The following is a 70,702-nucleotide window of genomic DNA, read 5'->3' as shown; positions in this document are numbered from 1 at the left end:
CTTTTCACATGAAGGGTTGAATGAATGTGTGCTCAGACTAACACACCCCTCCTGTGCTGCTGTTGTCAGACGTGCTAAAGCTGCAGTTTGTGGAGTCGGGGGTGCCTAAGGCTCTGTCTGAGATGATTCGAGGTCTACAGGGTGGCTCTGACCCCCATGATCTCTGCAGCATCAAGATCGGCTCCAACCTCATCGTGTCTCTCCTGCTGGGAGGTAAGGAACTCAACCTGACCTGGAGGCACCAGAAACCCTTTACTATCCTCCCCTTCAACCTAACCCTCTGTGTCCATGCCTCACTCACACACACACACCATTTCACTGTCTATCAGCTCACATCTCTCACGACTCAGAATATGACTCAGATGCAGACACAGGAGGTGGATGGTTCGGTTCTCAAAATATTTTTCATGACAAAAGGGCAGGCAGAGGTTCATAGTCCAAAGCAGAGTCTAAAAGGGACATAGTGGCAGGCAGGCTCAGGGCAGGCAGAAAGGTCAGAACCGGGAAGACTATAAAGCAAGAACAAGAGAGAAGGTAACACACAGAAAACATGCTGGGACATTTGAAGAGACAAGATGAGACAAGACGAACTGGAAACAGGAGACAACGGGCTGTGAGACAAAGGTTTAATCCTAGACCCATGGAAAGTGGGATGTATACAGAGGGTACGGGGCAATAGAAGACAAACAGCAGAGGGAAAAGTTTTCCAGACTCCACCCGTAGGGGCAATCACTGGAGGACAGCCATACCCTCTGTCTGGGCCGATAGCGGTGAGATGGGGTCCGGTGGCGATCCTCCTGTCGCCGATACCTAGAGGTGGTCTTAAGAAGAGTGGACCAGGCTCTCTTCCAGGTACGCGACAGCTGACCTCTTCCTCTTTCTCAGGGAAGAGCACGGGCTGGTAACCCAAGGAATGCTCAAAGGGCGAGAGTCCAGTGGCCAAGCAGGGAAGGGAGTTGCTGGTGTACTCCAGGTGGTGGGGTTGACAGAGACGAGGCAGCGAAGAGTAGTCTACAGGTCCTGATTGGCTCGCTCCAATTGGCCGTTGGACTGAGGATAAAATCCGGAGGACAAGCTGGCCGATGACCCAATGAGGGTGCAGAATGCCTTCCAGAACCTGGACGAGAACTTAGGACTCCGATCGGAGACAATGTCGACCCGGAAGTCTATGGATCCGGGAAGACATGCTGCACCATAAACTGGGCCGTCTCCTTGGCTGAGGGTAACTTGGGAAGTGGAATGAAATGTGCAGTTTTGGAAAACCTATCTACCACAGTGGGGTTGCCATCTGACGGAGGGAGACCGGTGACAAAGTCCAGGGATATATGGGACCAGGGGCAATGAGGAACAGGGAGTGGTTGAAGGAGGCCAGCCAGAGCGATGGCCCGAGCGGCATAGGCAAGGTGCAATAGATGGTATAAAATACTGTACTGTACATGTGATATGAGTAATGTAAGATATGTAAACATTATTAAAGTGCCATTATTTAAAGTGACATTGTTTAAAGTGACTAGTGATAAATTTATTAAAGTGGCCAGTGATTGGGTCTCAATGGAGGCAGCAGCCTCTCTGAGTTAGTGATTGCTGTTTAGCAGTATGACGCCCTTGAGATAGAAGCTGTTTTTGTCTGTGATGTGTACTCATAAGAACTTAAAACTTTCCACCTTCTCCACTGCTGTCTCGTCGATGTGGATAGGGGGATGCTCCCTCTGCTGTTTGCTGATGTCCACAATCATCTCCTTTGTTTTGTTGTCGTTGAGTGAGATGTTGATTTCCTGACCACACTCCGAGTGCCCTCACCTCCTCCCTGTAGGCTGTCTCGTCGTTGTTGGTAATCAAGCCCACTACTGTTGTGTCGTCTGCAAACTTGATGATTGAGTTGGAGGCGTGCATGGCCACACAGTCATGGGTGAACAGGGAGTACAGGAGAGGGCTGAGAACGCACCCTTGTGGGGCCCCAGTGTTGAAGGTCAGCAAAGTGGAGATGTTGTTTCCTACCTTCACCACCTGGGGGCGGCCCGTCAGAAAGTCCAGGACCCAATTGCACAGGGCGGGGTTGAGATCCAGGGCCTCCAGCTTGATGATGAGCTTGGAGGGTATTATGGTGTTGAATGCTGAGCTGTAGTCAATGAACAGCATTCTTACATAGGTATTTCTCTTGTCCAGATGGGATAGGGCAGTGTGCAGTGTGATGGCGATTGCATCGTCTGTGGACCTATTGGGGCGGTATGCAAACTGAAGTGCGTCTAGGTTGGTCGGTAAGGTGTAGGTGATATGATCCTTGACTAGCCTCTCAAAGCACTTCATGATGACAGAAGTGAGTGCCTCAGGGCGATAGTCATTTAGTTCTGTTATCTTTGCCTTCTTGGGTACAGGAACAATGGTAGCCATCTTGAAGCATGTGGGGACAACAGACTGGGATAGAGGGTGATTGAATATGTCCGTAAACACACCAGCCAGCTGGTCTGCGCATGCTCTGAGGACGCAGCTAAGGATGCTGACTGGGCCAGCAGCCTTTTGAGGGTTAACACAGCGAGCCGCGACGGTGGCACTGTATTATCCTCAAAGCGGGCAAAGAAGGTGTTTCGTTTGTCTGGAAGCGTGACGTCAGTGTCCGTGACGTGGCTGGTTTTCTTTTTGTAGTCTGAGATTTCCTGTAGACCCTGCTGCGACTTCACCTTGTCCGTGTACCAGCATTTTGCTTGTTTGATTGCCTTGCGGAGGGAATAACTACACTGTTGATATTCAGCCATATTCCCAGACCTCTTTCCATGGTTCGCGCTTTCAGTTTTGCGCGAATGCAGCCATTCATCCACGATTTCTGGTTAGGGTAGGTTTTAATAGTCACAGTGGGTACAACATCTCCAATGTACTTCTTTATGAACTCACTCACCGAATCAGCGTGTAGGTCGATGTTGCACTTCACTCCGAAATGGCCTGCATCAATCTCGGTTAGCATGGCCTCTATCTCCACTTTAGTAAAAAATCCTCCTCCTGAGTGGCTGTCCATCCTTCCCCCGTAGGTACATTTGCCATTTGACTTGCACGTTCATCGTCTGCACATCTTTCACTCCAGTGTTTAAATTGCTAAATTGTAACTATTTCGCCACTATTGCCTATTTATTGCCTTACCTCCCTTAACTTACTTCATTTGCACACACTGTACATAGACTTTTTTTCTATTGTGTTATTGACTCTATGTTTGTTTATTCCATGTGTAACTCTGTGTTGTTGTTTGTGTCGCACTGCTTTGCTTTATCTTGGCCAGGTCGCAGTTGTAAATGAGAACTTGTTCACAACTAGCCTACCTGGTTAAATAAAGGTGAAATAAATAAACATTTAAATTATAAATGAAACATTGATCACAAAAAATGTATAGTTGGTGGTTGACTAGTCTGATGTGCTGCCTTTCCCTGTGTGCTGTGTTTTGGTGCATTAGATGAGTCCATGCAGAAGTGTTTCGGCGAGGGCACAGGGGTGGTGTACCAGGACGTGCTCTCCTGGCTGCAGTCCTCCAACACTCAGCTGCAGCTATCTGGAGCCCTGGCCATCGCCAATTTTGCCAGGAACGGTAAGATGGCAAAATGCCTTCAGATTGACTTATCTGCATTGTCTGATTTGGTTTTGACATGAGAATGGATTCTCCCCCGTCTCTGATGTTCTATGCCCCTGTCTATCTTCATATTTGATTACCTTATCACCTCTTTCTCTCTCTGTATCTTTTCACTGTCTCTTCTCTACCCTCTCTCTATCGCCCTTCCTCTCTCAACCTCCTCAGACAGTAACTGTGTGAAGATGTTGGAGTTGGGGGTGGTTCCTCATATCCTGACCCTGCTAGAGCAGCATGTGGACGAAGGCGATGTGTCCGTCCAGCATGCCGGACTGAGCGCTCTCAGAAACCTGGCCATCCCAGGTGCACATTAGGATGGATAACCACATACACACATGCATGCGCGCACACACACACACACACACACACACACACACACACGCACTGACCCCACCACTGAATTACAAACTGACACCATGAAAGGAATCACTAATGGTATTCTCTTGTAAGCTCTTCTCAGGACTGTCAGCTCTGACCTTTGAACCCTCTTCTCCCTGGTGTTTCAGCCACTAATAAGGTGAGGATGCTGAAGGACGGGGTAACAGAGAGAATCAGGACCTTGCTGCGCTCTGACATGCCCCCAGTGCAGTTCAAACTGCTGGGCACCCTGCGCATGATGGTGGATGGCCAAGGTGACTGGAAAAGGTGTATGGTGGAAGAGGGGTGTGTGCTCAGTGTAGATGTGTGGGTTATACTGTATGTGATTAAGCTAAAATCATAAAGGCATGATGCATTTAGCCGGAATAGAGGTAATTATACGGTAGCAGCCAAACATATTGGGACCCTTGCACTTTTCTTTAAAAAAATCCCTATTTCTTTTAAAATATGTAGAAATTTGAGGAAAAATACTTTTGGTCTCCACACATTATTATTATATTTTCAACATTGCACAACCAATTCAGAAAATGTTGATAATATATCTGGCACTAACAGTGGAATGATAATGTTTCAGAGTATTATTTACCTGCCAGTGTTGTGATTGGCTGTGATATTTGCCTATTGATTTTTCCCGCCCGAGTGGCAGTGGGAAAACTGTTCTTTCTGGCTGTTTTATCTAGTGGAACTCGCACTCATTTCCTGGCTGTAAAATTCTTCAGTTTATGTGAGAAAACAATAGTGTAGGGAGTCATTGTACCGTCTATTTTCAATAACAAAAATTTAGTTTTTACAGCTATTTGAAGCTGATGACCCTTTCTGTCTTGGTCCATCAGCTTCAAACAGAGGTTTTGGTCCACCAGCTTCAAACAGCTGTAAAAACACAATTTTTTTGTTAGTGAAAATATATTTCACAGTGATTTAGATGGTACAATGATATATGTTATGGACATTTTCTGAAAATACGATGCTAAAATTCAACAAAGAAATACCTATATGTAGCACCGTTACTTTTACAATTTTAATTACGAAAATAGAAACAAATGGCATTGACAAAATGTTTGGCACCCGGAGCTAGTACTTGGTTGCACAGCCTTTGGCCAAGATAACTACAGACAAATACTTCTTGTAGCCATCAATGGGCTGCACCTTTCTACTGGCAATTTGCCCTACTCTTCAACTACTCCAATTCTTTAAAGTTTGAGGTGTGCCTTCCACCAACTGCTTTCAGATCTCTCCATAGATTTCCGATGGGATTCAAATCTGGATTCATCGTTGGCCACTCCAGAACTGTGCAACGTTTCTTCTTGAACCATATCTGGGTGGTTTTTTTAACGTGTGATTTGGAGAGAAACCGTTTTTGGACACTGGGTTGAACGCTGCACTCCAAGACACCTTTGTAATCTGCTGATTTCATGATGTCTTGCACACATTCAAGGCCCCTAGTGCCAGAGGCAGCAAAGCAACCACACAGCATTATCAAACCTCAAGGACAGACCTTTTTCAATTTCAAAGTATTTTTTGAACAAGTAGGGAATTGAACAAGTAGGGAATTGAACAAGTAGGGAATTGAACAAGTAGGGAATTGAACAAGTAGGGAATTGAACAAGTAGGGAATTGAACAAGTAGGGAATTGAACAAGTAGGGAATTGAACAAGTAGGGAATTGTAAGAAAAGTGCAAGTGTGCAAATACACTTGGCTGAAACTGTATGTGGTGGGAGTCATTTTAGTTGTGATAAATGTGTGAAACAGGGCTGTTGTTCCCACAACCAACCATCTGTAATTGATAGTTAATTCAGCTCCATTAGATGTTGTAATGTTATACTATGTCCAACGGCACTGTTGGAATCACAGCCTATTTACACTGTCTGTGGGAGGTCTCAGCGCCAAACAATAGAGTAAATGCCAAGCCGCCACAGGCGCTGCTATGACCTGTCACGGTAAATTGCAGGGTACTGTGGCTCCCCTTGATTACTGGAGTCTACTGAGGTAATACACTAGTCTAAAGGGAGTCACCACTCTTGAGTCTGCTTTCTCACTCCTGCTCTCTTTACTCACTAGCCCACCTCAATCTTGACTGTTTCTTTGCCCGTCTCTGTGGTTCTCTTTCTAACTTCTGCAATCCCCTTTCCCTTGACACTTTCTAATGTCCTCACCCTCTCGGATCCTTTCTGTTCTTTATTTTCCTGCCTTCTCTTTTTTGTCTCTCTCCTCTATATCCCTCTCGTTCAATCATCCCTTTCTACCCAACATATTTCTCTCATCTCTACTCTCTCCCTTATCTCAATCTCTCACACCCGCTCTCTATCTCCGACTCTCTCTTCCTCCGCTCCTTCCTTTCGACCTCTGTCAGAGGAGGCAGCTACGGTGCTGGGCAAAGATGAGGTTCTCTTGGCGAGGGTCATGGAGTGGTGTGAGGCAAGGGACCATGCAGGGGTCAGGGGAGAGGCAAACCGCCTCCTGGCTGCCCTTATTAGACACAGTCGTGCTCCGGTGAGACACACACACATGCGCGTGCACACACACACATACCCACACACACACGCACGCATACACACCATACATACAGTACGTAATCCCCATCTCTTCTAGAGGCTGATTCTCTCCCTCCTGACTTTGACAGGAAGTCATCAACGCTGTAACCAAAGCAGATGGGGTGCGTCACCTCATCTCTATGGCAACCAGTGAACACGTCATCATGCAGAATGAAGCCCTGGTTGCCCTGGCGATTGCATCTGCCATTGACATTGGTGAGGGATTTTTCCATCCTTTGAGCGCATTCAGAGGGAAAGACCAATACATCTAAACGTACCATTTGGACTAGCATAATATAACTAGATACAGGTTTACTGACAGTAACCAAAACTAATACACTGAGTATACAAAACATGAAGACCTAGACTGACCAGGTGAATCCAGGTGAAAACTATGATCCCTTATTGATGTCACTTGTAAAAATCCACTTCAATCAGTGTAGATTAAGGGGAGGAGACAGGTTAAACAAGGATTTTTAAGCCTTGAGACAATTGAGACATGGATTGTGTATATGTGCCATTCAGAGGGTGAATGGGCAAGACAGAAGATTTAAGTGCCTTTGAACGGGGTATGGTAGTAAGTACCAGGTGCACCGGTTTGTGTCAAGAACTGCACCGCTGCAGGATTTTTCACGCTCAACAGTTTCCTGTGTGTATCAAGAATGGTCCACCACCCAAAATACACTCAGCCAACTTGACACAACCTTGTCGAGTCCATGCCCCGACGAATTGAGGCTGTTCTGAGGGCAAAAGGGGGGTGTTCTGAGGGCAAAATTAGGAAGGTGTTCCTAAAGTTTGGTATACCAAAGTGTATATTTGTAATAATGTCAGTATATATTATATTATTATCGGTATGTAATAATATACTGCTAATGTAATAATATCAGCTCATATTTTACAATGGCGAATTACTGTAAGCTTATTCTAGTTTATACTAATTCCCCCGCATACCAACGTACATATACCGTAATGTACTTACTGTAAATGAGAGACTAACACACACTCTTTGTGTGTGTGTGTGCGTGTGTGTCCTGCTGTTCTCCAGACTCCATGCAGGAATCCTTCCAGGAGGCAGAGCTCTTGCCTACACTGCAGAAGATGCTGGAAGACCCAGTGGGGGCAGTGGAGGTCAAGTTCAGCGCCCTAGGCCTCATCTGTAGCCTGGCCAACTCCAGTAGGTACCACACACACACACACACACACACACACACACACACACACACACACACATATACGCATGTCCTCTCTCTACTTCTTTCTCACTCTCTCAGGCATGATGAAGGAAGAAATGGAATCTCTAAACCTGAAGGAGACGCTCACCAAGCTCTCTGGTCACTCCAGCACCAAGCTAGCCACACAGGCCGACACAGTGCTGGCAATGCTCTCTGAAACGAACTAGACTGTCCTGACCGGACCACTGCCCTGGTCAATGTGATCATAGACTCTCCGCACCACGTGCCACCACAATCACCCCTACTACCGTGACCACACCATCCTACCCATCAACCGCACTTCACCAGAGAACAACCCATCCCTCGCTCTGAAAGGGGAAAAGAGGTGGAGGGTTTGAAAAGACATATTGACAGTCTTCCAAAGCTGGGTTTTCATTCACCTGGCCTATGGAGAACACAGTTGGACAGAGATATACAAGGACTGACCAACCCAATCTGACAGAGAGGTAACAAGGTGATTGCCGATGTTCGAAGCACAAGCTGAATGAGCCAACCCATGTAAAACGCACACGAATCACAACATCCCCGGTTCACTCATCATGACCATCTGTAGAAAGAGTGTTTACTGTATGTGTGAAATAGGTATTCTAATCAGTACACCAATCAGTTGAATGTACACTATGTAGATTTCCTGTAGGGATCAGTGTATATTGTCAAAGGAAATGTTTGAGTATGTATGCGCCATAGAGTTAACGATGGCTACTATTCATAGCATCTAATGTGTTAACCCTCAATGGAAAACATAAAACTAACATCTGACACTGTTTATCAATGTAATGTTCTATATATGCTCTGTATTGACCAATGTATATGGATGTAAATGTTCCAAGAATATGACCATGCCTGTCTCTTCTCTGTGGATCTCGTATAGTGAGATTCTCTTGGCAATATCTACAGTGTACAGGACAAGAAAAGCATTCAAAGTCAATATCTCAATCATGATCTTTTACCAAAGTACATTCTAATTGTTAAAACTGTGCGCGAGGAAGTAAGAAATCTAATCTGATTAACAATTGTGTGAGGCGTTTGGAGTTTATTCCAAAGTATTCTTTGATTGTCATCCAGGTACCAGGAAGATAACAGTAACTGTAGACCTAAGAGGTTTTTATCCCATGTTGTCGGAGGGAAGATCTCCAGACATTTATCCCCCAAAAAAATTCCCACTGACACATCTAGCTCAGTCCTAGTTATGTAAGAGCCCGGGTGGGTGGGCACTGGGCAGGGTAATCATTACAGAGCTGTGAGAGTGTCAGGCAGCTTTCCCACTGGGTGCCAGCTCCAACATTCTGATGAAAAGAGATCAATATGTTGTGTGAATGCTGGGGCAGCAAAGGGCTCGTGATGAAGGGAGCTTTAATGTTGCACTCAGAGCCCCGCTGATTCATCCAACTCCTTTTAAGACCAATTTGTTAAGGTGTCTAGAGCCCAACGGAGACTGGCTGGCTATTTCAAAAGCATTTACATAGTGAATATCAACTGAAAACAGCCCTCCGTCCCTCTGTCTGCCCTTAATAGTACCCAATAAGCTACTCAATGGGAGCTGAGTTGTTGTTATTGAATTTATCTTTGAAATATAACTATTTTGATGTTTTAAAAAGGGTGGCTTACAGAAACAACTGGAAATCAAATAAAAATATGAATGGCCATGGCCTGTGACTCTTTTCTGTTCATTGGAGTATATATGAAAGACTGCGGGTGTGTTTCAGTTCTCTAAAAGACTTCCTGTCCTTGTCTCCTTTCCTTCGTCTGCACTGATCTGAAAACATAGGACAGGTGAAAAAAATTGGAGGAGGGCTGCTGGTCTTTTTTCCCCCTACAATTAAATACTGGGTCTGCTGTCTACTTGTCATTTTCCGAACATGGTGGCTGCTCTTCTCACTCTGCTAACGTATTCGAAACACTGATTAACACATTGTTTCACACAGACTCCCTTAGGCTCTTTCCCTGTGAGGAGAATGAGTTGTGGTAAAGCCTCCGTGGTTACAGGAGAGGTCATGTTTTAGTTGGGTTTTAAAGGCCCGTACTGTGCTTTACACCATACATACTGTGTAAAAAGCCCTTGTATGTCCCGCCTGTAGAAGGACAGGGAAACAACAATGTAGCACATTAGAAAGGAAGACAACCATTCTAACCACTAGGTGGCAACATAGTTTTAGGGTACAGTAGATGCTTCTCCAGGGCTCCTTATTGAAATGAGTCTCAGTGTGTGTGTGTGTGTGTGTGTGTGTGTGTGTGTGTGTGTGTGTTTTCGAGTGTGATCTATGTGTGTGAGTACATGCTTGTACGTGTATCATTGGGTAGCCACAGATTTTCACAGATTGCACAGTGGCCAACATATGGGTGATCTCCGCAGGAGAGTGGGATACTGGGCCACGGGCCCAGACAGTATTCTTGTGTGTGTGTGTGTGTGTGCGTGCGCACGCGTGTGTGTGTATGTGCGTGTGTCTCACACCAGGCAGAGCACAGCTGAGTCCTGAGTGTGTCATTAACACTGCTGCCAACCTGCCCCAAGTTCTGCACCCTGAGCTAATCAGATAACCACCTCTATAACCAACATGGTTGTATACCAGGTTGTCTTTATTGGAGTCGCACTGCACATCTCGCAACATTGGAATTAGAACCTGGAGCGTGACCGTCATGTCAGTGGCTTCCATTTCTGTTGCAGTATGTACCAAGTCATCTGTGTGGGATAAACATTTAGGACCACATACCACTAGAAATAGACATCTGTAAGAGCCATCCATGTTAGATCTGTGTATCACAGTATACCAAGTTATCTATGGAAGCGTACAAGTCGTGTGACATTTGAATGTCATTCGTATGTCACGGACTCTTACATCTTCTTTGTACTCTAGCAGAGCATTCCCCAGAGACTGTGAGCACTAGACAGACAGGAAGCACACATGAAACACTACTACAGTTTACTATAGAATACTACAGAACTCTGTAGTAAATCGTAGTATACTGTAGAATACAACACTACACACTGTAGTATGGTGTGTAGTACTTTACTATAGAATGTTGTAGAATACTGTTGATTATTATAGTGAATACTACATTATTATTCACACAGAAACACTGTACTAAATACTAAAGTAATGTCTGCAATAAAAACACAGTTCTATAAAACACTACACTTTTTTAACTATTATAAATAGTACAGCATTTCATTTGCATATACTCTGCCCATTCCCCTCCCCGAAATCCCAGTTTGCGAAACCTACATGCCATGTATAGACCAGATACAGCATTCCCCACAGCTTCTAAAAAAAGAGCAGAAGCTTTGAACTACAGTGGGGAGAACAAGTATTTGATACACTGCCGATTTTGCAGGTTTCCCTACTTACAAAGCATGTAGAGGTCTGTAATTTTTATCATAGGTACACTTCAACTGTGAGAGACGGAATCTAAAACAAAAATCCAGAAAATCACATTGTATGATTTTTAAGTAATTAATTGGCATTTTATTGCATGACATAAGTATTTGATCACCTACCAACCAGTAATAATTCCGGCTTTCACAGACCTGTTAGTTTTTCTTTAAGAAGCCCTCCTGTTCTCCACTCATTACCTGTATTAACTGCACCTGTTTGAACTTGTTACCTGTATAAAAGACACCTGTCCACACACTCAAGTGAAAACATATTTTTAGACATTTTTGCAAATGTATTGAAAATTAAATGCAGAAATATCTCATTTACATACTGGAAGTATTCATACCCCTCAGTCAATACATGTTAGAATCACCTTTTGGCAGTAATTACAGCTGTGAGTCTTTCTGGGTAAGTCTCTAAGTGCTTTCTACACCTGGATTGTGCAACATTTTCCCATTGTTATTTTAAAAATTCTTCAAGCTCTGTCAAATTGGTTGTTGATCACTGCTAGACAACCATTTTCAGGTATTTCCATAGATTTTCAAGTAGATTTTAGTCAAAACTGTAACTCGGCCATTCCCGAACATTCACTGTCTTCTTGGTAAGCAACTTCAGTGCAGATTTGTGTTTTAAGTTATTGACCTACTGAAAGGTCTCTCAGTGTCTGGTGGAAAGCAGACTTAATCAGGTTTTCCTCTAGAATTTTGCCTCTGCTTAGTTCCATTCCGTAAATGTTTTATCCTAAAAAACTCCCCAGTCCTTAACGGTTACAAGCATACCCATAACATGATACAGAAACCACTATGCCTGAAAATAGGGAGAGTGGTACTCAGTAATGTTTCGCATTGGATTTGCCCAAAACATAACACTTTGTATTCAGGACAAAAAGTGAATTGTTTTGCCACATTTTTTGCAGTATTACTTTTAGTGCCATGCTGCAAACAGGATACACATTTTGTTATATTTCTATTCTGTACAGGCTTCCTTCTTTTCACTCTGTCAATTAGGTTAGTATTGTATTTGGGGCGGCAGGGAGCCTAGTGGTTAGAGCATTGGGGCAGTAACTGAAAGGTTGTGAGACCAAATCCCTGAGCAAGGGAAAAATCTGTTGTTCTGCCCCTGAACAAACAAGGCAGTTAACCCACTGTTCCTAGGCTGTCATTGTAAATAAGAATTTTTTTTAACTGACTTGCCTAGTTAAATTTAAATGATTGTGGAGTAACTACAATGTTGTTGATCCATCCTCAGTTTTCTCCTATCACAGCCATTAAACTCTGTCACTGTTTTAAAGTCACCATTGACCTCACGGGGAAATCCCTGAGTGGTTTTCTTTCTCTCCGGCAACTGAGTTAGGAAGGACACCTGTATCTTTCTAGTTACTAGGTGTATTACTACACCATCCAAAGTGTAGTTAATAACTTCAACATGCTTAAAGGGATATTCAATGTCTGCTTTGACATTTTTCGCCCATCTACCCATAAATGCCCTTCTTTGCGAGGCATTGGAAACCCTCCTTGGTCTTTTTGGTTGAATCTGTTTGAAATTCACTGGTCGACAAAGGGACCTTACAGATAATTGTATGTGTAGGGTACAGAGACAAGACAGTCATTAAAAACACTATTATTGCACACAGAATGAGTCCATTCAAATGATTATATGACTTTTTAAGCAAAGTCTTACTGCTGAACTTATTTAGGCTTGCCATAACAAAGTTTGACTACTTATTGACTCAAGACAATTCAGCTTTTCATTTTTAACTAATTTGTAAAAATGTACTTTCACTTTGACATTATGCGGTATTGTGTGTAGGCCAGTGACAAAAAAATCGAAGTTTAATTCATTTTAAATTCAGGCTGTAACACAACACAATGTGGAAAAAGTCAAGCTATGTGAATACTTTCTGAAGGCACTGTATAACAGACAGACAGTATACAGATGTGGGATCTTAATTTGATTACTTTGCTGTCGCTGAGAATGTTCCCTCCGTCACAGGATTTACATAAATTCACTAAAAACCTGCACTAACACATGGTTATATTAACAGTACTGCACTTTCATGTAGCCTAATGTTGGCCAGCTAATTGCCTAACCACGATCAAGCAACATTACATCTGCGGAAAAGAGTGAATGGACCAAATGTTCATTATTTTGCTGCGACAATACTTGTCAAATTACGATCCTACACCTGTACATGGCGGACAAAGATGATAACCCAGCATTTTTATATACCACAGGAGGTGAGGGATCACATACAAGCATCTTTTGTTTGACCTTCTGTAGATTTCTGCTTGCTAAGCCCCCTATAATAGCCACCATCAGGCCTCTCAGCATTCCTGTGGGAAGCAGGTCTTGCAGATATTGATGCATAGATAGGAATCCCTTAGTTCCACTCTCCTCTGACATGACTGGGAGGGCAATAACTAGTTTCCAAGGTGACACAGGTCTCAAGTGATAGGGTTTGTCCTTGGTCTCTGTTAAGTGGGTCTCATGTTTACACAATACACCCCACATTGCTTTTGTACAGAGTAGAGGGTTTGAGGATGTTGTTTGGTAAGGGATAAGACAGGAAATCATACTGGGAATAACACCCCCTGTTGACTCAAAGAGTTGTTGTTTTATCTGTAGGTTTGATCAGGATGTGAACCGCCTTGCGGGCCACAAATGTATTTTCTTTCCAAGTACTTCAGTCTTCAAGGTGCATTTCCCATGAACCTTATCTGTCAAGTTGCCCACATCAATCCAGTCATAGTACCTTAGAATAGAAAATGTCCATGTCAACATTTTCCAAATGTTAACTGATGCTGCTGAGAGACAGTGCAATGACCTGAAGAGAGCTTTCTGTGCACATCACTGGGCATCACTCAACCTCATAAATAAAAAAAATACTGTAAATTAAATCAAATGTTATTTGTCACATGCGCCAAATACAACAGGTTAGACCTTACCTTGAAAAGCTTACTTACAAGCCCTTAATCCATTCACAACAAAATGTGAAATAAGTCAAGAGGTATGAATACTTTCTAAAGGCACTGTAGCTCCATCGCCTTAATCTTCATTTCAATTGGTGGTGGTTGACCCTCGCCCTTTGACCTCTGTGGATTACAGGCTATGGCATCTGATAGCTAACGATCCCAAAGCTTTGAAAACTTCTACTGTCAATGTGAAGGGTGTGGATAAAGTGTGACTAAGCAACCCAATAACAACACATCCAGTGTTGTGGATGAGGAGTCACACTTTGTAGATTCTGCAAACTGTGTCTTACATTATAATATTTTGTTCCAGTTTTGATATGAGTTCCTTTATTTCAGCTCATAATGTTCTCCTGGGTTTCAAAATGAAACAGTGCTTTGCATAAATCATAGAAAGCCATCAGATGATAATTATGCATACTAGGCAGATTCTTCTATCAGGGACTGAGAACTGTGAAGCCAGAATAGGAGAAACAAATTGGCTTGGGATGCATTCTAGGTCAAGGTGTGAGCCTGTGTGAAACTGAATATGCAGATGTAGAGTAGGTGTGTCTCAGATTTGCATGAGTAGGCGTGTTTGCAGGGCCAGAAAAAAAGGAACTGAGCTCTAAAAAGCACCTGCGAATGAACAATAGTGCACTTTGGAACTGCCGATACGCGTTACCCCGAATCCACAGTTTTCACAGGAACAGGTGTGAGCTCCACAGCCATAGAGGTGTGTTGTGGCTAACGCTGAGGTAGCTAAAGCAACAGAACAAAGAAACTAGAGAGGAGCACTGGAACAACACAGACCTGACCCTTTATGAAGGTAATACGAGACATTAAATTGGACAGGACAAGTTATAATGCCTTCCAATCCTTCCAATTACCACATACATGCATGGCTTTGTATTATAACTTCATTCAGTCGGTGACAGGTGGTTATATAAGATTGTTACGGGTTTGTATGCGGATAAGAGTTTCAAAGAGTGTCCAATAGGTCAAATGTTTTGCTGTGTTGTACCATATGGTCCTGTTCCTTTATGCACACGTACGAATGTCCTATATGTACACAGCACAGGGGCTCAAATGCAGCGTATGTGGCACTTTCATTTTGTTTGCTGTCGTGGACATAAACATGGACATTAGTGTTTTGTCTTGTGGGTTTCCCGGGAGACAGGAATTAGATCAACCATTTATCTACAATATGACAACATCCAACTCCCATGATGCTCTGTGGCACAACCCCAATACACCACATCTCCTCCCCACCTACTTTAATTGTCCCCGCTATGAACAACAGTCCTGAGAAGGTGGCTTTAAACACCTAGGTGACGACTGCTGGGTCAAGGTGTCACCCAGTAACAGTTCTGGACCACTCACGACTTGTGGTTCTGTCGGTGTTGCTTTTCTCAACAGTAACTGATCTGTGTGGCTTTTCCAGATTACATCCTCTGCAGTCTGGACAGTGTAGGACACAGGACCAGTCTGCACAATGACTGTAGCAGGAACCCACTTTGGTTTGTTGAGGTAGTTCCTAGCTAAGACAGTTTCTCCAGGTTTGAAAGCTCTGTCCTTTGCTCTCAGTTCACAATGTTTGACTTGACTATTCTGCTGACGTAGGACTGTCTCCTTTGAGTTCAGATGTTTGAATAGGTCGAGCTTGTGCGCAGCTCTCTCTTCATGAGTAGCGATGCAGGCAAAGCCCTTGTGGTTGCATGAGGCATGTTTCTGTAGGATAGCAGGAAACTGTTCTAGCGTTGGTGCAGTGTCCCTTGACCCTGAGATGTTTCATGGTCTGTACGAACCTCTCCGCCAGCCAGTTGGTTGATGGATGATAGGGTGTGGACCTGATGAGTTGTACGCCATTCACCTGAAGGAACTTAGCCATTTCTTGAAACACTTGCTGTGGTCTGTTGTCGCCAATGAGTTGGAGTGGAAATCTGAACCGACTAAACACTTCTCCAATATTCTCAATGGACTTCTCTGCAGTAGTAGACCTCATGATGACAACTTCTGGCCAATTGCTATCAGCCGGTTCAGATCGGTTCAGATGGCCACTCCAACTCATTGTCGACAACGGACCACAGCTAGTGTTTCAAGAAATGGCTAAGTTCCTACAGGTGAATGGCGTACAACTCATCAGGTCCACAGTTTGGTGAAAGCATGGTTTTCCTATGGTTCTTTTGCTTACACCCTTCCCACAACTTTCTGGGAACGGTGCAGGTTAATTGTTTGGCTTTGGAACATTCTCAGCACATTTGAGGAACTTGACAAAAAAAACATTATTTTCTTAGTATTTCATTACTTTAACAGAACGTTTCCTAAAACATGGTTACATTTCATTTAAATTTTGGTAGTGTACTAGGAACATTCTCAGACTGTTTCAGAGAACGTTATGAAACAATGTTCTTCTGTGGGAATTTAAGTACTTCAGCATAACGTTTCCTACAGGTGTCCTCATGGTTCTATTTCAAGTCATGTTCTCAAATTGTTCTGAGAATGTTAAGAAAACTTTCCAGAAAAAACACGTGAAAACTTTAGTAATGTTCAGAGAACATTCAGTTCTCAGCATCAACAAAACTCTCTCTATCCTCTATCTTGTTAAACCTCTTTGTGCTAGGGGGCGGTATTTTGACGTCCGGAAGAAAAGCGTGCCCAAAGTAAACTGCCTGCTACTCAGGCCCAGAAGCTAGGATATGCACATAATTGGTAGATTTGGATAGAAAACACTCTAAAATAATGTCTGTGAATGTAACAGAATGGAAATGGCAGGCGAAACCCCAATGACAAACCACCCCCCCAAAATAATTCAGCATTACACTGATTTCAATGGCTGGCACATTTATTATAGGGCGAAATCCTCCCTGATTGCAGTTCCTAGGGCTTCCACTAGATGTCAATAGTCTTTAGAAAGAGTTTCAGGCTGGTTTTTGGAAACATGAACGAGAAGTTGTAGTTTTTCTAAGTGGCTCCCATTTTGGCTGTTGTGTTTCCAAGCGTGTGGAGGAAAGCGCGTTCTTTGTTATTTATCTCTGGTAAAGACAATAACAATATGGGACATCTCGAGTGGCGCAGCGGTCTAAGGCAGTGCAAACTACGTTGCTACGGATGTTGGTTTGATACCCGTGCCAGCCAAAACCGGGAGACCCGTGAGGCGACGCATGGGTTTGGCCGGCCGGGATGTCCTTGTTCCATCGCGCTGTAGCGACCCCTGTGGCGGGCCAGGCGCATGCCCGCTGACATGGTCACCAGGTGTACCGAGTCCGACACCAATTCCGGTCCGATTCAATCAGTTCAGGCCCCTCGAAAGAGGGCCGCTTCTGGGCCGACTCCTCATTACTAGCTGGGTATATTCCTCCCTTTTTAATCACGTTGTTTTCCTGCTTTTCATCCATCTCGAATCCTTTTCTTCCATGCCGGACGATGCTAACACGCTCTCTTAGCTAGCTAGACTCTGCATTTGCCTCTGCTAGTAATACGCTGTGCTAACATTAACTTAGACTGTACCACGGGATATAACATTTTTAAACTTGTAAAAACCGACTTCTTCCAGACAAAATAGTTCCTGTAGGTTCAGACTTACTCATCGCCAATCTTTTGTTATGTCTTGTGGGTTTCATAACCACGTCTTTATAATGATTAAATGATGAGACAGGAATTAGTTCAACCATTTATCTAGAACGTGATCATCTACCAACATCCAACTCCCATGATGCTCTGATGGGACAACCCCAATACACCACATCTCCTCCCCACCTACTCAAATTGTCCACATTATGAACAACAATTATATACAACCTTACAAGTCCAAGCGTCTTGGTGCCCGCCTATCTCTCGTAGGGTAACGGCGGTCAACCTGCAACAATGTCTCTAGACTGTAGCGTTGACTCTGGTGTAGGCATGTGAGTAGCCTATGTCACAGTCTCATCATATACTTGTGTGGGTGCGGCTGAGTCAGTGTCCTGAGAAGGTGACTGTGAGCCCTTAGGTGACAACTGCTGGGTCAGGCCTGCAGATGAAGAGTACAGGTCAGGCCTGCAGATGAAGAGTACAGGTCAGGCCTGCAGATGAAGAGTACAGGTCAGGCCTGCAGATGAAGAGTACAGGTCAGGCCTGCAGATGAAGAGTACAGGTCAGGCCTGCAGATGAAGAGTACAGGTCAGGCCTGCAGATGAAGAGTACAGGTCAGGCCTGCAGATGAAGAGTACAGGTCAGGCCTGCAGATGAAGAGTACAGGTCAGGCCTGCAGATGAAGAGTACAGGTCAGGCCTGCAGATGAAGAGTACAGGTCAGGCCTGCAGATGAAGAGTACAGGTCAGGCCTGCAGATGAAGAGTACAGGTCAGGCCTGCAGATGAAGAGTACAGGTCAGGCCTGCAGATGAAGAGTACAGGTCAGGCCTGCAGATGAAGAGTACAGGTCAGGCCTGCAGATGAAGAGTGCAGGTCAGGCCTGCAGATGAAGAGTGCAGGTCAGGCCTGCAGATGAAGAGTACAGGTCAGGCCTGCAGATGAATCTGTCCCCCAAGGGGAAAACACTTTGACTGAATCTACAAAATGTAACATGAAACTTGACCCAGGAGAATTACTTATTGTGATGGATAATGTCAGAGATTCAAGGCACAGATATATGATGGTGCTAGTATCACACTAGTAGTTTTCTCTTTTCAAGAGAAATGGTTTAGCCTATAGTTGACGCTTATATTGTGCTATGAAGTTTCTAGTCTTACTATGTTAACTGTCTGGTAGTTTCTCAAACCATAGATGTTTTACAGCTACTGCACCTCCTATGTGTTTGCTTCAGCCCAATGGAACTCTGAGGAGATGGTGTATCTTTATCTATGACGGTCTTTGTTGGGGCATACTCAAATACAGCATTGACAGGATATCAATGCCTGCTCCAAAGTTTATTTATACATTGCCATCCCAGCTAGCACATTTGGTTCCTTGGACGTTGAGGGAACATTTGTTTTTGGTTTCACATTGGTTGTTGGAATGAAGCCATACGTTTCCTGACCGGTAAAACTGACATTTTTTAAAACATTCTCAGAACAGAAATGAACATTTTGCTTGTTCTGGGAACATTTATTTTTAGGTTGCAGAGAGGTTCTGAGAATGTTTTATTCTGGTTCCTTTAAAATGTTCCTGGTATGTTTTATTAATGCTCTGAGAATGTAAATGATACGTTATTTTGAGGTTTTTGTATAATTTCTTTAAACATTTCACTGAATGTCAAAATAAGACTTTTAATAACGCTGCTAGCTTATTTTGGATGAACTTTTTTGAACTCCAAGCACAGATAGGACACTTGGAAATGAATTTCCATAGGCATGAATCATGCAAACACATGTCTTTTTTATTGTGAGATGGTATCAGTGAAATTCAAACCTATAATGATCTATTCTCCATCCATGGAATTAGTCCACTGCGCCACCAGAATGGAGCTAGCATGCAATATATTTTTTTACACATATAAAGCAGTTAATTTTAATCTATTCTTACAGACCCCATTTCAAAGGGAAAATGCACTCATTAATCAGATCAATTGTGACCAATTAATGGGCACGGCGAAAACACTTCAACACACTTAACAAGAGAGTTTTGCTGATGCTGAGAATGGAATTAATGTTTTTAAATAACATTCTGTGAATGTACTCTGAACATTACTTCAGTTTTCTTGTGGTTTTTATGGAACGTTTTCTTAACGTTCTGAGAAAGGAATGTATGTTTTTAAATAACATTCATAGAACTTTCTCTGAATGTTTACAAACATTTCTTCTGTTTTTTTATGGAATGTTTTCTTAAAGGGATAGTTCACCCAAATTACAAAATGACATATTGGTTTCCTTACCCTGTAAGTCTATGGACAAGTCTATGGACAAGGTATGACAGCAATCAATGCTTTGGTTTAGTTCCCATGGCACTGTTTCCACATGCTAATGTTTCAGCATTTGTGGACAAATCCCATTCAAGTAATGGAACCGATATTAGCATTTTTCACGCAATTCTCAAAACATCTATAAGTGACTTTGTTGAGCTTCACAATCAATTTTTGATACTTTTGGATGATTTGGACATTAAGCATGAAAAATGCTTATATCGGTCCCATGACTTGAAATGGATTTATGCCACAAAATGTTAAAACATGAACATGTGGAAACAGTGCCAGGGAAACTAAACCAAAGCATGGATTGCTTTCATACCTTGTCCATAGACTACTTACAGGGTAAGGAAACCAATGTGTCTTTTTGTAATACCAAGAAAATAATGTTTTTGTTGTCAAGTTCCTTAAATGTGCTGAGACTGTATCAAAGCCAAGCAACTATCCTTCACCATTCCTAGAAAGTTGTGGGAAGGTTGTATGCAAAATAACACATGGTTCTGAGAACGTTATGTTCTAGCTGTAACTGCTGATTAAAGGTGTTTTTGTAATGCTTATTCAAATGATCATGGATAGCTTGGACAAAGAATTGGAGAGTTGTTTGTGTGTGCTGGGAGTAGTAGGGGATCTATTCAGTGAGCCGGGTGTATCAGCCATGTTATATCTGAATTATATCTGAATGCATGCAGCTACGGCTTTCCTGTCTCTGACAATGCCGGGAAAGATATCACGGCCATGCTGGGGCATTGCTGTTGCTGAGATACTATCAGGGTTGTATGATATAGGATCTCATTTAATTTCAGTCTGCAACAATATGGTTTGCCAGCTGGAGAAACTCACTGATGAATGAAATGTGTCTCAATCTGTCTCCTTACCCTTCCTTATGCCTGATACTATTTAGGTCCTAAAACTGTTACTGTAATTGGTACAAGAGCCCTCCCTGACATTGTTCTTAGCTGTGAAGGCTGTTGGCCAGTAGGATCTTCCACAATCCTCCATCCCTCGCTGACTCTCTCTTTGAAATCTAACCTTTAATCCCCACACGTCTATCCCTGGTACTGCCCTTCTCCAGATGTTCAGTCTGCCGTAATGAGACTTTTGCTCCTAATACTAACTCAACCTCCCTCCCCTCCTCCCAGAACTTCTACTACAACAATCCCAACCCCTGTACTTGAAATACCGACGCACAAGTGTAGCCCATCCAATCACACACAACCCCTCCCCTCACCTTGGTTAACAATGCAAAAAAAACAATGTTTTCATCATAGCAGCATGCACTAAGAACCGCTAATTACCCAGATCAATGGTTACTTGTGTTCCTTCTGCCAGATACATATCATTCTTCCATTTGAGCTTCTACAGATGTACAATTACAATAACCCAAACAAGAAATGTGATATGTCTGACAGGCTTTGTTATGACTGCATTTTGTTTGATCACACATTTTCTGTCTTACACTCAAACCCCCTGTCTGTTTTTATTTTCCACCTGTTACTGCGGTGAGGAGTGGTCCTTTACTGTAGGCCTCATTCATTGTTCATTGTTCCCCCTAATGGTTAAGGTTTGATTTGGGAAGGGTAAGCTGATCCTAGATCTGTGCTTAAGGGCAACTTCTACCCATAGCCTGTCACAGCCTACTAGGTGTGGTGGGTTGGAATCAGGCGCAGAGAGCAGGGTTCAGTAAATCTTAATTTATTCTCGGCAAAAAACGGTCACGCCAACATACAGGGCGCATAAAACAGACCAGCCCAAACACAGGACCAAACAGTCCGGAGAATACAAACATGAAACCACAACCAACAGAGTAAAAAAAAACAATCCCGCACAAAACAAAGGGCGGGTCAAACTACTACATATAGAGAAGCTAATTAACGGCGGAAGTCGTGACAGTACCCCCCCCCCCGATGCACCACCGGCCTCGAGGACGACCCGGAGGACAAGGCGCCGGGCGATCCGGGTGGAGGCGGTGGAAATCTCTCAGGAGAGAAGGGTCCAAAATGTCCCCCACCGGAACCCAGCATCTCTCCTCCGGACCGTACCCCTCCCAGTCCACGAGGTACTGTAAGCCCCCCACCCGGCGTCTCGAATCCAGAATGCCACGAACCGTGTACGCCGGGGACCCCTCGATGTCCAGAGGGGGCGGAGGGACCTCAGGCACCTCACCTTCTTGCAGGGGACCAGCCACCACCGGCCTGAGGAGAGACACATGAAACGAGGGGTTAATACGGTAATACCTAGGAAGTTGTAACCTGTAACACACCTCGTTTATTCTCCTCAGGACTTTGAACGGCCCCACACACTGCGGCCCCAGCTTCCGACAGGGCAGGCGGAGGGGCAGGTTTCGGGTCGAGAGCCAGACCCTGTCCCTCGGTGCAAACACGGGGGCCTCACTGCAGTGCTGGTCAACGCTCCTCTTCTGCCGTTCTCCCGCTAACCTTAGCGAGTCCTGGACGGCTTTCCAGGTGTCCTTGGAGCGCTGTACCCATTCCTCAACTGCAGGAGCCTCGGTCTGGCTCTGATGCCATGGGGCCAGGACAGGCTGGTAACCTAACACACAGGGAGTTCTGAGCGAGCTCAGCCCAAGGAACATACCTTGCCCACTCACCAGGCCGGTCCCGGCAATAGGACCGCAGAAACCTGCCCACATCCTGGTTTACGCACTCCACCTGCCCATTACTCTCGGGGTGAAAACCTGAGGTTAAGCTGACCGAGACCCCCAGTCTCTCCATAAACGCCCTCCACACTCTGGACGTGAATTGGGGACCCCAATCAGATACAATGTCCTCAGGCACCCCATAGTGCCGGAAGACATGGGTAAACAAGGCCTCCGCAGTCTGTAGGGCCATAGGGAGACCGGGCAACGGGATGAGACGACAGGACTTAGAAAACCGATCCACAACGACCAGGATTGTAGTACTTCGCTGGGACGGGGGAAGGTCGGTAAGAAAGTCCACCGATAAGTGTGTCCACGGCCGTTGTGGAACGGGGAGGGGTTGTAACTTCCCTCTAGGCAAGTGCCGAGGAGCCTTGCTCTGAGAGCACACTGAGCAGGAGGAGACATAAAATCTCACGTCCTTAGCCAGCGTGGGCCACCAGTATCTCCCTCTAAGACTCCGCACTGTCCTCTCGATGCCAGGATGACCCGAGGAGGGGAGAGTATGAGCCCAAAGGATCAGCTTATCCCGGACCCCCCTTGGCACGTACTGAGCCCCCGTTGGACAGTTAGGGGGGGCCGGCTCTAACCGTGAGGCCCTCTCTATCTCCACGTCCACCTCCCATACTACCGGTGCCACGAGACATGAAGGTGGAATGATGGGACCGCTCCTCGGTATCATAGAGGCGGGACAGCGCGTCGGCTTTGGTGTTTTGGGAGCCTGGCCGGTATGAGATGGTAAACCGAAACCTGGTGAAAAACATGGCCCATCTAGCTTGACGTGGATTTAGTCTCCTCGCTGCCCGGATATACTCGAGATTACGATGGTCAGTCCAGATGAGAAAAGGGTGTCTCGCCCCCTCAAGCCAATGTCTCCACACCTTCAGAGCCTTGACTACAGCTAACAACTCCCGGTCCCCCACGCCATAGTTTCGCTCCGCTGGACTGAGCTTTCTCGAAAAGAAGGCACAAGGGCGGAGCTTGGGTGGCACGCCCGAGGGCTGGGACAGCACGGCCCCGACCCCCGCCTCGGACGCGTCCACCTACACTATGAACGCTAAAGAGGGGTCCGGATGCGCCAACACTGGCGCATTGGTGAACAGCTCCTTTAAACGACTGAAAGCTCTGTCCGCCTCTGCTGACCTACGCAAGCGCACCGGTCCTCCCTTCAGCAGTGAGGTGATGGGAGCAGCCACCTGACCAAAACCCCAGATAAACCTCCGGTAGTAATTGGCAAACCCTAAAAACCGCTGCACTTCTTTCACCATGGTCGGAGTCGGCCAATTACGCACGACTGTAACGCGGTCATCCTCCATCACCAAACCGGAGGTGGAAATATGATAACCCAGGAAGGAAACGGTCTGTTTGAAAAACTCACATTTCTCCGCCTTGCAATACAGGTCATGCTCCAGCAGTCGCCCAAGTACCTTACGCACCAGAGACACATGTGCCGCGCGTGTGGCAGAATAGATCAAGATGTCATTGACGTACACTACCACTCCCTGCCCGAGCAGGTCTCGGAGAATCTCATCTACGAAGGATTGGAAGACGACTGGAGCATTCTTCAACCCATATGGCATGACGCGGTACTCATAATGACCAGATGTAGTACTAAATGCGGTTTTCCACTCATCTCCTCCCCGGATACGTACCAGATTATACACACTCCTCAGGTCCAGTTTTGTGAAGAAGCGCGCCCCGTGAAATGATTCCGCCGCCGTAGCGATGAGAGGTAGTGGGTAACTAAACCCCACTGTGATGGAATTTAGGCCTCTATAATCAATGCACGGACGCAGACCTCCATCCCCTGTCCCAGCGATTCAGCAACATATGTTTCCATCACTACTGTCTCCTCCTGGGACAATGGATACACGTGACTCCTAGGAAGTGCAGCGTTCTCCAGAAGGTTTATTGCGCAGTCCTCTCAACGATGGGGTGGTAATTGGGTCGCCCTCTTTTTACTGGTGATAGCCAAATCGGCATATTCAGAGGGAATGCGCACGGTGGAAACCTGGTCTGGACTCTTCACCGTAGTCGCACCAACGGCAACTCCTATACACCTGCCTGAACACTCCTCTGACCACCCCTTAAGAGCCCCCTGTCGCCAGGAAATCACCGGGTTGTGTTGAGCTAGCCACGGAATTCCCAACACCACTGGAAACGCAGGTGAATCTATAAGGAACAGACTAATCTGCTCCTTATGACCCCCCTGCGTTACCATGTCCAGCGGCACCGTAGCCTCCCTAACTACTCCTGACCCTAATGGTCGGCTATCTAAGGAGTGCACAGGGAAAGGTAGGTCTAACGACACCAGGGGAATCCCTAGCCTTAACGCAAGCCCACTATCCATGAAATTCCCAGCTGCGCCTGAATCGACTAGTGCCTTATGCTGTAGAGAGGGAAGAAACCCAGGGAAAGAAGTTAACACATATATATGACCGACAGGAAGCTCTGGGTGAGTCTGGTGCTTACTCACCTGGGGTGATCGAGTAGTGCTCCGCCTGCCCTCCCGACTCCCAGATGAGTTTCTTCAGCACCGGTCGGCCGTGTGCCCTCGCCGACCACAACTGGTGCAGGAGGACACTCCTCCTCCGGTCCCCCTCGAAGCCGCCCCTCCTAACTCCATAGGGATAGGGGCAGGAGGGCTGGGAAGTGGAAACGACAGGACCTCATCCGAACGCCCGCGGGCAGCCAGCAGGTTGTCGAGACGGATAGCCATGTCAATGAGTTCATCCAGTGTGAGGGTGGTGTCCCGACATACTAGCTCCCTGCGGACGTCCTCCCTGAGACTGCATCGGAAATGATCTATCATGGCCCTGTCGTTCCACCCTGCTCCTACGGCCAAGGTCCTGAACTCCAGGGCAAAGGCCTGCACGCTCCTCGTCTCCTGACGCAGGTGGAACAGCCGTTCACCCGCCGCACGACCCTCTGGTGGGTGGTCAAACACAGCTCAGAATCGGCAGGTGAACTCGGGGTAATGATCCCTCGCAGAGTCCGGACCATTCCACACTGCGTTGGCCCACTCGAGAGCTCGCCCAGTCAAACAGGAGACGAGGGCGCTCACGCTCTCCTCTCCAGAGGGAACAGGACGCACGGTAGCCAGGTACAGTTCCAGTTGTAGAAGGAAACCCTGGCACCAGCCGCCGTTCCATCATACTCCTGTGGGAGCGTCAGCCGAAGAGCCCCGGAGCCAGATGCGGTAGCAGGAACAGGAGGTGCTGGAGGAGGGCGTGCTGAAGATGAGGTGGGAAGGCCACTCCTCTCCCATCGATCCATCCTCTCCATCATTTGGTCCATGGCTGAACCAATCCTATGGAGAACGCTCCCATTCCTCCATGATGGGAGAGGAGATGCGGCTTCTCCTGCTGATTCCATGTTCCGGTGCGGGATTCTGTCACAGCCTACTAGGAGTGGTGGGTTGGAATCAGGCGCAGAGAGCAGGGTTGGTAAATTGTAATTTATTCTCCGGCAAAAAACGGTCACGCCAACATACAGGGCGCATAAAACAGACCAGCCCAAACACAGGACCAAACAGTCCGGAGAATACAAACATGAAACCACAACCAACAGAGTAACAAAAAACAATCCCGCACAAAACAAGGGCGGGTCAAACATGCATACAGTGCAGTCAGTCACAAGATAGCTAATTAAACCAAAATACACACAGGTGAAACTAATATGACAAAACCAACAGACAAACTAAAAAGGATCGGTGTGACATAGCCGTATGAACTACAATAAATACTGTTTTATACTCCCATTACATTCCATTTTAATGTGACTTTTCAAGCAAATTACACTCCTGCTTTTTAATTAATTGTCATGCAAAACACGGACATACCATGGCATGTGACATCCATGCACAAAAAATTGACATAAAATCACATTGTTCTCTTGTTACTTGACAACCATGAGCACTGTCGTTTCCCGGCTGACATGTTTTGCTGTCTGTCGCCTCACAGCAACATAGAAAATGAACATTCATCAGAGTCCCATTGAGTATTGCAGTTTCCATAGCAACAGGGACAGAGTGATGGAGAGTGGGCGAGATTGATGGGGAGTGTGTAAAGGAGTAGGTGAGGTAGGAGTCAAAACAATGTGTGTGTGCGTGGGTGTGTACGTGTGTGTGTGTGTGTGTGAGAGAGAGAGACAGAGAGAGGAGGATGAGTGGGAAGGAGAGAGACAGAGAGAGAGAGAGAGAGAGAGAGAGAGAGAAGAGGATGCGAGAGAGGCAGAGGCTGACTGTCTGTGTGAGGGGCGGCTGTTTTTTCGCCGTGAAACCTTCTATTCGATAACACCCATTCATGCATTTTTCTGTTTCATTTTTTTCTCCCAGGTGGACGGAGTGACAATGACGCTGTCTGCCTGACTATCTGTGCATCTCCTCATTATCATTCTCCCTCCCCCTCTCCATCCAATCCCCTAGTCCTATCTACCATCCCCCTGTACACCACACACAAAGCCAAACAACCACCACCACCCATCTCTAACAACGTCTCACACACACACACACACACACACACATATAGACACACACACATTCGCACACACACTACCCCTGTCTCCTGGAAAGGGATTTAAAGATTCGCAGCCTCTCATTTGTAATCAGATGAAAGAGAGGATTATCTCAAGGTTTCCTCCATCTTGTTCACAGCCAGGATAGAGGGAGGGAGAAGGAAGAGGAGGAGACTAGTGGAAGGGAGGGCACTGTGGATGGTGGCGAGAGAGGGGGGGGGAGTCACCTGTGGATGTGAGGGAAGGAGAAGCGCTTTCCTTTTCCTTTCCAACATCCTGGACTAACAGGGGTTCTCCGGGGATCCTGGGGGATAACTGGACTCTGACACTGAGTGATTGAGAAAGAGAGGGAGAGGAGGAGGAGAGAAAAGGAACATAAGGCACGGATCTCATATTCTTCCTGAAAGGTAAGCAGGGGTTACAACAGAGACTTTTCAGGATGAAATGGTTAAATTTCTGTGTGTGGGTGTGTGTGCATGCGTGGCTTGCATGTGTGCGCGTGTTTATGTACTGCATGCATGTGTGTGTAGGGGGGGGGGGGGGGGGGGGGGGGGGGGTTGATGTAGGCCCCTGAGTGAGTCAATACATGCAGTCAGTCACAAGCTGTCCCTAGTCTCATACAAAGTTCAGATAGTTGAGGCATTGTTATTATTTAGGTGTTTGTATAGCATAGCAGAAAGAATATCAATTTGTTGCGTTGTGTGAGGAGGTATATTCTGAAATGTTATTGTAAAAAGAAGCATTACTGTAAAAATAAAAAAGGCCACTAATTCATTAAATTGACTTCTCACATCTCTATTTTCAGACTAGCACAGATCAGGTGTTTTGTTCTAGTGTCAGCGGGCAAAGTGTTAGCACGCCATTATTTTTCACTGACTGGACTCATGTTCCTACACTTTATGGCATATCATCTGCCTGATCTGTCTATTGTCAGAAGTGACCTTTGGTTCAAACCAGCTTAGATGTAGCCAATTTATAGGAGAGAGACAACTCCGTGCTTCGGATCAGCAGCAGCTTGTTAGCTGTGAGGAACATGTGGCTAGTCAGTCAATATTAAAGAAAGGCATGCTAACACTTTGCCCACTGACACCAGGCCATACAGTGATTTCATTGCACAACATTAAATGACTTGAGCGTTTGCTGTTGCCTGTCAACATTGTAAACATTGAATTGAATGGGTTTGTCTTGTCTGTAGACAATACGATTTACATATGTTGTAATTCACTGCGAAGACATTCAGCTTGTGAGCTGTCAACACAGATTCCTTCAATAAATACACTGAATAATGCACAGAGACTAACATGAGACTAACACTATCATGCATGTTATCCCCAAAAAGACTGTAACAGATATTCATTATTCATTATAATATTCATATTCAGCCTGAAGAGCCCCTCACAGAGACCCTACATGTAAATAACGAGGAGGTGTACCATGGGACTGGGGTGGGATGGAGAGCCATTTGGCTCCAAGGGTAGAGCAGACTCATTGGTGATGCTTTTTAAACTGCCCCTAGAGGCCTCATATGTAAAGTAGAATAACAAGACATCAATGGACAATTAAATGCATATTTTTCAAAAGCCCATAGAAGGTACATGATCATTTCTGTATTGTGTGTATATAATTTCAGGGTATTTTACTTAAAAGTTAAAGGTTTTGTGATTGAGGTTCAGCACTCTAGCCGACATCATATCATCACGCCATGTCACAAGTTAACACATCCCACTACCAAAGCTTTAGAGAGCCTACATTGAAGACACCCCCTAATGCTCTCAAAGAAGACATAGACAATCCTGTGTTTCTCTTGTAATCTTATGGATCAGTGAGGGGCTGATCCAGACCTAATCTGAACGGCCTAATCTCTGCCACTGTGAGTGAGAGATACCTGACCAGTTTGCTCATGGCATGCCCCCTTCTGTAGTGGACAAAACCAATGACCCTCTGGTTTAGGCTGGCACCACAATCTGTGTACAAGAGATAATCAAGGCCTTAACGTTTAAGCTGCAGAGACCAAATGGTTGTGTCTGTGTCTCTCTTGTAAATCAACAAAACAACTACACTAACACTGTGAAAACACTTGGGACTAGACTCAACTTCAATTATAAAAATGAAGAAAGAAAAAACACTGTGAAATTCTAGCTGTCAAGTCTGGCATTACACTAGACTACTCCCAGCAGGATGATGACTCATCTCATAATGAAGCAATTAGCATGGTACCAGATGACTGGTTTCATCAGGGCGTCCTCATGCATAAACTGTGTTAGCTTTCCTTATCATACAATAAGAGCTTATTTTGAGCCATATTGTTGATGCTCTGTTAATTTCCATTGTGTTCCAGGGCTTTCCCATGGCAGAGAGTGGGCATCCTGTGTCTGAGTTATACCCACCAGAGGGCAGTGTTTCCCTTGACTCTGCCCTCTTTACCGACCCCTTTTTACCCCTCTCCAAGAGCTCCACAGATGGGCTGACAGGTCCCCTGAGGCAGGAGGAACTCAGGAGGAGCTCCAGTGAGCATACAGCTCCATGCTCTAACAGAGACAGAAAGAATGACAGCCAGGGGCCTACTCAGGCTGTCCAGCACACCATCCAACAACATGTGGACCCCAGGACTACTGTTCGCCCTCACAGTATGGCTGAGTCATCATACACAGCCCATCACCATGAAGAGGGCATCACCAGCCATGGTCACCAAGCCAGCGGGGACATGTTATCAGCCTTCGGAGAGAGCCAGGAGCCTTACCCCTCGTCATCATCCCAGAAAGACCTGAGAGGACTGGATCTGTCCAGGTTGCCTGTCCAGAGGAGTCACTCACATACCCTCCACATGCTCAGGGAGGTCTCTGCCCCCCCACCCCGCAGTGAGACCAGCTGCCCCTTGTATCCAGGGAGAGACTACCTTTTCCAGGATGCCTCTCCTCAGGCCTTCTCCAGGTTTGCCTGCAAGCAGCCCATGCAGGTCCAGAACTGCAACACTGTCAACATCACCGGCAGAGGGGGAAATGGTAGAGGAGGCAGCCCCACACAGCAGCCTCAGGCCGGGAGTGTCAGGGTCGGTGCCCCTGGCCCCTCTAACACAGCCGCTGAGGTCGGCGATGAGACCCAACAACAACATTCATGTGAGGAGGCCATCTGCTACTGCACTTTTGTCCATCACCACGGGGCGTTGGAGGACACGTTTGCGGCGTACTGCCACCCCCAGCCCATCCTCGCCACTGCCCAGTTGATGCCACGCTTTCCAGGCACCGAAGCTAAGTTCAGGGACCAGAGGGTGCTGCCACCTCACCCGGCGCCTACCCTCATCTCCCTCCCTTGTCTCATGTCCTCTGGCAGTGAGACAGGACTGGATGCCAAGCGCCTGCTGCAATGCTGCAACCTCAATTGCAACCTCAACTGCTCCTGGGCCAACACTCTGCCTCCTAGTGGAGCCCTGCAGCAGCAGGAGAATAGTTGTCCTAGCAGCAACAATAGAGCCACCAGGGACACAGGGACTATGACATCCCACAGGGAGCTCAGGGACGTGGGGGTGCAGACTGGGAAGATCCACGAGGCATGCCTGGCCCATGTGTTCCCCCAGGTCTGCCTGGTGGAGAAGAACAGGAACGAGAATGGGAACGAGAGCGGGAATGAGACGGATACATCCCAGAAGTCCCCAGTGAAGGAGGTGAAGTGGGACGCGGAAGGGATGACGTGGGAGGTGTACGGGGCGTCTGTGGACCCTGAGGAGCTTGGTCTGGCCATCCAAAAGCACCTGGAGCTGCAGATCAAGGAGACGGCTGGCCGCGCTGCTAACCTGTCCTGCCAGGATACGGCCACGTCCAGGAAGAGCAGTATTGGCGCCGGCGACAGGAAGAAGAGGGGCGGGGTGATGGGCTCAATCAGGACCCCAGCCTGCTGCGCAAGCTCCAGCACGGCAGTGGACTGACGGGGGGAGACCTGAACACTGTGCTTAGTGGTCAAGTTGGCAGCAGCTTTATTATGCATCAAATGTGACCCCAAAACACCAGAGACAGTGTGACCAGCCTCACATAGTGAATAAGATCATCTGTGTGTCAGTCAGAATATTGGCATGTGTACAAGAACCTACCATCATATTGATAAAAGAGGTGAATGGACAGAGAGTGAAAGGTTGCATTTGGATGGAATTCATTCGTAATTGTACCTTCATCATCAGCATAGATGCCCAGTGATAGAACAGAGTGCTGCCACAACAGTCAAACAAAGGGATACAATTATTTCTTTATCATTTAGAGTTGATTTATTTACTAGGGGGGAATAACTAGGGGTTTCTGTAAACAGACAAGCTAAAAGTTATTAACAACACAGAGTGGGAAAAGATAGCATCAATACACCATAGACTTCTAATCACTATGGCTGGAAATAAATGTCTATCTTTCTCATTTCTAATGCTAGGATTTAATCAAATTCTGTGTGAATGTTTGAAGCATACAATAGTTTTCGTTTTTTTGCATTTCTTTTCACATTATTTCTACTGCCCCATATTCACATTGAAAATATAGAGAAGTTATCACACACCTGATTTAGCAGTACTTCATTCTACTGGCATATAAAATAAGTCTTTAACTAACCTCAAATTCTGTGATCTCAGATGATTTATCCAACACTGTGATGCAGCGGAGAATACCGTGACATAGAGAAAGGGTTAACAGACTGGAAAACGTCGATCAAGAAAGCTGAAAAATCTCATCAGATATCATTCAATATATTAATGCACATAACAAAAGGCCAAATAGCCTATTTGTGAATAATACTTTCTTTCAATTTTTCAACATTGTCATATGAACATTTATTGCATTTGAACCTGTACTTTAATATGTCTCAAAAACATTATGGGTAACGGATCTAATGTGTTATATGTTCTGCATGATGATTGTCTCAAAACCACAGCCAATGTTTTAGTCATGTACTGTATCTAACCAGAGGGTTAAAGGTTAACTATCACCACTGTAACAGAATCTTATCAATTTACTGTGCCATAAAAATGTGCTGCATTGGTAGGCCTTTTGTAAAATGGATGAGTTACAACTAGCCGGTCAGTTTCATAAACCTTTCAAGTATGTCACTTCCATATTGCGTTTGAAAGAGATTTTGCTCAATCAATTATAACCAGATTTAAAGTAGCTTTTACTGTTGCTACAATGCAGGAATAACTGTTTTATCATTAAATCAGTAATATAATGTTTAAGAAAGTTATTCTTGTGTATTAAATAATTACCAAGCTTGGCATTAAAGGGCTCTTTTGTTCTTTATAGTATAATTTGAATACAATTCCTTTATCATATTTTGCCGTTTCAGGTCATAGCACAGGCTGTTCATCAGTGTTGGGTTTGTAGTGGAGGGCGTGATGATACGTTAATAGCAGTCCTTATCAGTAGAATATGACTGCTGTTATCAGGTCTTTAGAAACCTGTATTAATGGTTATGTATGTATATCAGTGGAGGCTGCTGTTGGGAGGACGGCTCAAAATATTGTCTGGAGTGGAGTTAATGGAATGGTATCAAACGTGTTTTCTACCATTCCATTCACTCCATTCCAGCCATTATTATGAGCCGTCCTCCCAACAGCAGCCTCCACTGATGTATATTAGGACATAACCAGTTTATTAGGTACACCTATCTAGTACCAGGTTGACGTCCTCCCCCTTTGCCTCCAGAGCAGTCTGAATTCTTCGGGGCAATATACAAGGTGTTGTAAACTTTCCACAGGGATGTTGGTCCATACTGATGTGATGGCATCATGCAGTTGCTGCAGATTGGACGACGGTACACTCATGCTGCGAACAGCCCGCTCCATCTCATCCCAAAGATGCTCTATAGGGTTGCTGTCTTGGAACTGCGCAGGCCCCTCAAGTTAACTGAACTCACTGTCATGTTCCAGGCAATGTTTTTCAACTCTTCAATTGTCCAGTGTTGGTGATCGCGTGCCCACTGGAGCTTCTCGATGACTTGTGCGTTCCCGAGATGCGGTTCTGCACAACACTGTTGTACTGCGCCGTTTGTGACACGCCTGTTAGCCTGCACCATTCTTGCCATTCTCCTTCGACCTCTCTCATCAATGAGCTGTTTTCGACCACAGGTCTGCCGCTGACTGAATGTTCTTTGTTCGTCGTACCATTCTCGGTAAACCCTAGACACTGTCGTGTGTAAAATACCACGCTCAAAGTCGCTTAGGTCACTGGTTTTGCCCATTCTAACATTAAATCGAACAGTAACTGAATGCCTCGATACCTGTCTGCCAGATTTATACAACAAGCCACGGCCACGTGACTCACTGCCTGAAGGAGTGATCCATTTTCGTGAACGGGGTGGTGTTACCTAATAAAGTGTATGTCCCAGATAATGTCTCTTAGATGAAGTCTGAATTGAAGCATCTAGGAGGTTTCCCTCCTTTTTATTACTGAGGTTAAACGAACCTCTGGTGACACTAATGTCAGGTATTTAGAATGCCACATTGTAATTCAGTCACTACAAAGAATTCAAATATGTTTTGTCTCATTGTCTACCTTGCGGTAAAGCTCAAAAACTGTCACGACTTCCGCCGAAGTTGGCTCCCCTGCCTGTTCGGGCGGTGCTCGGCGGTCGTCGTCACCGTCCTACTAGCCACCATCGATCCCTTTTTCGTTTGTCTGTTGGTTTTGTCTTATTAGTTTCACCTGTGTGTATTTTAGTTTATTGACGTCCTTATTTATAGTAGGTTGTCCCGCCCTTGTTTCGTGCGGGATTGTTTTGGTTTCATGTATTTTAGTGATTACGTATTGTGCTATTTGCTCCGATATATCTTAATCCTGTGTTGGATTATTTCACCCTGTTTTCGGGTTTTCAGTGTTTGTTCCGGAGAATAAACTATCGACTCACTGCACCTGCTCTCTGCGCTTGATTCCACCTACCTTGTTAATACGTGACAGAATCCCGCACCACCCATGGAATCAGCAGGAGCAGCCGCGTCTCCTCTCCCATCGATGGAGGAGAGAGTCCTCCACCACACCAGCGTGCTCCATCGGATTGGTTCTGCCATGGACCAAATGATGGAGAGGATGGATCGATGGGAGAGGAGTGGTCTTCCCACATCATCGCTAGCACCCCCTTCTCCAGCACCTCCTGTTCCTGTGACCACATCTGGCTCCGGGGCTCTGCGGTTGACACTCCCACGGGAGTATGACGGAACGGCGGCTGGGTGCCAGGGTTTCCTCCTTCAACTGGAGCTATACCTGGCTACCGTGCGTCCTGCTCCCTCTGGAGAGGAGAGCGTGAGCGCCCTCGTCTCCTGCTTGACTGGGCGAGCCCTCGAGTGGGCCAACGCAGTATGGAATGGCCCGGACTCGGCGAGGGATAATTACCCAGAGTTCACCCGCCGATTCCGAGCTGTTTTTGACCATCCACCAGAGGGTCGGGCGGCGGGTGAACGGCTGTTCCACCTGCGGCAGGAGACGAGGAGCGCTCAGGACTTTGCTCTGGAGTTCAGGACCCTGGCCGCAGGAGCAGGATGGAACGACAGGGCCTTGGTCGACCATTTCAGATGCAGTCTCAGGGAGGACGTCCGCAGGGAGCTGGCATGTCGGGACACCACCTGCACACTGGATGAGCTCATTGACTTGGCTATTCGTCTCGACAATCTGCTGGCTGCTCGCGGGCGTTCGGATCAGGCCCTGTCGTTTCCACTTCCCAGCCCTCCTGCCCCTATCCCTATGGAATTAGGAGGGGCAGCTTCGAGGGAGACCGGAGGAGGAGTGTCCTCCTGCACCAGTTGTGGTCGACGAGGGCACACGTCAGACCGGTGCTGGAGGAACTCGTCTGGGAGTCGGGATGGCAGGCGGAGCACTGCTCGATCACCCCAGGTGAGTAAGCACCAGACTCACCCAGAGCCTCCTGTCGGTCATGTGTATGTTTTGATTTCTTTCCCTGGGTTTTTTCCCTCTCTACAGCATAAGGCGCTAGTCGATTCAGGCGCAGCTGGGAATTTCATGGATCGTGGGCTTGCGTTAAGGCTAGGGATTCCCCTGGTGTCGGTAGATCAACCTTTCCCCGTGCACTCATTAGATAGCCGACCATTAGGGTCAGGAGTGATTAGGGAGGCTACGGTGCCACTGGACATGGTAACGCAGGGGGATCATAAGGAGCAGATTAGTCTGTTCCTTATAGATTCACCTGCGTTTCCGGTGGTGTTGGGGGTTCCCTGGTTAGCTCAACACAACCCGGTGATTTCCTGGCGACAGGGGGCTCTTAAGGGGTGGTCAGAGGAGTGTTCAGGTAGGTGTAGAGGAGTTGCCGTTGGTGCGACTACGGTGGAGAGTCCAGACCAAGTTTCCACCGTGCGCATTCCCTCTGAATATGCCGATTTGGCTATCGCCTTCAGTAAAAAGAAGGCGACCCAATTACCACCTCATCGTCGAGAGGACTGCGTGATAAACCTTCTGGAGAACGCTGCACTTCCTAGGAGTCACGTGTATCCATTGTCCCAGGAGGAGACGGTAGCGATGGAAACATACGTTACTGAATCACTGAGACAGGGGTACATTCGGCCCTCCGCATCACCCGTCTCCTCGAGCTTCTTTTTTGTGAAGAAGAAGGATGGAGGTCTGCGTCCGTGCATTGATTATAGAGGTCTAAATTCCATCACAGTGGGGTTTAGTTACCCACTACCTCTCATCGCCACGGCGGTGGAATCATTTCACGGGGCGCGCTTCTTCACAAAACTGGACCTGAGGAGCGCGTATAATCTGGTGCGTATCCGGGGAGGGGATGAGTGGAAAACTGCATTCAGTACTACATCTGGTCATTATGAGTACCGCGTCATGCCATACGGGTTGAAGAATGCTCCAGCCGTTTTCCAATCCTTCGTAGACGAGATTCTCCGAGACCTGCTCGGGCAGGGAGTGGTAGTGTACATCGATGACATCTTGATCTATTCTGCCACACGCGCGGCGCATGTGTCTCTGGTGCGTAAGGTACTTGGGCGACTGCTGGAGCATGATCTGTATTGCAAGGCGGAGAAATGTGAGTTTTTCAAACAGTCCGTTTCCTTCCTGGGATATCGTATTTCCACCTCTGGGGTGGTGATGGAGGATGACCGCGTTACAGCCGTGCGTAATTGGCCGACTCCGACCACGGTGAAAGAGGTGCAGCGGTTTTTAGGGTTTGCCAATTACTACCGGAGGTTTATCCGGGGTTTTGGTCAGGTAGCTGCTCCCATCACCTCGCTGCTGAGGGGAGGACCGGTGCGCTTGCGCTGGTCAGCAGAGGCGGGCAGAGCATTCACTCGTTTGAAGGAGCTGTTCACCAATGCACCCGTGTTGGCGCATCCGGACCCCTCTTTAGCGTTCATAGTGGAGGTGGATGCGTCCGAGGCTGGGGTCGGAGCCGTGCTGTCCCAACGCTCAGGCGTGCCACCCAAACTTCGCCCTTGTGCTTTTTTTTCGAGCAAGCTCAGCCCAGCGGAGCGAAACTATGATGTGGGGGACCGGGAGTTGTTAGCTGTAGTCAAGGCTCTGAAGGTGTGGAGACATTGGCTTGAGGGGGCTAAACACCCCTTTCTCATCTGGACTGACCATCGTAATCTCGAGTATATCCGGGCAGCGAAGAGAATGAATCCACGTCAGGCTAGATGGGCCATGTTTTTTACCAGATTCCGGTTTACCCTCTCATACCGGCCCGGCTCCAAAAACACCAAGGCCGACGCGCTGTCCCGCCTCTATGATACCGAGGAGCGGCCCGTTGAGCTAACTCCCATCATTTCACCGTCATGTCTCGTGGCACCGGTGGTATGGGAGGTGGACGCAGAGATAGAGAGGGCCTCACGGTCAGAGCCGGCCCCCCCCAACTGTCCAGTAGGAACCCAGTACGTACCGAGGGGGGTCCGGGACAAGCTGATTCGGTGGGCTCATACTCTCCCCTCCTCGGGTCATCCGGGCATCGAGAGGACAGTGCGGAGTCTGAGAGGGAGATACTGGTGGCCCACGCTAGCTAAAGACGTGAGATTTTATGACTCCTCCTGCTCCGTGTGTGCTCAGAGCAAGGCTCCTCGGCACTTGCCTAGAGGGAAATTACAACCCCTCCCCGTTCCACAACGGCCGTGGACACACTTATCGGTGGACTTTCTTACCGACCTTCCCCCGTCCCAGGGAAGTACTACAATCCTGGTCGTTGTGGATCGGTTTTCTAAGTCTTGTCGTCTCATCCCGTTGCCCGGTCTCCCTACGACCCTGCAGACTGCTGAGGCCTTGTTTACCCATGTCTTCCGGCACTATGGGGTGCCTGAGGACATCGTTTCTGATCGGGGTCCCCAATTCACGTCCAGAGTATGGAGGGCGTTTATGGAGAGACTGGGGGTCTCGGTCAGCTTAACCTCAGGTTTTCACCCCGAGAGTAATGGGCAGGTGGAGCGCGTAAATCAAGAGGTGGGCAGGTTTCTGCGGTCCTATTGCCGGGACCGGCCTGGTGAGTGGGCAAGGTATGTTCCCTGGGCTGAACTAGCTCAGAACTCCCTACGCCACTCCTCAACTAACTTGTCTCCTTTTGAGTGTGTGCTAGGTTACCAGCCGGTCCTGGCTCCATGGCATCAGAGCCAGACCGAGGCTCCTGCGGTGGAGGAATGGGTACAGCGCTCCAAGGACACATGGAAAGCCGTTCAGGACTCACTACGGTTAGCGGGCGAACGGCAGAAGAGGAGCGCTGACCAACACCGCAGTGAGGCCCCCGTGTTTGCACCGGGGGACAGGGTCTGGCTCTCGACCCGGAACCTGCCCCTCCGCCTGCCCTGTCGGAAGCTGGGGCCGCAGTGTGTGGGGCCGTTTAAAGTCCTGAGGAGAATAAACGAGGTGTGTTACAGGTTACAACTTCCTAGGTATTACCGTATTAACCCCTCGTTTCATGTGTCTCTCCTCAGGCCGGTGGTGGCTGGTCCCCTGCAAGAAGGTGAGGTGCCTGAGGTCCCTCCGCCCCCCCTGGACATCGAGGGGTCCCCGGCGTACACAGTTCGGGGCATTCTGGATTCGAGACGCCGGGTGGGGGGCCTACAGTACCTCGTGGACTGGGAGGGGTACGGTCCGGAGGAGAGATGCTGGGTTCCGGTGAGGGACATGTTGGACCCTTCTCTCCTGAGTGATTTCCACCGCCTCCACCCGGATCGCCCAGCACCTCGTCCTCCGGGTCGTCCTCGAGGACGGTGGCGGCGCGCTGCGGGGGCCGCGCGTCAGGGGGGGGGTACTGTCACGACTTCCGCCGAAGTTGGCTCCCCTGCCTGTTCGGGCGGTGCTCGGCGGTCGTCGTCACCGTCCTACTAGCCACCATCGATCCCTTTTTCGTTTGTCTGTTGGTTTTGTCTTATTAGTTTCACCTGTGTGTATTTTAGTTTATTGACGTCCTTATTTATAGTAGGTTGTCCCGCCCTTGTTTCGTGCGGGATTGTTTTGGTTTCATGTATTTTAGTGATTACGTATTGTGCTATTTGCTCCGATATATCTTAATCCTGTGTTGGATTATTTCACCCTGTTTTCGGGTTTTCAGTGTTTGTTCCGGAGAATAAACTATCGACTCACTGCACCTGCTCTCTGCGCTTGATTCCACCTACCTTGTTAATATGTGACAAAAACAACATCACTGGAGCGGATAATTCACAAAATGATAAATATTTTTCACCTACGGAAGGTTCAACCTGCAGTTGAGAGCTTGAGAAATGTAACCATGTTCTGAGGCGACACAGTTTTTGTTTATAATCAAGAGAGTAAAACAAGCTTACTGTATCTTTTGGAATATATCTAATTAATTTAAAAGTTAAAAAAAATGGATGTACTAATGGAGATTTCCCCTTTAAATGAAACTGCAAGGTGTGCTTAATGAAATGTTTTATTTCACTTTTATTTAACCAGGTAGGCCAGTTGAGAACAAGTTCTCATTCACAACTGCGACCTGGCCAAGATAAAGCAAAGCAGTGCGACACAAACAACAACACAGAGTTACACATGGAATAAACAAACGTACAGTCAATAACACAATAGAAAAAAGTCAATGTACAGTGTGTGCAAATGGCGTGAGAAGGCAAGGCAATGAATAGGCCGTAGTAGCGAAGTAATGACAATTTAGCAAATTAACACTGGAGTGATAGATGTGCAGATGATGATGTGCAAGTAAGAAATACTGGTGTGCAAAGGAGCAAAAAGTAAATAAAAACAATATGGGGATGAGGTAGGTAGATTGGATGGGCTATTTACAGATGGCTGTACAGGTGCAGCGATCGGTTAGCTGCTCAGATAGCTGATGTTTAAAGTTAGTGAGGGAGATATGTCTCCAACTTCAGCGATTTTTGCAATTCGTTCCAGTCATTGGCAGCAGAGAACTGGAAGGAAAGGCACCCAAAGGAGGTGTTGGCTTTGGGGATGACCAGCGAGATATACCTGCTGGACCGCGTGCTACGGGTGGGTGTTGTTATCGTGACCAGTGAGCTGAGATAAGGTGGAGCTTTATCTTGCAAAGACATAGATGACCTGGAGCCAGTGGGCTTGGCGACGAATATGTAGCGAGGGCCAGCCGACGAGAGGATACAGGTCGCAGTGGTGGGTGGTTTATGGGGCTTTGGTGACAAAAAGGATGGCACTGTTATAGTCTGCATACAGTTTGCTGAGTGGAGTGTTGGAGGCTATTTTGTAAATGACATCGCCGAAGTCGAGGATTGGTAGGATAGTCAGTTTTACGAGGGTATGTTTGACGGTGTGAGTGAAGGAGGCTTTGTTGTGAAATAGGAAGCCGATTCTAGATTTAATTTTGGATTAGAGATGTTTAATATGAGTCTGCAAGGAGAGTTTACAGTCTAGCACACCTAGGTATTTGTAGTTGTCCACATATTCTATAAGTCAGAACCGTCAACAGAGTAGTGATGCTAGTCGGGCGGGCAGGTGCGGGCAGCGATCAGTTGAAAAGCATGCATTTAGTTTTACTAGCGTTTAAGAGCAGTTGGAGGCCACGGAAGGAGTGTTGTATGGCATTGACACTCGTTTGGAGGTTTGTTAACACAGTGTTTAAAGAAGGGCCAGACGTATACAGAATGGTGTGTGTGTGTGTACGTGTATTCTCATTCATGTTTCTGTCTGTGTCCTCTGCTGCCTGAGGAGTTCCAGCTGTATGAGTTGCTCCAGGAAGCCAGAGTTTGGTCCGATGGATCTGCTCAGATAGAGAAAGGTTCTTGTAGACCATCAGATACCCCAGGGCCAGAACATTGGATGCCCATGGCACAGTAAACAAACCCCTAGCCTTCAGGACACACAGAGCATTATACCTTAGTAACCATTGTGTTTCAGTGTGTGTGTGTGTGTGTGTGTGTGTGTGTGTGTGTGTGTGTGTGTGTGTGTGTGTGTGTGTGTGTGTGTGTGTGTAATTGTGTGCGAGATGGATAGCTGAATAAGAGGAGAGAAGGATGAGCTGAGACAAGCGAGGGATGAGAGGAGAGAGGGATGGCTGGTGGTCCGTCAGTGGGCTAACAGTAACTCCAGCAGCTCAGAGACAGATGGAGATTCATAGCACCGCTTCTTTAGAGACATGCTGCCACCGTCTGGAGAGGAGGTGTGTGTTAGTTACAGAGACAGAAAAACCTAAGCGGAGCAGAAAACAGTCTGGTCAACAACAATCAAACAAAACCTCTTTCCCATCTGATCCAAGTCAACTTACCTTTAACAGGCAGCACAGCCCCTCCTCTTACCGCGTCTGCTCCTCTTCATACACACACACGCACATGCACGCATACACACACACACACCCCTGCAGTTAGCTTCCATTTTTAGCATTCTGTAATTCTATACCTCCTCACCAGTGACGAAAGCATCCTCCAGAATTTACTGGACAGATGACACTATTCATTATGTAAAGGTTTCATAGTTCTTAATATATTAGTAGTACACGCCTGAAAGTAATATAATAGACACCAATCTGAGAGAAAAAAAGTACCTTTTAAATTGTGTAATCTCATTATTAATGTTTCAACTGATATATTCCCAGGAGACAATGCTCAGCTGCACAACTCACAGCGGGCTCAACATGACAGTGAGCATTGATTGTCATGTGCCTTTCTTTTACTGAGGAGTGGCTTCTGTCTGGCCACTCTACCATAAAGGCCTGGTTGGTGGAATACTGCAGAGATGGTTGTCTTTCTGGAAGGTTCTCCCATCTCCGCAGAGGAACTCTGTCAGAGTGACCATCGGGTTCTTCGTCACCTCCCTAACCAAGGCCCTTCTCCCCCGATTGCTCAGTTTGGCTGGGCGGCCATCTCTAGGAAGAGTCTTTGTGGTTCCAAACATCTTTCATTTAAGAATAATGGAGGCAATTGTGTTCTAGGGGACCTTCAATGCTGCAGAAATGTTTTGGTACCCTTCCCCAGATCTGTGCCTCAACACAATCCTGTCTCAGAGTTCTACGGACAATTCCTTTGATCTCATGGCTTGGTTTTTGCTCTGAAATGCACTGTCAACTGTGTGACCTTATATAGACAGGTGTGTGCCTTTCCAAATCATGTCCAATCAATTAAATTTACCAAAGGAGACTCCAATCAAGTTGTAGAAAGATCTCAAGGATGATCAATGGAAACAGGATGCACCTGAGCTCAATTTCGAGTCTCATACCAAAGGGTCTGAATACTTATGTAAATAAGTTTTTTTTATTTTTTATGTATACATTTGCTAAAATCCATTAAAAGCCTGTTTTCGATTTGTCATTATGGGGTATTGTGTGTAGATAGATTTTTTTAAATGTAATATATTTTAGAATAAGGCTGTAACGTAACAAAATGTGGAAAAAGTAAAGGGGTCTGAATAGAGAAGGGGAAAGAGAGAGAGAAAGAAAGAGCAGAGAAAGAAAGAGAGTCATGTAACAGGCATTATGTCACAGCTGAGGTCACCAGATGACAGGAGGGAGGAATGGAGGGGTGTGCATGTGTACTGTGTATGCGTGTTTATCATGTGTGGGTGTCAAAATGTATTGGTTGCGTACACAGTTTTGCAGATGTTATTGCAGGTGCAGCGAAATGCTTATGTTTCTAGCACACATAACCCCCCCCACCCCCCCAAAAAAAGAAAAGAAATTAAGACATATCAGAACGAGCAATATGTGTGTGTGTGTGTGTGTGTGTCAGACCTGGGAAGAAAATTGTTGTATTCGTAGTTTATTTGAAAATACCAACTTTAAAAATACTCAAGGCAGTTGAATATAGGCAATTATTAGTTAAATACACGAAAAGTAATTATTTCCTTTGGCATTCAAATACAGGTTTCAGAAAAACAAATCATATTTGAAGGTATTTCAACATTTGCAAGTTATTTGAAAACAAAAAAATATATATTTGATGGCTGCCAAATATTTGATGAAGAAACATAAACTACAACAGTTAGTTTAATTAATCTAAATCACCAACCTTTTCTGAGTCAAGATCACTTCCTCAGTAAAAAATCAAGCCGAGATCTACCACTTTTTTTTAAAACATGACTTACATTTTTAAAACATTAACCTAATAAAAACTGTTCTGTAGGAAAGAGGCTGGGCAGTAGGCCTGATACATTATCACAGCATATTGGCTATATGCCCAGCCTGACAATATTGTTATTCTCATACCATATTACAGGCTATTTCAAAACTCAACTTTTGGTAACAAAATAGATCGGTGGGTGTAGCACTTGAGAGTTACTGCTGAGCATTAATTTAAATAATTCGCTTTTTTTATTTTACTGGACTGATGGTACAAGCATCTTGTGGTAATGGTGCTGGGACAACTGGGAACTCTGAAGAAGAAAAAAACGATGTAAAATCATAACGTCATAGATCTTCAGGCCGGAGAGTTGAAGATCTAGAAAGATTCCCGATTTGGAATTCCGAGTTGGATGATCGTTCAAAAAAAATCCCAGACGGAGCTCGTTTTTTTCAAGTTCCCAGTTGTCTTGAATACACTGAATTCGGAAGTCAGAGATTTCCGAGTTCCCAGTTCCGAGTTGTTTTGAATGTTGCATCTGTTTCCCACCTGATGGCGACACTCTAGTCGCACCGCATCTGCCATGCACAAATTCATGTTGTTCCTATGACCAGAGAAAGTTAAATATTCCTCATATTAAAATAGACGTTACGAGCTGCTAATAATAATACAAACGCAGGGCTATCGATACACTTGGCTAGGCCACTCAAGCACATTTTATGTTTTGTAATAGTGTTGACAGTGCTGAATAAATAGTTAATCATGAACACATTCGTAAAAACAGCAGTTATTTGGTGTATTCTTTGACAGTCTCGCTGTGGCCATGGTTTTAAAAGTTATTAAATCTTACGTAGGCTAATATCAATGTTTGCTGTGTCGGAGGTCTTGGAAGCGCTGCCGGTGATTTAAGCTATCCGATTGGCCAGCGCACTCTCACACACTCTCACGATCCACAGATCTCCCGGTCCGCCGGGAAAGGCGGAGTTTGTTTTCAGACAAATTAAATGGTTCAAAATGGAAACACTTGTTTACCCGGTGCGCAGGGCTTCTGAATCAATTGCACCGCGAATAAAAACGCAATGTTTGGAGATCGACTAATAATGACTTGAAGATCGACCAGTTGGCGACTGGTGAAAATATACAGTATGAGAATTTAATGTTACTGAGAATACTAACAGTAACTGCTAAAATATGTCAGTTAATTGTCTAAGGGAACTAAATATCCCTAAACTGCCTTCTTGAATCAACTACAGAAAAGGTAGTTGGAAAATCATGTTAATTTGTATTCTGAGTAAACTATCCCTTTAATGATAGCGTGTGTTTGATATAAAAAAATATATAAAAAATAGTTGCACACTACATATGATATATTTCGGGGATATGTTGTGTAGTGTGTGTTTGAAACAAGAACTCTCAGATGGACAAAGAGGTTCAACATTGTTTTTTCTGAGCATCCAACTTCCCGTTTGCAATGTTTACAAATGGCTTTGAATCATTTTATGGAATCATAAAATTAATTGCAGCTTTTGACCTTTAAAGAGTCATACACTCTAAAAAAAAAAAAAAAGAAGAAGTTATGAATACTGTTGTGTGCATTTTTTGAATAATATCTGTATAATTACAATTTTTGGGGATTCATAAACTTCACCCTCTCTACACCCTTGAATATAACATGAAACCTGTTTGATCACCATGCACTGCAAAATCATTCTGGCTATGGATAAAGAGAACATCAACACATTAAAATCAACACGCCAGAGGATATGTAGTTGAGCATCACAACTTATTTATATTTATCTGTACAAAATATCATTGGTTTGACTTGATTTTCTACACCTGGGGCCTGTTCAGGAGATTGGAAATGTACAGAATGTTCAGATATAAATGCATTACGTACAACAAATATGATCGACTGCAAGATAGATTTGCATAGTGTAGGAAATTGTGTTTGCTCTATTCATTCTATTTCTATCTGCAACATGCATTTCCTGATACAGCCATGCCTTTAGTTGAAGGTAGCTAATCCAATAGTTTATGTTCCAGATACAACCCTACCATTAGTTAAAGAGTGGTTACTTTCTGAGATCTGTATTCAAATAGTCTTAAAAAGTAGTCATTTTTTGGGATCTATAGTCACAGGTATAGTTACTTTCCACAAATAATATTCAAAACTATAGTTATCCCAGGTCTGGTGTGTGTGTATTCAGTCCCTTCTCTCTCTGTGAAGAGTGTAGTCCAGGTTAATAAGCTGCATTAGGAAGCCTCTGTTGGGGAACACCCATCGTTTTTGCTGCACCAACCGGATGGCTGCCAGCAGAGGATGATGATGATGGATCATGAGGAAGGCTAGGACCAACGCAGCCGACCGACTCACTCCTACAGCACAGTGCACTAACACCTTGCCTAGGGAAGACAATAACATATATACATACAGTCATGCATCAGTCACTCACACTCACGCACAGACAACACACACACACCAGCTCACTGTATGGGTCGTGGCTTACCTCCTGACTTTAATGCCTGGTGGATGAACTGAGCAGCAGGGTGAAAGAAAGGTGAGAGGTCAAAGGTGGGTAGGTCATTGGCAGGAACACCGTAATAGCTGACTGTGGTACCGTAGTAATCATCACTGCCTTTACAACACATCTTACCATGGGCTGCATTCAGGACATGAGTGATGCCCAACTTCCACAGCTCATACTTGTTATGAGACATATACCTAGGTGAAACAACGTAGAGATATCACTACAATTACACACACCATCACGCACACACACACCAACAGAACATACTGATTCAGCCCATACCTATCAAGAGACATGTAGCTGACACACACACCATATCCAAATATATGTGATGTGTAAGTATAGGTGTGTGCATGCACATGTGTGTGTCTGTGTAATTACGACTGGAAAAACAGGTGTACTCACATATCCCCCAGGTATAGGTTGGGCCACACCTCGTCTCCGTGCCTACAGGAGCTCTGGGCTGAATGTAGCACCTCCTCCAGCTCCTCCAGAGATGGAGGCTCACACACATCTGGCTCACATTCACAACTCTGCCCAGTGTCACATGAGCCTGAGACACCTGACACACAACCCAGTAGCTCACCTGTTTTGCTGGACACTGTACTTGAAACTCCCTCACTGGCCATTGTAAAGCCTAAACATAAACAGTGATAGTCCTCAGCTCATACAGGCCTCGAACATAAACAGACCATTGACTCTGTACTGCAAACTCTCCCTAGGCACACTTGTTTTTGCTTGCCTGGTGTGCCAGGTAGGAAGAGTTTTCAAGCTTGCGTTATGACAGCAAGTGACTGACATGAACAGGCGGAACAGTTAGCGGTGTTGACTAAATCTATAACACCATCTTTATACCCCCTCTAGTGGACATTGAAGCCCAATGGCTTAAATGTCTGCAGGATTGAAGGAAGGAAGAATGCTATTACAACCCTACTACATCTCTGGCTGCATACAGCAGCAGACAGCATGATTCTTGAATGAAGAGTGACAGTCTAAAACGCATTTAGGTTTGTCAGCAAATATACTGATAACTAGTTTTCCCTTGTGTCTTTGTTGTCAGTTTTCATTTTAACTGACGCTTGAGAGCGCCACAATAAGTAGAGCGAAGCTTGTGACGTCATTGAAAACACGAGCTAAAATGGCAGCGACCATGAGCAACGTGGATGAAATTCGGAATAGAGTGATATTAGGTGAATTTGATATAAAAAATGTAAGTGATTTAAGATTATACAATAAAATCTGATAAATTAAGATACTGTTTGTGTCTGAAATATATGTGCAGATGATATTGGAATTAACGGGTAGCCAACATTTGCTGGCGAAACATAATGTGCAGCTAACGCGTTAGCTAGCTAACGTTAGTACGGTAGAAAATGCAACACAGTTCGCACACAGCATATTTCTCATGAAATATATGTACTGTGTTTAATACGCCAATAGATTAGTTGATCTGCGACGTATAAGTACTTTAAAATTGTTCAAATGTTTCCAGGTTCATACAACAGATTACCCTGGCAATTATCCTGGCTACGATGACACATGGAACTTGCAGAAATTTCAAAAGGTACCTAACTTAGCTAGTTAGCTAACTATTATCATGCTGGTATAATTTTACATTCAGGTCTGTTAAGTGGAATGCCAATAATACCCTTTACGTCAATATTATGTATTTATTGTAGAATTTCAGAATCGACGTGGTGCAAATGGATGAGACTTCTCTGGAGTTCGACATGGTGGGCATAGATGCTGCGCTCGCCAATGCCTTTCGAAGGATATTGCTTGCAGAGGTAGCTACTAACTACTCAAATAGCGCCCTGGCAATAAAAATGATATGTTTATTATGTTTTATATGGTACATAGCAACGTGACGTGTATTAATACGCCCTCTCCTAGGTCCCCACTATGGCTGTCGAGAAGGTGCTTATTTACAACAACACATCTATCATTCAGGATGAGATCCTTGCCCACAGGCTGGGCTTGATCCCTATCAAGGCTGACCCACGACTGTTCGAGTACAGAAGTGCAGGTACATTTATGCTGCATACCTTGTCTCCACTTCCTCTGACAATGTTAACACAACGTTCCAAGACTTGTCTTGTAGAGGGTCACTGCCAACTGCATCAGTTTTAAGGCATTTGTGCTTTTCCCAGGGGACGAAGAAGGCACAGAAATCGACACAATTCAACTTCAACTGAAGATCAAATGCACCAGGAACCCCAGAGCCACCAAAGACTCTGCTGACCCCCGGGAACTTTACCTGAATCACATGGGTAGGTAAGGCCGTGGACTGGGGCCAGCTCCAAGCAGAAGTGGTCACTGGACGCTCAGGGGCCCGCTCAGGGGCCCATTAGGATGTCGGTGGGAGTCTCAACTTACTGTTGAGAGTTAGAATAGTAGAATACACAAAGTGCAAGTTTCAAATTTGGTTGTGCGTCAGTAGTTTTTATGTCAGTCACTGACTCACTCAATTAACCATGTCAGCAAACAATTTTTAGATTAAGTTAGTCAAGCCAGTTATCTAAACTTGTCGTAATCATTGTCGAATACCGACCAGGCACGCAGGGCACATGCCCTATTGATTTTTTGAGTCACTCTCATATGATTAACATGGCATAAGTCATGGGAAAATGTGTAGAATTGCAGGAGATATGCTTTAAAACTGCAAAAATGTCTCTGTCCCATGGTAAAATGAGTAGAATTGTATTACATTTTTTACACTGTTTTTCTTCAGTGTACTCTAAGGACATGAAGTGGGCCCCTATTGGGAACCAAGCTGATGTGTTTGCAGATGCTAACATCGGTCCAGTACATGGGGACATCCTTCTGGCGCAGCTCCGGCCTGGACAGGAGCTGGATATAGTCATGCACTGTGTGAAAGGCATTGGTGAGAGGACTTTCTCTGCAAAATGTTATAATGTCTGCACAATGGCAATCTGACGACAGTTTAACCTTTCTCAAGCCCTGTAACCAGTGATGTAGTATACAATTTAAATAATGTGGGTAAATGCTGATATTTGTCTGAATAAGTTAATTCTCCCTGTATTTTCAATGCATTTTTAGCAATGGGTGGGTAAACACTCGTCCAAATAAAAATACTTTATGTTAATTTACCCTCGCCACGCCGTTGCCTGTCGCTACAGATCTACGTCATATTCTGTTGAAATTAGTGATCTTTCTTAGCTGTTCTGGTGGCTTAATCCTATGCTCTATGTTTCCAGGTCAAGACCATGCCAAGTTTTCACCTGTGGCTACAGCCAGTTACAGACTCCTTCCTGAGATCACACTAATGGAAACAGTGGAGGGGGAGAAAGCAGAGCGACTAAAACGCTGCTTCTCACCTGGAGTCATTGAAGTGGAGAACCATGGGGGTAAAACAGTAGCTATAACATTTTGAAGCATTGTCCTTTGCACATACTGAAATTGTACTTTTACTGTAGCTATTTAAGTTCCATGTAGTTAATTCTCCATCTCCGTCTCAGGAAAGGTTGTTGCCAAGGTGGTGAACAGCCGCTTAGATACCTGCAGTAGGGAGGTTCTCCGACATGACGACCTCAAGAATGCTGTGAAACTTGCAAGAGTGCGGGACCATTTTATCTGTAGGTACCCAGTGAATTTAGACATCACTATGTTTCTGTTTCGTGAATTTGTGAAATGTACAGTCATAATGTCTAGTAAACTCAGCATAAAAACAAACGTCCTTTTTTCAGGACCTTTTCTTTCAAAGATAATTCGTAAAAGTCCAAATAACTTCACAGATCTTCATTGTAAAGGGTTTAAACACAGTTTCACATGCTTGTTCAATGAACCATAAACAATTAATGAACATGCACCTGTGGAACGGTCGTTAAGACACTAAGAGCTTAGAGACCGTAGGCAATTAAGGTCACAGTTATGAAAACTTAGGACATTAAAGAGTCCTTTCTACTGACTCTGAAAAACACCAAAAGAAAGATGCCCAGGGTCCTTGCTCATCTGCGTGAACGTGCCTTAGGCATGCTGCAAGGGGGCATGAGGACTGCAGATGTGGCCAGGGCAATAAATTGCAATGTCCGTACTGTGAGATGCCTAAGACAGCGCTACAGGGATACAGGACGGACGGCTGTTACATGTGGTCTGCCTCGCAGTGGCAGACCACATGAAACAACAGCGGGACAGGTTCAGGATGGCAACAACTGCCTGAGTTACACCAGGAAAGCACAATCCCTCCATCAGTGCTCAGACTGTCTGCAATAGGCTGAGAAAAGCTGGACTGAGGGCTTGTAGGCCTGTTGTAAGGCAGGTCCTCACCAGACATCACCAGTAAAAAGTGCTCTTCACTGACGAGTCGCAGTTTTATCTCACTAGCAGTGATGGTCGGATTCACGTTTATCATCGAAGGAATGAGCGTTACACCGTGGCCTGTACTCTGGAGCGGGATCGATTTGGAGGTGGAGTGTCTGTCATGGTCTGGGACGGTGTGTCAGAGCATCATCGGCTTGTCATTGCAGGCAATCTCAACGCTGTGCGTTACAGGGAAGACATGCTCCTCCTTCATGTGGTACCCTTCCTGCAGGCTCATCCTGACATGACCCTCCAACATGACAATGTCACCAGCCATACTGCTCATTCTGTGTGTGATTTCCTGCAAGACAGGAATGTCAGTGTTCTGCCATGGCCAGCAACGAGCCCGGATCTCAATCCCATTGAGCGCGCCTGGGACCTGTTGGATCGGAGGGTGAGGGCTAGGGCCATTCCCCCCAGAAATGTCTGGGAACTTGCAGGTGCCTTGGTGGAAGAGTGGGGTAACATTTCACAGCAAGAACACTGACTGTTAATTTTGACCCCCCCCCCCCCTTTTGTTCGGGGGCACATTATTCAATTTCTGTTAGTCACATGTCTGTGGAACTTGTTCAGATTGTCTGTTGTTGAATCTTATGTTCATACAAATATTTACACGTTAGGTTTGCTGAAAATAAACGCAGTTGACCGTGAGAGGACGTTTTTTGCTAAGTTTAGTACATAGCCCATAGTGTTTCCACTGGAATATTTTTGCAAGGGTTGTGGGAAGGGGGTTGGGGGAATTAAGGCTTTAGATTTTGTTACTTTTTTATTTTAGGTTTTCACTCAGTCCTTTTTAAAAACTTTTTTTTTCTTTTTTCCGAACATCCCATTTTTGTTGTACATAAAAATGTTAAAACCACACCAGGAGACCACTTTTGAGGTCTGGGAAACATGTATGAAATTGACTTTTGCTTCAGTTATCCCTTAATTCAGGTACATATTCAGGTACATATGAACGTGATGGAGTTTGCAAAACAAATGCCCACTGGATTGCTGCAAATAATAATTATATAATTCTGCCAGGTAGATAGAACTAGCTACAAAGTAACCTATTCAACATTTAATTCAAGGTTTTCAAGGTCTTCTATCAGAAGACCGATCATTAGCATAGCTATATATTTTTTCCTGTTCAATATTTTGTTGTGGTGGCAACAATTTAGCAGCGGCGATGCACTGCTGCTAAATGAATACGAGGGTAACACTGCCCATATTGTTTTGCACTGTAGAAGCTAATTGATTCTCAGTGATTCTAGTAATTTATTAGTTTAGTATAGTTTGGCATTCTGTGCATGAATACTGTCATCAATCCTGTCTTTCCTCTTTCCCATACAGTTTCTGTAGAATCCACTGGCATCCTGGCACCTGATGTCCTGGTCACAGAGGCCATCAAAGTTCTCATGACCAAGTGTCAGCGATTCCTCGGTGAACTCGATTCCACAGAGATGGAATAAGAGCTATGTTGGACCAAATGGAAATACCCACTACGGGGGTTGGATATATGCGTGTGTTGAGCCGGTGTGCAACATGCTTTGGATAGTAGAATACAACACCAGTTGGAATAGCAGAACAATGCGGGAATGCTGAGGATGCTTTATTTTAGATTAACTAGACTATGGATTCGTTTGTTCAAATATGTACCCAGCATGACTTTGTCATCCTCAAATAGTTGTGCTACTTATATATTTTGTATTCTGATTCATGCTAATGTCACTTGCAAATCCTTATGGCTCACCCATGTCATTAGGCAATTTGTAGAATTCTGCCTGAATTCTGTCCTTTTGGGTATACAAGAAAAATAGGTTGATGTCTTTACTGAATGAAGATGGATTTAGAACAAATTTGTCAATGGCGGGATTGGCTCTTCTCAGCCAGGTGCACAGTTGTGTTGTGTTCTGTATGGACTTGTTTCATGAAACAATAAAGGTAAAGCATATTACTCTAAATACTGATGTTGCAACATCTGTGCATACTTTACATTTTAGCAGATGCTCTTATCTAGATTAATTACAGGGCCAATTAGGGTTAAGTGCCTTGCCCAAGGGAACATTGACATCTGTGGGTATCTGCATCTGTGGGTCACAGGTACCTTAAACAAAATGGGCCACGGTATTTTTGTGCATTCAAATTGCCATCGATAAAATGCAATTGTGCTCGTTGTCCGTAGTTTATGCTTTCACATAGTATAACCCTACTGCCAAATGGGACACTGTTCACAACGTTGACATCAGCAAACCGCGCAGATGTCTGTACAGAAAAAAGATTGGGTAATGCAGCTTGATGATTGCCTGCATCCGTAATAGGTCAGCGGTCAAACGACCTCCTCTCATCACTGTAAAACGCTCCCTGAAACACTTCAGCGAGCAGGCCTTTCTAATCGACCTGGCCGGGGTATCCTGGAAGGATATTGACCTCATCCCGTCAGTAGAGGATGCCTGGATATTTTTTTTAAATGCCTTCCTAACCATCTTAAATAAACATGCCCCATTCAAGAAATTTAGAACCAGGAACAGATATAGCCCTTGGTTCTCCCCAGACCTGACTGCCCTTAACCAACACAAAAACATCCTATGGCGTTCTGCATTAGCATCGAACAGCCCCCGTGATATGCAGCTGTTCAGGGAAGCTAGAAACCATTATACACAGGCAGTTAGAAAAGCCAAGGCTAGCTTTTTCAAGCAGAAATTTGCTTCTTGCAACACTAACTCAAAAAAGTTCTGGGACACTGTAAAGTCCATGGAGAATAAAAACACCTCCTCCCAGCTGCCCACTGCACTGAAGATAGGAAACACTGTCACCACTGATAAATCCACCATAATTGAAAATTTCAATAAGCATTTTTCTACTGCTGGCCATGCTTTCCACCTGGCTACTCCTACCCCTGTCAACAGCACTGCACCCCCAACAGCAACTCGCCCAAGCCTTCCCCATTTCTCCTTCTCCCAAATCCATTCAGCTGATGTTCTGAAAGAGCTGCAAAATCTGGACCCCTACAAATCAGCCGGGCTAGACAATCTGGACCCTTTCTTTCTAAAATGATCTGCCGAAATTGTTGCCACCCCTATTACTAGCCTGTTCAACCTCTCTTTCATGTCGTCTGAGATTCCCAAAGATTGGAAAGCAGCTGCGGTCATCCCCCTCTTCAAAGGGGGGGACACTCTTGACCCAAACTGCTACAGACCTATATCTATCCTACCATGCCTTTCTAAGGTCTTCAAAAGCCAAGTCAACAAACAGATTACCGACCATTTCGAATCTCACCATACCTTCTCTGCTATGCAATCTGGTTTCAGAGCTGGTCATGGGTGCACCTCAGCCACGCTCAAGGTCCTAAACGATATCTTAACCGCCATCGATAAGAAACATTACTGTGCAGCCGTATTCATTGATCTGGCCAAGGCTTTCGACTCTGTCAATCACCACATCCTCATCGGCAGACTCAACAGCCTTGGTTTCTCAAATGATTGCCTCGCCTGGTTCACCAACTACTTCTCTGATAGAGTTCAGTGTGTCAAATCGGAGGGTCTGTTGTCCGGACCTCTGGCAGTCTCTATGGGGGTGCCACAGGGTTCAATTCTTGGACCGACTCTCTTCTCTGTATACATCAATGAGGTCGCTCTTGCTGCTGGTGAGTCTCTGATCCACCTCTACGCAGACGACACCATTCTGTATACTTCCGGCCCTTCTTTGGACACTGTGTTAACAACCCTCCAGGCAAGCTTCAATGCCATACAACTCTCCTTCCGTGGCCTCCAATTGCTCTTAAATACAAGTAAAACTAAATGCATGCTCTTCAACCGATCGCTACCTGCACCTACCCGCCTGTCCAACATCACTACTCTGGACGGCTCTGACTTAGAATACGTGGACAACTACAAATACCTAGGTGTCTGGTTAGACTGTAAACTCTCCTTCCAGACCCATATCAAACATCCCCAATCCAAAGTTAAATCTAGAATTGGCTTCCTATTTCGCAACAAAGCATCCTTCACTCATGCTGCCAAACATACCCTTGTAAAACTGACCATCCTACCAATCCTCGACTTTGGCGATGTCATTTACAAAATAGCCTCCAATACCCTACTCAACAAATTGGATGCAGTCTATCACAGTGCAATCCGTTTTGTCACCAAAGCCCCATATACTACCCACCATTGCGACCTGTACGCTCTCGTTGGCTGGCCCTCGCTTCATACTCGTCGCCAAACCCACTGGCTCCATGTCATCTACAAGACCCTGCTAGGTAAAGTCCCCCCTTATCTCAGCTCGCTGGTCACCATAGCATCTCCCACCTGTAGCACACGCTCCAGCAGGTATATCTCTCTAGTCACCCCCAAAACCAATTCTTTCTTTGGCCGCCTCTCTTTCCAGTTCTCTGCTGCCAATGACTGGAACGAACTACAAAAATCTCTGAAACTGGAAACACTTATCTCCCTCACTAGCTTTAAGCACCAACTGTCAGAGCAGCTCACAGATTACTGCACCTGTACATAGCCCACCTATAATTTAGCCCAAACAACTACCTCTTTCCCAACTGTATTTAATTTATTTATTTATTTTGCTCCTTTGCACCCCATTATTTTTATTTCTACTTTGCACATTCTTCCATTGCAAAACTACCATTCCAGTGTTTTACTTGCTATATTGTATTTACCTTGCCACCATGGCCTTTTTTGCCTTTACCTTTCTTCTCACCTCATTTGCTCACATTGTATATAGACTTGTTTATACTGTATTATTGACTGTGTGTTTGTTTTACTCCATGTGTAACTCTGTGTCGTTGTATCTGTCGAACTGCTTTGCTTTATCTTGGCCAGGTCGCAATTGTAAATGAGAACTTGTTCTCAACTTGCCTACCTGGTTAAATAAAGGTAAAATAAATAAATAGCTTCTTGAACAATATCAGTTGTAGCCAATGAGATGACTAAAGTGTAAATCAGATTGACATAATTGTGACACTATAACCCAGGGCTGGACACAGCTGTTTGTAGGGACAAGTGGGTTCATGCAAAATCTTGCTACTTTGTTTACTCAAGTGAATTGAAATAGTTGTGTACAGTCTTGCGAGACTTTTTCGAGCGTTGTTCAGAGAATGTTCCCTATGAAACGTCATTTCCCTATCTAGCAATTGAAGATGGCTGCCGTTGTAGAAAGAGTCGAGGGAGGTTTTGGAGCCCTGGATTGCGACTCGGCGTTACCGAGATTGTCTACACCACCACCGGATCAACTACATCAGAACAACCCGCTCTTAGGACTTCCCATTGTGGCGATTGAGACTATTCTCAATTTCCTGTCTTACGACGAAATCAGCCTGCTACGCTTGGTGAGAGAAAACAAAAACAAACCATTAAGCAAATACCAATGCAGCGTCTGGCTAATCTAGCTCCTGCCAACGCTAGCTATTTAACGAAAGGTAGTAGTAGTAGTAGTAGTCACTGCTTGCTTATATGTTAAATGTGGATGTCTTTCCCACGTTTAGTAATAATAATAGCCAACTAGCTAAGCTAGTTTAGGTTATTTGCATCGGCTTTTATTTCAATTTCATTCCCAGTTGCTTTAGCCAGCTAGGGCCCTCTCCTGGCTGGAACTCATGACAAACATGTCCATTTCAAACAAACAAATGGCTATATTGTTTGTTTAAATCTCTACTTTTCTAGCTAAGTAAATGCGTCATCTAGTTACTTAGTATGTTTGTCAAGATTTAGCAAAACATCAGTGTAATTCTGAATGTCCACACTAAACTGGCTGGCTAAACATTTGAAGTTTGGTTTTATTTCTGCTTTCCACCAAGTACAGTAAGACTTCCCTTTAATTTACAGTGGTGCAATAGGCCAATTGACATCTAGATGTGTGTGTTGGGGAGGAGTAGTAGGCTATTTCAGCTCTACCGCAGCCCTTTTCGATCTGGCCATTGTAGAGTGCCAGTCGGCGTTAAAATGGAACTGACAGCATTATAGCAACATGAAATCGTATTCAAATCTGTTCATATACACCCCCAGTAATGACACTTACCTGACAGGTGTTCACTTAGATATGGTAATTTGTAGAATGTTTGGGAATTGTCTACTAAGGCATTTGTGAAAATGTTATAGTAATAGTGTGAAAGCGGCCATGTGTTTGGAAAATTTAATAGACACTGCAGTAAATAAAAACATCTGTCTCCTCCAGGACCGGAGTCTACGCAGACCGGTGCACCATAGCCAATCAGAGCTACAGTAGGTCTTTATGCAAACAAGAAATTGCCACAGGCCTGCTATCATTAACTTTGAACTGGACTGTGTTTACAGGCAGTTGTAACTGCACGACTTTAGGTCAATAGAACGCATTCACCAAAAGCCACAAATACACCTGAATGGATTTCTGCAGATGTCAATACCATGGGAGTTCTCTTACATTTGGTAACTTTGCAGTCCTATTGCTCAAACCATGAAAAGGTATGCTCTCTCCCTCAATTATGCACAATATCAACAACTAATGCTAGCCAGAGCAAGAAGCTTACTGACTCCGGTCATATTCAGCAGGTGTTGTGTAAATTCATCAGTTATTCTGCACTCCGGCACACAGATGAAAGCATCTCGTGTTGGCAAATTCACTCTGGCTGTCTGCCAATTTTAGAGCAAACTGGATAAGTCGCTCAAGTTCTTGCTTGCAAACCAAATAACCCCTGCGTCTTTAGCTGTGTATAGCCACCGAAAATTAGATTTGGAGGGGGGGGTCACTCAATGACATCCTCCTAGCAGCTAGCTAACGTTAGCCTCTGTGTTTTAAGCTTGCTACATAAATGGGTAGCTAGCCTATTAGCCACGTTATGACTGACTTGTGATCATTGCCCTTGCTAGGTTGATTGTAGTGACATTCCCAGTCTTAGTTACATTTGTCTGTTTTTGTCTGAGATATTGAGTCATTGAAACTGAAACAGTGTATCCTTAATGGATGCAGCAAACAATGTACCAGGCCAGCTGTGATTTACAACCTAATAGCAATATTTGTGGGACTACCAATAAATTAATTGGGGGAATTATATTTATCATGCATTGAACTGCATCCAATTATTATACCAAAAATGCCTTAGTGAATGTCTTGGAATGTTGAGTCAAATAGAACCTGTTTTATAAATGTGGTTTTGTAGCATAAACTGGGAATTTTATATCGCTTTCATATCTGCAAAGTTAAAAAAGCTGCCAGTTCCACTTTCAGGCCAAAGTTCAGTCCACTGTAGGGATTCTTCAATGGTCTTTCATTTAACGAAAGATGACACAATTTTCATGCACATTTTATCATTGTTAGATGTAAAATTGCGCGACTAACATCTCCTTGGCAAAACCGGCAAAGTTAATGTCTGATTTCTTGAGTATGCAAGCACACTTGTTTTCCTAGCCTTTAGGTATGTCGCTGCCCCGCACATCTGTGGGAACACAACCTGTGGTTACCTAGGTTCAAATGCAATTTTTCTTGTCTGCTTGGTTGTTATTATAAAACCACATTAAAGAAAAGTACATGTCTTAAGAGTACTTTAAAACATTGCATGTGTTCTCACTACTTAAAAAAACATATTGCAGTGCTTCCCTCATGCCCCTTTTCATGACTGCGAGCAGCCATGTGAGTGCTAGCTACTCAACATTAAGCTAGCCCAACTGGACTCGGGTAGACGTAACATAGTAAATGTAAATACGGGACACTCCAATTAGTGTATGCTATGTATTAATTTATGCATGTCAATCATCCATTTCGTACAGTGTTAAATTGGGATTTGTGGTGGCTAATGCTAGTTGGGTTAGGGACAGGCTTAGTTAACATGCTAAAGTTGTCTGTGGTGAGATTCAAACATGGAACCTTTTGGTTGCTAGATGTTTGTTATATGCTCACCCATCCGCCCTACTTTTTTTTTTTTTTTTTTGCCTTAAGTAACCTGTCGTGTGTGTTTAATGTTACATTTGATGTGTGTGTGTATATAATATATTTCCAACCATATCAAATGTAACAAACTAATTTGAGTGTCCCGGATTTAAATTTACTATGTTACGTGTGGTCTGAGACCAGGTGGGCTAGCAAAGACCAACAACACAAATAAATGGACTTTTCAGCTACACGTGGATTTACAAACGGACTATACTAAACAAGTTAAATGTCTTACCTGTGATGTTTGTATTTATTTCCACACGCATGGCTACGCCTACTTAGACACCGGGTCCGCACATTTCCCACTCTCCCATGCTGAATAGCCTGAAGCCATATGGCTCTTCTCACATGCTCGATTTCCCTACATGGGTGTATTGCAGCATTTTTGACCTGGTTACATGTACATTGAACAACACAGCAGCTTTTCGGCATGTTTTGTTATTTCTGTATAACAAAAAATCCATAACGAAGTTAGCTCTTTTTGTTTCCCCAATTTGTGGGCGTGGTCAAGGGGAATTAATTCTTAGTATGAGTACACTGAAGACAGTACAGTATGATGGGAAGAAACTGCTTCTCAAATAGAAATCCCCGATCACAATTGTAGTCGATGTCATGGCGACATTGGCTAGTTTGGCTCATGTGTAGACCTGATGACATGTTTCTAACGGTCGTCTTGCGCCGAACTGCACCTGTGCAGGCAGTGCACTCTTTCGACAGTTTTTAACGTGTCAGTATGTCACTTTCACCAGGTTAGAGTAATAACGTTGGCTGGAATCTAGGTTAACGTTTTAGATTTAGAATGAACTACTCGGGAAGAATTTCACTTCTCATTGGGCTTGTTCAACATTGCACCTGACAGTGCAGGTGACTGCTGACTGATCTACAAATCACCTTCATCATAAATAACGACTCGTCATTTGTAAGTCAGTCACTATTTACTCATGATTCATCACGGTTTTGATGCTCTCGAACAGGGACAGATTTCTCACACCTGGGTCTGTTTCGCAAGCATTCTCAGAAGTCTTGCGACATTGTTTCTGGGTTTAGAAACTCTGTGGCCGTACCATCACCCCACTGGTGCACCCTGCAGTGCAAACTGTCACTTTAGTTTGAGGATCACAGGCTGTATGTGTCATGCAAGGTCATGGAAGGGTAAAAGACATGCTACTCAACCATACCTTCCCGACTCTGTTCTTTTCCCAGGTATGCAAGCGCATGGACATGATCAATCAGCGCATGCTGAACCAAGGCTTCCTCAAGGTGGAGCGTTACCACAGCCTGTGCCAGAGGCAGGTCAAAGCCCAGCTTCCAAGGTCAGTCTCAACACCACTGGAGGGAGTTCTATAGTATTTGATGTGTATGCTATTTGAATATACATGTTTTTGCTTGGCCTATGTCCTGTAGCAAATCAATGAGTAAAAGTTGGTCTATTGCAATTCAGGAAATTAAGTCAGAAGTGCTTGAGCTCTGTAGGAACTAGGGCAGTCTTGTTCTTTCGACCAATCGATTGGTGTACATTTTAAGATGTGTATTTTTCCATATAAACACCATATTTTATAAATCATCTAAGTAGGTTGCTGAGCTTGTCTAATGATTTAACATTTCTTCGAGATCGGTGTTCATTCCACGGGACGGTTGAGTTAACGTAGGCTAATGTGATTAGCATGAGGTTGTAGGTAACAAGGAAATCTCCCAGGGCATAGACATATCTGATATTGGCAGAAAGCTTAAGTTCTTGTTAATCTAACTGCACTGTCCAATTTACAGTAGCTATTACAATGAAATAATACCATGCTATTGTTTGAGTGAACAATTTTGAACATGAAAAGTTGTTAAACAAATTAGGCACATTTGGGCAGTCTTGATACATTTTGAACAGAAATGCAATGGTTCATTGGATCAGTTTAAAACTTTGCACATACACTGATGCCATTTAGTCGCCAAAATCTAAATTGCACCTTGGCTGGAATAATAATACATTATGGCCTATCTCTTGTATTTCAAAGATGGTAAAAAAAAAAAAATACAAAATGTTTTTTTTCCCTTTGTATTATTTTTCTACCTGATCTATTGTTATATTATCCTACATTCCACATTTCCATGAACTTCATTGTTTCCTTTCAAATGGTACCAAGAATATACATATCCTTGCTTCAGTGCCTGAGCTACAGGCAATTAGATTTGTGTATGTCATTTTAGGTGAAAATTGGGGGGGGGGGGGTTAATCCTTAAGATTAAAATAAAAAATGCACAAATTACTAAAGAGGGAGCCAGAGATCAGTATAGCCTAACCAGAAGCAAAACTTGTTCCTGACCAAATGTGCTGAAGGTGAACCAAAGCCTTAAAACGTGAAGTTGCTTGATCCCCATCAAGGGAGGAGTGGATTTTGATTTGACGGGAAAACCATGTGTTGGCTCCTTCAATTCTTGCACATTTTCTCAAACTACTAAATTTGGAACCAATCAGAACTCTCATACATACTTGTTGTAATGAAGGCAGCCAATGGCCTGCTTCTATCTATGATTTAAACACAACCTCTTGTGAAACCGCAAGCTGCTGTCTGATGAAGAGGAACAGATGTAGCTAGCTGACTCCCCCAGACTGAAATAAGATATCTGTGAGTGAAATATGCAATATGAGTTGTCTTGATGAGGTTACTCATTTTTCTACTTAAAAAGAAAGCTAGCCGATATTAGACTAGCCAGTTATTTATAAATAAATAATAAACAAGTTTTACCCTTTTTCTCCCCAATTTCGTGGTAACCAATTGGTAGTAGTTACAGTCTTGTCTCATCGCTGCAACTCCCGTACGGACTCGGGAGCCAGCGATTTTAAATGTCCATTTGTGTTTTCTCTTCGTTAATTCAATTGTTGAATCATGTTTGTCTCATTTTCAAGTAACTAGCTGCAGGCTTAAAAAACATTAACTCATATACAGTGACAGTAAGATTGGACACCTACTCATTCGAGGGTTTTTCATTAATTTTACTGTTTTCTACATTTTTAGAATAATAATGAAGACAACTATGAAATGACACTTGGAATCATGTGTTAAACAAATACAAATATATTTACATTTGTTTTTTCAAAGTAGCCACCTTTTGCCCTGATCACAGCTTTGCACACTCTTGGCATTCTCACAACCAGCTTCATGAGGAAGTCACCTGGAATGCATTTCAATTAACAGGTGTGCCTTGTTAAAAGTTAATTTGTGGAATTTCTTTCCTCAATGCGTTTGAGCCAATCAGTTGTGTTGTGACAAGGTAGGGGTGGTAAACAGAAAATAGCCTTATTTGGTAAAATGCCAAGTCCATATTATGGCAAGAACAGCTCAAGTAAGCAAAGAGAAATGACAGACCATCATTACTTTAAGACATGAAGGTCAGTCAATCCGGAACATTTCAAGAACTTTGAAAGTTACTTCAAGTGCAGTTGCTAAAACCATCAAGCTCTATGATCAAACTGGCTCGTGAAGACTGCCACAGGAAAGGAAGACCCAGAGTTAGCTCTGCTGCAGAGGGTAAGTTCATTTGGCTTTACTGCCTCTGAAATTGCAGCACAAATAAATGCTTCACAGAGTTCAAATAAGACACATCTCAACATCAACTGTTCAAAGGAGACTGCATGAATCAGGCCTTCATGGTCGAATTGCTGCAAAAAACTCCTACTAAAGGACACCATTAAGGGCCAAGAAACACGAGCAATGGACATTTAGACCAGTGGAAATCTGTCCATTTGGTCCAAATTTGAGATTTTTGGTTCCAACCGCCGTGTCTTTGAGACAGTTGGTGAACAGATGATTTCCGCATGTTTGCTCTTAGTGGAACTCTCATTTGTTTTTCAACATACAATGACACAGCCTGGAGGTGTGTTGGGTCATTGTAAGGGATATTTGACCAAGAAGGAGAGTAATGGAGTACTGCATCAGATGACCTGTCCACCACAATCACCTGACCTCAACGCAATTGAGATGGTTTGATATGAGTTGGACTGCAGAGTAAAGGAAAAGCAGCCAACAAGTGCTCAGCAAATGTGGGAACTCCTTCAAGACTGTTGGAAAATTATCCCAGGTGAAGCTGGTTGAGAGAATGCCAAGAGTGTGCAAAGGGTGGCTACTTTGAAGAATCTAAAATATATTTTAACACTTGTTTACTACATGATTCCATATGTTATTTCATAGTTTTGATGTCTTCACTATTCAACAATGTAGAAAATAGTACAAATAAAGAAAAACCCTTGAATGAGTAGGTGTCAACTTTTGACTGGGATTGTAGTTTGCATAGAAACCTAAATAAAAGCATGTAGATGGAAATATGCTAGAATGGAGGTTTAAAAATGAAATGGTGAATAGCACTTGGTTGATATCTGGAGAGCTGAATAGATCGAGTCAAAGAAGAATTCATCAAATAAATCGCAGAAAAGGAATGTAGTGTGTGCGTTTAGTGTTTTTGTTTGCTCATACAGGAGCAATAAAGGCAGACATTTTTGGGGTAACAGCCAATGTTTCACATTCATTGGTCGGCACGAGAGAAGCTCGATCTCTGTAAAATTCCAAACGGTCTAAGCCATTCGCTTTCGAGAGGCTGGTCCGGATCGTCCTTGAACCAGTCAGACGTCTTTTTGGACCGTTCTGGACCAGCCTTGATTTGTCCCCAACTTTGATGTTCTGTCTTCTGAGCTGTTAATGCTCTGTATTATGTCATGTTTTGTGGACACCAGGAAGTACTCTTCTGCTGCTGCTTTTGCAACATCTAATGGGATCCTAATAAAATAACACATTTCAATGTCTAGATTTTTGGTCTGGAATAAATCTGAACCAATCAGACGTCCATGATTTTGACTGGACCAGCCTTGATTTGGTCCAAAAATAGACGTCTATAAGAGACTTAGGTTCTGAGTGAAAGTTGAAAATAACTTCAATATCTGGGAAATAGGGATTTTAGACAATTTTTCAAAATGTTGGATTACTGGGTCTACTCTAGATTTGTGGGTTATATGAGGGCATCAATTTATTTGCCTTGCCTAGGGTGTCAGGATGGCCAATTTCATATAATGCAGCTTTGGATTTTACCCCAGTCTCGAAGGTGACTGGTTTGGAATATTATGGAGAAAAACTACATAAAAAAAAGGTGCCTACAATTCAAGGCTGATCAGACCGCACCAAATCTGCATTTAACATGGACATCAAAGTTTGGGCCAAATCAAGGCTGGGCTGGACCAAACAGATGTCTGATTTGGTTTAACGCTGGTCCCAACTGCACAAAAAGACAATAGGACCAAAAACAATGCGTCCAAAAAATGTTGGCATCGGTCCATGCTTACTGGGGTGTGGCCTACAGTGTCTGCTGCAATGTAATTTTATAAATGCCCATCCATGTGGCAGCCCTACTGTTTGTAAAACAGGCACTTTCATTGGCTTGACTAGTCCTGATTCCTGTGACTAATCAATTAGCCTATTTAAGCTCTGAATATCAGCTACTTAACTTTATCAGGAGTTATCCTGAGACTATTTGCGATGTGTTTACACAGCGGGGAAATGCTTATCACAGGTTCGGCATCAGTGCTCGCCTTAAAATACCATATTCCACTGGTTAAGGTTTAGTTTTATTATTAATTTGACCAATTTTTAAAAAACAAGCGCACACCTTAAAGGCCATACATGCACATGAATAAAATCATTAAGGATAACACACAATAAAGACTTATTTCCATTGTGGTCCTCTTGAGAAAAAATTGCTAGACAAGATCGAACACAGTATGGCAGTGAAATAATAAAACAAAAACAGAAGAACATCTATCTCATCATTCCAGTTACATCATAGGGGTTATTCATATATGCACAGAAGACATCAAATATATGTTTTACTTTATTTTTAAAGGTGACCAGAGAGGACATTATTTTTATGGGCAGAGGCAACTCATTCCATTCTGAGGCTCCAGTATACAAGAAAGTTCCTTTCCCAGCATTACTCCTCAACCTGTATAAGCACACATAAGCAACACCTGATCTGGTGCTGTGATTATGTGCATCCCTAACACGAGGAAAGTAATCAGTTAGATATCTGGGCGCAGGACCATAAATACTCCTGTAAACCAAACCTAATCAAATCTGGGACACCTTAGCCTCAACAGGCAGCCAGTTTAGTTCCTGAAAGCAGCTCCTGCCTATGTGAGTACGTGGACTCACCTTCAATACTACTCTGATCAGCTTATTCTGGGCTATCTGGAGCTTCCCCTTCATAAGTTTAGATAAGCCCCCAAACCAGGAAGTACTAGCATAGTCAAAATGGCATTGAAATGAGGGCAGTAGCTAGCACTTTCATGAAGTCCTTAACAAGCAGCTTGGACTATTTAGGCAAAAACTTAGTCCTGGCATTAACCTTCCCTAGCACCTTATTGGCCATGCTCACACCTCCCAAGCTTCCATCTAGGATACATCCCAAGTAGCTAACAGAGGTTTTAGTAGTCAGCACCTCACCCCCTAACTCCACTCTGATTTCTGACGACCTACACAATTTAGGTTTGGATCCAAAAATAATTGCTTCAGTTTTCCCTAAGTGCAGAGATCGCTTATTATCTCCAAGCTATTTGCTAATGCAAGCCAAGAGCTTGTTCGTGTTTTTCTGCATAATTATGTGAGGTTTTGATGTTGGTGTGTCTTGGTCAGTTAAGCTTTGACAATGTCGCCCTCGTTAATCTGCCGCCGTAGGTGGACTCCTAATCCTGCCTAATGGGCTAAATGCCATGCTTTCAAAATATAAATATTGACATGGTACTAGCTCAACAAATTAAGTTAATCAATGGGTGGGAGTGATTCTGACTTTTTTTTTTTTTAAGTATGAAAGTTGTGACAAATCAAATTTCCCACACCCGTAATCTGATAGTCAGGTGGAGCTCAGTCTGCCCAATGGCTCAGGTGCGCACACACACACAACATTGACAGGCGCACACTAGCAGAGGTCTACTCGGCATAAGGTCCCCTCAGACCGATCCAGCTCAAAGGCCCAGCTTCTGAGATCCCCCTCAGCAGCAGATATTAATTTTAAAATGGAAAATGTCATCTTTATTGACACTTTAAAAAAAAAATCAATTCTTTCCCCTACTCAAAATGAATCACTTTAAACTAAAACGTATCGGAGCGTTGCAATTCTAGATCGAATCGTTCATGAAAGAAGATCCATGTTTTCCTTGTTACAATAAGAAAGATGCATTGTGGATGATTAAATAAAATGAATCATTTGACCATAAACTTGTGAATGATTAGCCTAAAATTATAGCCTACTCACCCCAGTGTCAGCAGCACCACCAGTGCATTACAAAAGTGATTACCTCATGCCTCGAGGCCATTTTTTTGTATGGCTATACTTTTATTCCAAACCATTCAGCAACTTCACTTTTTGATGATCCCTCAAGTTTGCATTCAATCGTGATAATGTTACTTGTAATCATAAAGTTCTGTCATCTTGTCCAATGTGTATATTTGGTGCGCTTAGGCCTCCCAAGTGGCGCAGTGGTCTAACGTGCCACTAGAGCTTCTGGGTTTGAATCCAGGCTCTGGGCCGTCGCAGTGCACGCTGACACGGTCGCCAGGTGTATGGCGTTTCCTCATTGATGCGGCTGGCTTCCGGGTTAAGAGGGAATTGTGTCCAGAAGCAGCACGGCTTGATTGGTTTGTTTCAAAGGACGCACGGCTCTCGACCTTCGCCTTTCCTGAGTCCATACTGGAGTTGCAGCGATGAGACAAGACTAACTACCAATTGGAAACCACGAAATTGGGGATCAAATATTTTGTGCTTTGTCTTGTGGCAGGCGGGAGTCGGAGCGGAGGAACCACTCACTGGCCCGTCACGCTGACATCCTGGCTGCTGTAGAAACGCGTCTCTCGCTACTCAACATGACCTTCATGAAATATGTGGACTCCAGTCTTTGCTGCTTCATCCCTGGCAAGGTGCCTAGATTCATCCTCTTTAACCTACCACCCACTAACGACCTGTCGCATCTGTACATTAGATGCTAATTTCTGTTTTATGGTTTTCTTTTACATCGACTAACTTTAGAGCTTCTCCCGTTTGGCCACATGATGGCACTCCTGTTCTTAGATTGACTATAGTTTAGGAAAATTATTTGATTAAATTATCAAAGAATAATTTTTTTTTAAAGTGGAAGACTAGTTCCATCCCAGAATGAACATGCTAGCTACTTCCATTAACTTGGATAGTCTTGGCCTCAACATTACACACACACACACACACACACCAGGATCACATTCTTAACATTCTAAGCCTAAGCGTACAATTTATTCTAAGCTTAAGGTTCCCGGCATGTGACTGTGTCTTTCCCTGAGGTGATTGATGAGATCTACCGTGTGCTGCGCTATGTGAACTCTACACGTGCGCCCCAGCGGGCTCATGAGGTGCTGCAAGAGCTACGGGACATCTCTTCCATGGCCATGGAGTACTTTGATGAGAAGATCGTCCCCATCCTGAAAAAAAGGCTTCCCGGGGCTGACCTGTCAGGGCGCCTCATCGGATCTGCCCCAGGTAATGAACAACTACACTGACCTTTCTATGGCCAATAAAGATTCAACAAACACCCATGTTATTTAATATGAATACATTTTAACATGACGATATTTATTGTTCGACTTTGCTACCCATTTAAGAGTGTACCTAAGATCATCACCCTCCCTATTCTCTCTGCCTACCCCAGTGGCCGGCCCCTCCACCTCCCTGACCACCATGTCCCTGCTGGCCAAGAACACGCCGTCACGCTCTGAGATGACCAAGGTGCAGCAGCAGGTAAAGGTGAACGGGGCGTCCATGACGGTGCTGCGGCGGGAGAATCAGGAGGTGCGCGTCAAGCAGCTGGAGCAGCAAAAGCAGCTGCAGGACCAGGAGCAGAAGTTGCTGGAGCAGACTCAGGTTATCGGGGAGCAGAACGCCCGGCTGGCTGAGCTGGAGCACAAGCTCAGGGAACTGATGGACAGTGCGGTGGGGGGAGGTGCCAGGCCGGCCGTAGCCGCCTCCACCACAGCAGCTTCTTCCGCTGTCGCCACGACGTCTTCTGCTGCTGTTGCCACGGCAACCAGTGCGGTGGGTAGCCCGCCCTTGAAACGCACCAGGAAGAGCTCAGACCTCCCGCGCCAGTCCAAACGCCTGCGCAGCAAGAAATAGGACACAATGTTTTTTGTTTTTGCCTGATTGCACATCCCACCATGTCCTGTGACATTTATTTTAATTATCATTGTTTGGAATGTCTTTAGGAGAGGGGGGGTCATGGTAAAGGAGACCGGAGTTGCTCTGTTTCCCTTGTGTTGAATCCCTTTGTCATATCCTTTTCAAATTCCTGCAGAAACTACACCATGGACATGTTTATGCTGATTTGGCCAGCATATTTGGGCAAGAGTGCCAGTAGTCTCCACAGTTTAACCACTGACTCTTAAAGCCACTAAGAATTTGCACACTAGTTGACAAGGTTAAGGTTAGTTTGAAAAGTCAAACACCAATTTTGGTGTTCACTCTTTCTTGTCCATCAACAAAAGTCAATCCACATTAGGTTGTTGACTCCTAGTCGGGAGAGAGTCTTTGCAGTGAGGCAAGAAGTAATGAGAGCTTTCTAATATGTATCGCTTAACTACTGAAAAGGTTGACTTTGGTTGGTTAGAAATGCATTTGAAATATTGGCTAGACGAGACCATTCAGGATAAAGGATGTTTAAATTCTGCCTCTCAGACAATTTTGTTCTTATTGATGCAAATGTAATTTCTTATTGTATTGTTCTCTGTTGGCCAGGTGGGATTGCTTGAAAAATATCCTTGAGCAATATTCTTCATTTTCTGAGACGGGCTAAATTTAAAGTATTTGATTCCTGCATCGAGAGGGTTATATCCCAAATGTGGTGCAGTAAAATTAAAGGAAGTTAGTCTATTTCCAAAAAATGGAAATTTGCATATTTTAGCCAGGTCCTGGGAGATCACACATCTTCATGAAAAGGACAGTTTGAGGGTTCCTGTTGTAATGAACACTGTTCAGCTAGCATTAGTGAAATGACACACTTGATTTTAAATGCATTTCTGTGTTCCACATGAAGATGCAGTCTGGCACTCCATGTTGAGTTGAAGACAGGCAGGCTAATGTGGCTATTTATCATGTAGCCGAGGGCACATCTAAAGCCATGGTGCCTGGAAAATTAAGGGAGTCTTAACATTGAGCAATGGAAGGACAACTATAGGATCCCACTAGACGTATAGTTTTCAGAGATCAATCATTTCTGAAAATAGTTCTCGGACACCATGAAATCTTCCTTCGGGGCTAGAGTATTTCTGCTCTACCGTTATCTGTAATTTTTGCAAATGCCTGTCATTGATCAAATACTAGTCTGTGTAAAATGGGATTTATATGCAGTCAAGTATCTGCTGTCTTTGGGGAAAATTAATCAAAGCTTTATCGAAGAGGTAGAAAAGACCCTCTGTATTGATTGACCAGACTGGTGATTGAGGTCGAAGGTAAATTTGCCACTTAGAAAATGTCTCCACTCCAGTGTATTTAGTCAGTTGTCATCTAGACCTACTGATCGTATTGTTACGGTGTCTTTGTACACAAAGTTCCCATGTAACACGAAGTTCATCTGTTCAAGAAATATTCAGATTTGCCAAATGACTGTTGTACAACTACAGTAGTCTGTCTACCAATGTAAGACCTACTGAAGATGCATTGTGGAAGGAGTTCTACTAAAAGTGACAAGGTTTTTAAGTCTTAGGATTCTCCCTGATTGCTATAAACTCTTGCACAATAGCACCTTTCCCATTTCAAGATCTCAGCACACAGTTCTCTTTTCAGCTTGAGCCCAAAATGTGGCTGGAAACGTAAGAATGACCTCAACTACTTGTGGCATGAAATCTCTGTGTAGCATACTGGGAAACGCAGTTCACAACTGAGTGGACTCAAGCGTGTATTCTAAACGAACTGGGCAGGAAATAATTAACTATTGGCTTAATTTGAGACAGCGTCTCAGTTTAGAAATGAGTGTTCTATAAACTTCATGTACTTAAAAGTGTAGATTGTGGATTATAATGTATGTATAAGAGTGTAAATTGGCCAAACTGTATGGGTTGCGCACTTTACCGTTACAAGTACAAATGACGCATTAAAAGATAACATATTGGTGTGTGTGTTTGAGTAGTTTTGCATAACTTTTTTTCTTTTTACTGTAAAATGTGCCGATACGTGACAAAGCCTGATCCATATGAGGAACATGTGTGACCTATTCCTCCAGTATGGTTCCTCCTATCCAAAACCTTTTCATAAAAGGTAGCTGTAGTATGAGATCTAGTATCAGGCCTTTTACTTGATGTATTGGTCTGGCTTGTTTCCATTCCACATCTGATCAGATATTATCTACAGGTACTAAACTCTTACCTGGGTAGTCCTGCATCATATATGCTCTGTAAATGAGTTAGAACCCCACACACAAGCACGCTGCAACACGTGCAACTCAAGTCATTACTGTACCCTCCTTCCCAACAGCGACTCATCCGAACTTCAGAACAGTTTCATCAATAGAAAAGACTGCATGAAAGGAGATGTCTGTCCTGCTGTGGGTATGATTGAGGAACAATTTCACAAAACTTGAAATGCCATGGCTGATTATGTATTTGTTTAACAGAATAGCTTTCATAATACATACTTTGTATTACAATGCCAATGTTTATACTTTTTACTGTAGCTGATCAGTGGATTGTTTCAAGAGGACATGGTCTTCTGCACTTTGCTATTTTAAACTCTGCTGTGCAACTACTATAGAGCCTGGTGTAACAGCGACATAGATTAATTTACATGTCAGAGCAAGTTCCTGTTACAGAATTCGAAGGAATTTACATTGCGATAAGAAACGGTGCTGTGTGTTGGTTTAGCAACCCTGTAGGTATTTGCTTACCGGTATCTTAATTATATTTGGTCACATGTATCCTCCGTTTCCTTTTGGATAAAACAGGAAATGTTGCTTCCACACTGCAAAAGTGAGTCCTTCGATGGCAGACTGGATTACGTCCGGAAGAAAAACATGATCATTAAGAACAGCAGCTAGAAACTGCAGTGCATATATTTGTTTTTATGTTCACTTATGTGATGCATGCTGTGAGCATTTTGTGAATTCGGCATTCTTTATTTACTTGCGCTAGGTTTAAACATTTGTATCGACCACTATTCAATTGTTGTAATAAAAAAAATGCTATTGCCACCATTCTGGCATACTTTAAATGTTCAACGCAGCCTACAAAATATATAGATATGATTTATGGCTAACAAAGTACCTTACTGTGATTTATTTTATTTTATTAAAATGCAAAAAAATAGCTTCTTGGCAACGGGCTATTTCGCAAGCAAATAATTTAGCTAGAACTGAGTGGAGAGGGGAAATTTCCTGTTAAAGACCGCAATAGTAATGACACTAACTTCGTTGGACAAAGCCAATGGGGAAATTAATGAAGTTTTTTTTGGTCTTTGGCTAAACGGTAAAAAATAAAGTCTGTGGTAAACATTTGTTCTGAGATAATCATCAGCTAATATCACTTGTGAATTTTGAAGCATTTATGTATTCAGAAAATAACAAAAATGCTTTATAATTAATAAAGGTCATGTTAACTGACTGATTTTATAACACTCACCTCACCTTATTTTTCCAATAGAAATGGCTGAACGAACCAGATGTAACTCATTTCTGTTTATTAGGACTACAAACTGGCGAGCTCTATTGGCAGAGGTTTGGAACTTACAATCAAATCAAAGTTATTGGTTTCGTACACAGTTTGGCAGGTGTTATAACGGCTGCAGGAAAATGCTTATGTTACTAGCTCCTAACAATGCAGTAAAATGTCAAACAAGAAATCAAGAACGGCAAGACTAATCTTATCAACCCAAATAGCATTGTAGCAGTAATCAAATGCAATCTATACATATTGGTGAGCCATGTCAAGAATAAATATGCATTGTGTATAAACAGTGTAACTAAAATACAATGTACAGTAGCAGAAATATTATGAGCTACATTAGGGATACAGTATATACACAGTGTGAAACGGGAAGTGATCAGTGATTAAATGGCTCTATAGCATGGGATAGCAGTGTTGGTTGTGTGTGTGTGTGTGTGTTCGTTAGTATGAGGTGTGTGATAGCTTGTGTGTATGTTTTGAGTGAGTGAGTGTTGATCACCTGGTACATGGCTAGTGATGGCTGTTCAACCGTCTGATGGCCTGGTAATAGAAGCAGTTTTTTTAGTCTCGCTCTTGGCACTGATGCACCTGTACTGACTCCGTCTGTCGGACAGTAGCCAAGTGAACAGTCTGTGGCTCGGATGACTGAGGTCCTTAATGATCT

General features: G+C 44.4%; 5 protein-coding genes across 7 annotated transcripts in view; 4 read left to right on the top strand and 1 right to left on the bottom strand.

Annotated features, from left to right (window-relative positions):
- LOC139381710 (rap1 GTPase-GDP dissociation stimulator 1-like) overlaps positions 1-9,398 on the top strand; it is a 16,571-nt gene extending 7,173 nt beyond the window's left edge. Inside the window, exons 7-14 of the mRNA XM_071125437.1 lie at positions 70-213; positions 3,440-3,571; positions 3,779-3,913; positions 4,117-4,242; positions 6,340-6,479; positions 6,610-6,736; positions 7,566-7,694; positions 7,792-9,398. Of these exons, the coding sequence (XP_070981538.1) occupies positions 70-213; positions 3,440-3,571; positions 3,779-3,913; positions 4,117-4,242; positions 6,340-6,479; positions 6,610-6,736; positions 7,566-7,694; positions 7,792-7,919 (1,061 nt within the window). The 3' untranslated portion in view covers positions 7,920-9,398. The remainder of the gene's footprint in view (positions 1-69; positions 214-3,439; positions 3,572-3,778; positions 3,914-4,116; positions 4,243-6,339; positions 6,480-6,609; positions 6,737-7,565; positions 7,695-7,791) is intronic.
- An 18,091-nt stretch (positions 9,399-27,489) lies between these two features.
- On the top strand, positions 27,490-31,046 carry LOC139381338 (G protein-regulated inducer of neurite outgrowth 2-like). Its single transcript, XM_071124792.1, has 2 exons — positions 27,490-27,531; positions 29,463-31,046. Exon 2 carries the CDS (start codon positions 29,472-29,474, stop codon positions 31,044-31,046), a length of 1,575 nt encoding a protein of 524 aa, XP_070980893.1. The 5' UTR covers positions 27,490-27,531; positions 29,463-29,471.
- A 13,306-nt stretch (positions 31,047-44,352) lies between these two features.
- On the bottom strand, positions 44,353-45,852 carry LOC139381485 (dual specificity protein phosphatase 13A-like). Its single transcript, XM_071125073.1, has 3 exons — positions 45,518-45,852; positions 45,092-45,306; positions 44,353-44,987 (listed from the first exon to the last, which is right to left on the bottom strand). Exons 1-3 carry the CDS (start codon positions 45,739-45,741, stop codon positions 44,788-44,790), a joined length of 639 nt encoding a protein of 212 aa, XP_070981174.1. The 5' UTR covers positions 45,742-45,852; the 3' UTR covers positions 44,353-44,787.
- Positions 45,853-46,047: 195 nt separating this feature from the next.
- Positions 46,048-51,375, top strand: LOC139381484 (RNA polymerase I and III subunit C). The gene is made up of 9 exons (XM_071125072.1): positions 46,048-46,322; positions 46,605-46,676; positions 46,792-46,899; positions 47,006-47,138; positions 47,263-47,382; positions 47,844-47,996; positions 48,331-48,480; positions 48,592-48,708; positions 50,765-51,375. Exons 1-9 carry the CDS (start codon positions 46,251-46,253, stop codon positions 50,881-50,883), a joined length of 1,044 nt encoding a protein of 347 aa, XP_070981173.1. The 5' UTR covers positions 46,048-46,250; the 3' UTR covers positions 50,884-51,375.
- Positions 51,376-54,540: 3,165 nt separating this feature from the next.
- On the top strand, positions 54,541-69,566 carry LOC139381434 (F-box only protein 28-like). Of its 3 annotated transcripts, none has more exons than XM_071124950.1 (6): positions 54,556-54,752; positions 55,598-55,863; positions 58,532-58,641; positions 65,139-65,277; positions 65,674-65,869; positions 66,039-68,499. In XM_071124950.1, exons 2-6 carry the CDS (start codon positions 55,807-55,809, stop codon positions 66,500-66,502), a joined length of 966 nt encoding a protein of 321 aa, XP_070981051.1. In that variant the 5' UTR covers positions 54,556-54,752; positions 55,598-55,806; the 3' UTR covers positions 66,503-68,499. The 3 variants fall into 3 exon arrangements, with proteins under 3 accessions (XP_070981050.1, XP_070981051.1, XP_070981052.1); XM_071124951.1 differs by having other exon boundaries at positions 54,560-54,752; positions 55,598-55,644; XM_071124949.1 differs by lacking the exon at positions 55,598-55,863 and having other exon boundaries at positions 54,541-54,752; positions 66,039-69,566.
- Positions 69,567-70,702: the final 1,136 nt, after the last annotated feature.

Source organism: Oncorhynchus clarkii, chromosome 23 (genome assembly GCF_045791955.1).
Source record: "Oncorhynchus clarkii lewisi isolate Uvic-CL-2024 chromosome 23, UVic_Ocla_1.0, whole genome shotgun sequence".
In the NCBI taxonomy this organism is placed as follows: domain Eukaryota; kingdom Metazoa; phylum Chordata; class Actinopteri; order Salmoniformes; family Salmonidae; genus Oncorhynchus; species Oncorhynchus clarkii.
The sequence above is the reverse complement of the archived record's forward strand: the minus strand, read 5'-3'. Positions and strand labels throughout refer to the sequence as shown.

What these genes read in the sequence shown, in the direction of transcription:
- LOC139381484 (XM_071125072.1), top strand. Translation starts at nt 46,251, where the DNA reads ATGGCAGCGACCATGAGCAACGTGGATGAAATTCGGAATAGAGTGATA. An exon ending in ACTTGCAGAAATTTCAAAAG is followed by an intron (nt 46,677 to 46,791) that starts GTACCTAACTTA and finishes TATTTATTGTAG; the next exon opens with AATTTCAGAATCGACGTGGT. An exon ending in GTTCGAGTACAGAAGTGCAG is followed by an intron (nt 47,139 to 47,262) that starts GTACATTTATGC and finishes TGCTTTTCCCAG; the next exon opens with GGGACGAAGAAGGCACAGAA.
- LOC139381338 (XM_071124792.1), top strand. Translation starts at nt 29,472, where the DNA reads ATGGCAGAGAGTGGGCATCCTGTGTCTGAGTTATACCCACCAGAGGGC.
- LOC139381434 (XM_071124949.1), top strand. Translation starts at nt 54,564, where the DNA reads ATGGCTGCCGTTGTAGAAAGAGTCGAGGGAGGTTTTGGAGCCCTGGAT. An exon ending in AAATCAGCCTGCTACGCTTG is followed by an intron (nt 54,753 to 58,531) that starts GTGAGAGAAAAC and finishes TTCTTTTCCCAG; the next exon opens with GTATGCAAGCGCATGGACAT. An exon ending in CCTCATCGGATCTGCCCCAG is followed by an intron (nt 65,870 to 66,038) that starts GTAATGAACAAC and finishes TGCCTACCCCAG; the next exon opens with TGGCCGGCCCCTCCACCTCC.
- LOC139381485 (XM_071125073.1), bottom strand. Translation starts at nt 45,741, where the DNA reads ATGGCCAGTGAGGGAGTTTCAAGTACAGTGTCCAGCAAAACAGGTGAG. An exon ending in AACCTATACCTGGGGGATAT is followed by an intron (nt 45,307 to 45,517) that starts GTGAGTACACCT and finishes TGTTTCACCTAG; the next exon opens with GTATATGTCTCATAACAAGT. An exon ending in CCAGGCATTAAAGTCAGGAG is followed by an intron (nt 44,988 to 45,091) that starts GTAAGCCACGAC and finishes TGTCTTCCCTAG; the next exon opens with GCAAGGTGTTAGTGCACTGT.